The 65,754-nt window shown below is 43.8% G+C and overlaps 1 protein-coding gene across 1 annotated transcript; it reads left to right on the plus strand.

Annotated features, from left to right (window-relative positions):
• The first annotated feature begins 31,003 nt into the window (after nucleotides 1–31,003).
• Nucleotides 31,004–59,467, plus strand: LOC120027421 (delta-type opioid receptor-like). The gene is made up of 5 exons (XM_038972352.1): nucleotides 31,004–31,248; nucleotides 49,471–49,703; nucleotides 58,327–58,449; nucleotides 58,806–59,100; nucleotides 59,227–59,467. The coding sequence occupies exons 1-5, from the start codon at nucleotides 31,004–31,006 to the stop codon at nucleotides 59,465–59,467; spliced, it is 1,137 nt and encodes a 378-aa protein (XP_038828280.1).
• Nucleotides 59,468–65,754: the final 6,287 nt, after the last annotated feature.

Below are 65,754 nucleotides of genomic sequence, written 5' to 3' on the forward strand. Positions count from 1 at the left end.
TTTTATGTGTACTGTTAGCTAGCTAGCATTACGTAATGCGTTGGGATTCATTGTTTACCATTGGCAACAAAGCGTAATTCAATTGTTGCCAGCAGCACGGTTACAGTCACCAACGTTCTGGATAACATGAAAACAGCCCAACCAGCTCTGCTATGGTGATTAAAATGGTCAGAGTGGGGTGTTCTCTCATTATGTGTCTGGAAGTAGCTAGCCAATGTTAGCTATTTAGCTTGGGTGCTTGACTGTCGTTGTGAGGTCAGAGCTTTCGGATCAACTCTACTTATTGGCCAGAGCATTCAGTGTGCGCTCTGAATGCGAAACGCTCTGAATTTACGAACGGACAATATGACAGCCAACACTCTGGATAACATAACAGCCTAACCAGCTCTGCTAGGGCAAGTAATATTCAGTGAGCTGTTCTCTTTCTCTTAGATGTCTGGAAGTATCTGGCAAGTTGGTACAGAATGCTCAGATCAACCCTGGGGCTAAGGCTTAATTAAGAGGGTGTGAACAATGCTGAGTGGGTGGAGACAAAGAAGGGCTCTCCAATAGTAGTACCAAAACATTGAAAGACTGTTTTCTCAAAAATAGGTTTACAAGTTGATCAACTTTCAAAACAGAATTACTTTCCCATTGTTTCCTCAAATGCAGTGTATGATATACAATTTTGTAGCTCTGAGTCTCTACTTTTATCCAATGTAAAAAACAGAAATTCAAATTTTGCTACATTAGACCGAATCCAGGTGGTGAGTCACATATGGCAATGGTCGATTTGCATATAGGCCTACTACAGCTCTGAATGTTTATGCTGCACCAGTCTGTGTAGAGTACTGGCTGAGTTGTGCATGTCAATACAATAGAATCCTACTCCGATGCATTCTGCTTACAACAAAATCTCTTCGATAGTTTGTTTTGTTTCGATATGTTGCATTGAAAGTGGCTAATATAACTTTGATTAGATCACAATTACTACAGTAAAGGGAAATGCTGATAGTGTTCAACTCTAGCACAGTGGTCACCAAAGATCACTTTCTGACTCAAAATGCAAGCCGTGATCTACTGCTCAGATAATCTTTTTACATAAAAAAAGGTAAAAAAGGTAAGCCAATACAACTTTAACCAATTAAAAACAGTACCGTAGCAATGGGGTTTGTGCAGTAAGCTATAGGCTCAACACATTATCACCGCATATTGGCTTTGCTTGAATTGCCCTGCCAATGCATTGTCGTTCGGGCCATTTTTTAAAATTTTCTTACCCTTTGATTGGGTGGACATGTCAGTTCATGCTGCAAGAGCTCTGATAGGTTTGAGGACATCCTCCGAAAGTTGTTATAATTACTGTGTAAGCTTATGGAAGGGGGTGAGAACCATGAGCCTCCTAGGTCTTGTATTGAAGTCAATGTACCCAGAGGAGGACGGAAGCTAGCTGTCCTCCGGCTACACCATGGTGCTACCCTACAGAGTGCTGTTGAGGCTACTGTAGACCTTTATTGCAAAACAATATATTTTCATCAATTATTTGGTGACGTGAATATATTTAGTATAGGTTTATTTAAAAACCTTTACAATTTTGATTTTTATTAAATTCACTGAGGTGGATGTTCATCCCCTTCCTCCTCTGAGGAGGCGTTATGGCTTATAAAAGTGTTGAATACAAAATGTTGACAGTGCTGAGTAAGAACTTAAACATGAACTCACTCATATAAACAGCAGCTCTTTGCTGTATTCATTGACAGTCTCTCTCTAGTCATGATTTTAAACGTTTTGAAATCTCACAGTATCGACTTTGCTGTAGCTTTCTTTTATGCCTGCTAAATTACTGCAGACACGTTAATCTGAGCCAGCCGTAGGCTTATAGTATACTTGATTTGCTCTTCAGTCCTGCCAAGAAGCCTGAGTTTGGACACCATGTACAGTATTATAATAGCCCATTATGGGCTATTAGCAGGATAATATACCTTTACCAACACCTCTCTGTATTTTGATACTTTGTGCTTCAAATCCTATTGCTTCTAACTTCAATATGCTCTTTAAATAAATAAGACCTACACCACTTTTAACAGCACATTACTCAACACTAGTGAGACTCATGTCGCCTACGGTAGGCCTACAGTATATCGAAAATTATGACGTGACTCTCCGCCAATAATTACATGTAGAGGTTTGGAGGATTCTAATTTAAAACCAAAAGCCACCTAGTGGGTCTCCCGGTGGCAGCCGGCACGGGTATCGAACCTGCATCTGTAGGTTACGTAGCGTTGCTACAGATGCAGGTTCAATACGCGTGCCGGCCGCCACCGGGAGACCCATGAGGCAGCTTTTGGTTTTAATTTAGAATCCTCCAATCCTCTATACGTAATTATCGGCAGAGAGTCACATCATATTTTTCGATATACCGTAGGCCTACCGTAGGCGACATGAGTCTCACTAGTGTTGAGCAATGTGCTGTGGTGTAAGTCTTATTTATTTAAAGAGAATATTGAAGTTAGAAGCAATATGATTTGAAGCCATAGCCTACAACTATTTCAGCATCGTTTCGCGCTGCTCTGGGACTGGTCTTGATAAATCAATGAGATTGTTATTTTCACTGAATCTCCGTTTGGGTATTGGTTAGACTACAATTAGGGTGTAGAAATGTTATGCTCTTAGTGTAACCTTTATTTAACTAGGCAAGGCAGTTAAGAACAAATTCTTATTTACAAGAACATCCTCGGAGAATTGAACCCCGGTCTCCCGCGTGCCCGCACAACACGGGATTCTTTAGCAAAACAGCCCAGTACTGTAGCCTACTCCCGACCATCACGTTGTACAGCACCATATTTTTCGTTCCATCCTAACGGAAACCCAGAGGGTTAATATTAATATTCATCTAATTAAGCAACATTTCTTAAAATCAGTCCCATATACTATGTTCTTACAAAAAATGTTTTAAATTCTCTAGTACAGCCATTATTGAAGGCTATCAAATGCTTCTCAAATATGCCCCTGGTGGTCAAACTAGCACTAACTAGCATTAATGGTACCAGTGGTTAGCACTTAAATAACGTGCCATAGAATTCTGCGGCACCATGCAAGCTGCACCGCAGTACACTGCAACTTTTAAAGGACGAACCATTGTACCTTCAGACACATTAAATGGTTCAAAATGGCAACAGTTCCTTATCCGGTGCGCTGGGAAGCTGAATAGGGTGCACCTGTTTGGTGATCGACAAGGAATGCCTTGGAGATCGACCAGTCAATTGCTATCGACTGGTTGGTGACCACTGCTCTAGAAAGTTGAGTGAAGTTCAATCTCGTGCTTCTCTCTGTGGGCTAATATTTCTTCTGCATGGCAGTCCCGGGGGAGCCCGCACGCACAGCTTAGAGGGAATATTGTTCACTACTGTATGTCGCTCTGGATAAGAGCTTTTGCTAAATGAGTAAAATGTAAATGTAAGTGGATGAATAAGATATTTGGCTACAGAAGTGCCATTTCCTACCGAACTCTACAGCTTTCTTCCAAAAACAAATCCTGAAAGAGTTACTGGCTAGCTACAAGTGGCTAGCTTAGCTAACGAACTAGCTACGACAGGCACGACTCGTCGAATGACACAGATGAACCACCAAAGCCACACCCCATTTCTGTTGGAAAATTGAGAAAGGAGGAGGAGTTGAACCGTTTTTCGTGCCCAAAGTCAACCGTTAAACTTAATTTCCTGCAATTTGACACATTTTGTTATCGCTTATGACATGTTCATATGCTATCTGGGGGGCCCCCTGGAGGTCAGAAATTATTGGGGAGGAAGGACGACGACAAATCGACCTGTTCTGAATATTTGGAGGACATGTCCCCTCCTCCCCCCTGGCAATTTCGCCTAGTTGTGTAGCCTGTCTGCAAGGAGCTATTGTGACATTTCATTGTGACATTTAATTTCATCATTATGCCAGTCCTATGTTCTCTAATTTGAGATACCATATTTATAGCTTCAAACCATTCAATTAGGCCAGGCAGTGATGCGGCTGGAACAGTTTTATTTGCGTATTTAGTGTGTGTGTGTTGTTGAGACGTCTATGTGATAATTAGAAGATCAATATCTTTGTGTTTAATAAATAATATATACATTTTATCAGGAACCAGTCTAGACTGGGTGAGTCAGAAAGTAGGCGTGACAGGACATGGTGAAGAATTAAGAGATCTCTCTCATATATAACCTTAAGAGTTGGCTGGCAGGTGATGATGTGCTTGATAATGATGATTTTGTATCACTTTGCAAAGTTTCAGAAATAAACAAGAACTATTGATTGATGACTCCGCCTCTGCACCTTGTTCCACAGACAAAACAGTAAACAGAACACGATTAATGTCATCACAACAAGACAAGCTTCTCAAAAAGTATACTTTTATACAAGGCCGGTAGTTTACTTTGTCATATGCCCATTACATAGTTAATATGCATATCTTCATTATTCTGTTTAACTAAACCAGCCTGTGGCTACATGATGTTTGGGCACCCCTTTAATCTTTAACGGAGCCCGTTTACCCCTCTATGTCAACCCTTCTGTTAACCCCTCTAGGGCCAGAAATGAAGCAGACAGCCAGATGGCATCAGTACCAAATGGTGTCCTGCCCAGAAGGCAGCTTGGCAAACCAGGAGATTTGCCACGGTTAACCCTTTGGTTATATCCATGCCACCAGGGTATGAAGCCTATTCTTGGAGGTTCTACACACAGACATACTCTCACTAATATATATATATATATGAAAGAAAGAAAGAAAGAAAGAAAGAAAGAAAGAAAGAAAGAGAGATGCTCCATTCTGTGAATGTGTGTATTTCTTGCTTGTAGTTGTGTTCTTGATTGCCTGAGATTAATCTGACCATTGATGTGTCATCGGCAAATTTGATGGTGTGACAGTCCAGTGCATGGCTTGTACAGTCATTTGTGTACTGTATGTCATATGTCTGTACTGTATGTCTGTACTGCATGCAAAACTTACTCATATTGAGGTGGACATCTACTGGTGCAAGACTTCCCTCAAGAAGAAAACAAACAAAGGAGGAAACAAAGGAGCAAACGCCAGCTAGCTCCAACATTGTTGCCTTGAGGTGCATCCGTCAGACAGACAGACGGGCAGACAGACGAATGTGCTGCAGAGATATACACATACAGTCTAACTCTGCCAGAGGCCACCTCCATCACCCACAATGACTAGCTCAAAAAGCCCAGTGGAGCTGCTGACAGATTGGGCCTGTTGAGAAATGCAAGCCAAAGTGTTGTCTTCGTCCCAAATGGCACACTATTCCCTATTTAGTTTACTAATTTTGACCAGGGCCTATAGGGTTCTGGTCAAAAGTAGTGCACTGAATATAGAACAGGGTGCTATTTGTGATCGTAATGAAAGCAAATTTCTCATATTTGTTACATGAGGGGGCTCATCTCCTCTCTTCTATCTATGGTGGTTATTAGTAGTTAATGGGGTCAGCTTCCAAGACTTCAGAGTAACACATGAACACACTGTTACGTACGTCTCTTGGAGGAGGGAACACAACTGCTACATCTCAACTCCCCGTGGAGTGAAAAAGTATGTGATCATAGGTGCGGGGAAGGACAGAGGCAGAGAAAAATACTGTTTACAGGGAATTTATTATTCCTTAACATGGTAATGTGGGGAAAAGTGGCTGGAGGGAACCAAAGAAAAGAAAGTCAAAATTAAAGACTCCCCTCTCCTACCTTACCTGCCTTCCCACTACTTACCTAACTTTTAGCACCACCTGGCGCTAACCAAAATACAGGGGGTGGTCCGCCCAGGTCTTAGCTAGTGTGCATAGACAGATTAAATACTACGAGTTACGTATTCCCGTAGGCCTCTTGCCTCAACACTCCCAAGGTGCGTTCCCCTTCCCCCCCTGGGAACAAATGAAACAGAATAATTTACATGAACAATTTCAATTAACCAAAAACACTAAGTCCCATTGGCATACACATATCTCTGAAGGAGCGGCTACAAAATAACATTAACAAAACTTTCACTGACCAACAACCAACACAGGACATACAAAGTGCTCCTGGGGGAGGAACACTGGGTTTTATCAAGCTGGAGAAGGAGTTGGTAATTGAAGAGACAACCGTTTCCCCTGACGAGGGGGAGGGGTCAAAGCTCCAATCAGCGATGGGGCTGACCAATCAGCTGCTTTAGGATTCCTGGAAGCCATTTCCTGAAATACACACACATACAAACCCACAACAACACAGTAACTGGGGAACGTAACACACACCCACACACAGACACAGGCACACATGCAGAAACATAGACACCCACACCCACACTAACAGACACACATACACACACGCACACATATCCTTTTCAAAATATGAATCAATCCATCTTTGAAATGAAAAGAATCTCAGAAAGTCATAACTTCAATTTTCATATCACACTTTGTGCTATTTCAAATTATTCGGCTGACAGGCAGCATTCGATCTCCCTCTATCTAGTACTGACTTGATATGCCTCTTGACATTATAAAGTATATCAAGTTTCTATAGAAGGAGGGCAACAGCCTTCGAAGTCAAAGTGTTGGCAGTGCTGTTAATTGGACTTCCAGACAGAGGGATAGAGGATAGGCGAAGGATATAAATAACTCCCACATCATTCAGTGGCAGTCGATGCCGTTTAAAATGAGGGAGGATGTTTTATTTTTTTTATGAACATGGCCTCATTTCTATTATAGCATATTTAATGCTTGTCATTCATATTCCATTCACCCAGTTCAATGTAACATCAATAGGTTAAGGCTACTACATGATACTCTAATTTTCCCTATACCCATCATGAGGTTGCTGCAACCTAGCCTATGAATGAAAGTTTACAATGCGCACACAGGTAGAGAGAAAAATTTGAGGTGACAGACAGTGACACATGGACAGACAGTTACACATTCAATACCGCCTTGTACATTCGTCTCTGCGTCTAGCTAATGTAGGGTGTAATCATTAGTCCAACAGTTGCAAACAAAAGTTTCTATTGGACAAATTCAGGTATTTTTATCCCCCGTTTTGTTCCGTTTGCTTCCATTTAAGAAACGTTTAACAACAAAAATGGCAGAATGAATGCACCCCTGATCGCGTGTATACACCGTTCCTTCTTGCATCTATGCGCTCTCCTCCTCTCAACTTTTCCCTTCGTTTGTGGACTTCAATGCACAACATATCAGCTGTATGTTCCCCTGCTCGCCCAGTGTAGTAGTGAATACCGTACAGCACCCTGTCTCACCTATTACTCTTTTAACCCTATGATCACTCGGCTACACAGCTGATGCCCACTGGACTGTTTCAATAACACGGTACCTCATTTTGTTTACCTGTCGGCCCCAGCCTCGAACTCAGGTCCTGTATGTATCTAACTGACCCGCTCTGCCCTTTCTTCGCCATTTACCCGTTGTTGTCTTAGCTCCCCTGATAAACACCTGTGATTGCTTTATGCCTCACTCTAATGTCAATATGACTTGTCTCCTACAGTCTTGGCTAGTTTTTATTGCTTTATTTCACTGTAGAGCCCTCAGTCCCGCTCAAATTACTTAGATAGCTCTTTCGTCCCACCCCACACACATGCGTAGACCTCACCTACGTTAATTGATGCCTCCAGAGACGAAACCTCTCTCATCATCACGCAACGCGTAGGTTTACCTCCACTGTACTCACATCTTACCATACCCTTGTCTGTACATTATGCCTTGAATTTATTCTCCCACACCCAGAAATCTGCTCCTTTTATTCTCTGTCCCCAACACACTAGACGACCAGTTCTTATAGCCTTTAGTCGTACCCTTATCCTACTCCTCCTCTGTTCCTCTGGTGATGTAGAGGTTAACCCAGGCCCTGTAGCCCCCAGTTCCACACCTATTCCCCAGGCGCTATCATTTGTTGACTTCTGTAACCGTAAAAGCCTTGGTTTCATGCATGTTAACATCAGAAGCCTCCTTCATTTCTTTCCCCAACTATAACATTTTCCGCCAAGATAGAACTGCCAAAGGGGGTGGAGTTGCAATCTACTGCAGAGACAGCCTGCAGAGTTGTCATGCTATCCAGGTCTGTGCCCAAACAGTTCGAGCTTCTACTTTTAAAAATCTACCTTTCCAGAAATAATTCTCTCACTGTTGCCGCTTGTTTCAGATCCCCCTAAGCCCCCAGCTGTGCCCTGGACACCATATGTGAATTAATTAACCCCATTTATCTTCAGAGTTTATACTGTTAGGTGACCTAAACTGGGATATGCTTAACACCCCGGCCGTCCTACAATCTCAGCTAGATGCCCTCAATCTCACCCAAATTATCATGGAACCTACCAGGTACAACTCCAAATCCGTAAACTCGGGCACCTTCATAGATGTCATCCTAACTAACCTGCCCTCTAAATACACCTCTGCTGACTTCAACCAGGATCTCAGCAATCACTGCCTCATTGCCTGCGTCCGTAATGGGTCCGCGGTCAAACGACCACCCCTCATCACAGTCAAACGCTCCCTAAAACACTTCAGAGAGCAGGCCTTTCTAATCGGCCTGGCCCGGGTATCCTGGGAAGATATTGACCTCATTCCGTCAGTAGAGGATGCCTGGTTATTCTTACAAGTGCTTTCCTCACCATCTTAAATAAGCATGCCCCATTCATAAAATGTAGAACCAGGAACAGATGTAGCCCTTTGTTCACTCCAGACTTGGCTGCCCTTGACCAGCACAAAAACATCCTGTGGCACACTGCAGTAGCATCAAATAGCCCCCGCGGTATGCAACTTTTCAGGGAAGTTAGGAAGGGCAAAGGCTAGCTTTTTCAAACAGAAATTTGCATCCTGTTGTACAAAATCCCCAAAGTTCTGGGACACTGTAAAGTCCATGGAGAATAAGGGCACCTCCTCCCAAATGCCCACTGCACTGAGGCTAGGAAACACTGTCACCACCGATAAACCTACGATAATTGAGAATTTCAATAAGCATTTTTCTACGGCTGGCCATGCTTTCCACCTGGCTACCCCTAGCCCGGTCAACAGCTCTGCACCCCCCACAGCAACTTGCCTAAGCCTCCCCCATTTCTCCTTCACCCAAATCCAGAAAGCTGATGTTCTGAAAGAGCTGCAAAATCTGGACCCCTACAAATCATCTGGGCTAGACAATCTATACCCTCTCTTTCTAATATGATCCACCGCAATTGTGGCAACCCCTATTACTAGCCTGTTCAACCTCTCTTTCGTATCGTCTGAGATCCCCAAAGATTGGAAAGGTGCCGCGGTCATCCCCCTCTTCAAAGGGGGAGACACTCTAGACCCAAACTGTTACAGACCTATATCTATCCTACCCTGCCTTTCTAAGGTCTTCGGAAGCCAAGTTAACAAACAGACGACCGACCATTTTGAATCCCACCGTACCTTCTGCGCTATGCAATCTGGTTTCCGAGCTGGTCATGGGTGCACCTCAGCCATGCTCAAGGTCCTAAATGATATCATAACCGCCATCGACAAAAGCCAATGCTGTGCAGCCGTATTCATCAACCTGGCCAAGGCTTTCAACTTTGTCAATCACTGCATTCTTATCGGCAGACTCAACAGCCTTGGTTTCTCAAATGACTGCCTCGCCTGGTTCACCAACTACTTATCAGACAGAGTTCAGTGTGTCAAATCGGAGGGCCTGTTGTCTGGACCACTGGCAGTCTCTATGGGGGTGCCACAAGGTTAAATTCTCGGGCCGACTCTCTTCTCTGTATACATCAATGATGTCGCTCTTGCGGCTGGTGATTCTCTGATCCACCTCTATGCAGACGACACCATTCTGTATACTTTTGGCCCTTCTTTGGAGACTGTGTTAACTAACCTCCAGACGAGCTTCAATGCCATTCAACTCTCCTTCCGGGGCTTCCAATTGCTCTTAAATGCAAGTAAAACTAAATGCATGCTCTTCAACCGATCGTTGCCCGCACCTGCCCGCCCGTCTAGCATCACTACTTTGAACGGTTCTGACTTAGAATATGTGGACAACTACAAATACCTAGATGTCTGGTTAGACTGTAAACTCTCCTTCCAGACTCATATTAAGCATCTCCAATCCAAAATTAAATCTAGAATCTGCTTCCTATTTCGCAACAAAGCATCCTTTACTCATACTACCAAACATACCCTCGTAAAACTGACTATCCTACCAATCCTTGACTTCGGCAATGTCATTTACAAAATAGCCTCCAACACTCTACTCAGCAAATTGGTGCAGTCTATCACAGTGCCATCTGTTTCGTCACCAAAGCCCCATATACTACTCACCACTGCGACCTGTATGCTCTCGTTGGCTGGGCCTTGCTTCATATTCGTCGCCAAACCCACTGGCTCCAGGTCATCTATAAGTCTTTGCTAGGTAAAGTCCCGCCTTATCTCAGCTCCCTGGTCACCATAGCAGCACCCACCTGTAGCACGCGCTACAGCAGGTATATCTCAATGGTCACCCCCAAAGCCAATTCCTCCTTTGGCCGCCTTTCCTTCCAGTTCTCTGTTGCCAATGACTGGAACGAACTGCAAAAATCACTGAAGCTGGAGACTCATATCTCCCTCACTAACTTTAAGCATCAACTATCAGAGCAGCTTACTGATCATTGCACCTGTACATAGCCCATCTGTAAATAGCCCATCCAACTACCTCATCCCCATATTGTTATTTATTTTATGTATATATTTGTTTTGCTCCTTTGCACCCCAGTATCTCTACTTGCACATTCATATTCTGCACATCTATCACTCCAGTGTTTATTTCCTAAATTGTAATTATTTTGCCACTACGGCCTATTTATTGCCTTACCTCCCTAATCTTACTTCATTTGCACACAGTGTATATAGACTTTTCTATTGTTTTATTGACTGTACGTTTGTTTATTCCATGTGTAACTCTGTGTGGTTTATCTTGGCCAGGTCACAGTTGTAAATGAGAACTTGTTCTCAACTGGCTTACCTGGTTAAATAAAATAAAGGTGCAATAAAAAATAAAATAAAAATGTGATCAGGGGAAAAAACCTTTCCAAGCCAAACCATATCATAACCGCTACACACAGTCTACATCATTATCCCCATATTAGGTAAAGTAAATTCCTAGTCAACATAGCTAATATAACTAATGCGTTAGTAAACCTGCTACAATCATGCAGTAACGTTACAGTGTATAGTCAGTAAGCAGTCCATACCTACACGTACGCTATCGTCAAAAGACGCAGGCCTCCTTACTGTCCCTAGAATTTCTAAGCAAACAGTTGGAGGCAGGGCTTTCTCCTATAGAGCTCAATTTTTATGGAGTGGTCTGCCTATTCATGTGAGAGACGCAGACTCGGTCTCGACCTTGAAGTCTTTATTGAAGACTCATCTCTTCAGTAGGTCCTATGATTGAATGTAGTCCGGCCCAGGAGTGTGAAGGTGAACGAAAAGGCACTGGAGCAACGAAAAGCCAACTGACATTTACTCCTGAGGTGCTGACTTGTTGCACCCTCAACAACTACTGTGATTATTATTATTTGACCATGCTGGTCATTTATGAACATTTGAACATCTTGGCCATGTTCTGTTATAATCTCCACCCGGCACAGCCAGAAGAGGACTGGCCACCCCTCATAGCCTGTTTCCTCTCTAGGTTTCTTCCTAGGTTCCGGCCTTTCTACAGAGTTTTTCCAAGCCACCCTGCTTCTACACCTGCATTGCTTGCTGTTTGGGGTTTTAGGCTGGGTTTCTGTACAGCACTTTGTGACATCAGCTGATGTAATAAGGGCTATATAAATACAATTGATTGATTGATTTAGCAGTTACACCGGTGGGCCCCGGTGGCAATAAATTACCTTGACTTGGAAGAGTTCCAGTGTTGTTTTAGATCATCATAGCCAGCTAGCTAATATAGCATCCCTCTCTTTGAGAAGGGTGTTTGAGTAGGCTAAACTAGCTAGCTGCATTTTCTAGCTAAGTAAGTGAAACTAAAAGTGAAAATAAGTACAAAATCTCTCTCTTGCTTCTCCTTCATGTTTGAAGAAATTAATTTGTTGAAAACTGTTCAACTATTGTCTTTCTCTCTTTTTAAGTCAACTACTAACCACATTTTATGCACTATAGTGCTAGCTAGCTGTAGCTTATGCTTTCAGTACTAGATTCATTCTCTGACCCTTTGATTGGGTGAACATGTCAATTCATGCTGCATCAGCTCTGATAGGTTAGAAGACATCCTCCGAAGTTGTCATGATTACTGTGTAAGTCTATGGAAGGGGGTGAGAACCATGAGACTCCTAGGTTTTGTATCGAACTCAATGTACCCAGAGGAGGACGGAAGCTAGCTGGTGCTACCCTACAGAGTGCTGTTGAGGCTACTGTAGACCTTTATTGCAAAACAATACATTTTAATCAATTATTAGGTAACGTGAAAATATTTAGTAGAGTTGTATCTAAAAAGGATAACTTTTTAAATGTTTGACAATATAGATTTTTATGAAATTCACTGAGGAGTATGGACTTCCCCTTCCTCCTCTAAGGAGCCTCCACTGATAACATCACAGATATTTTCATCAACAGCAAGATCAGAAACTGACCATGCCTTTAGGAGAAGCACACGTCTGTGGTAATAGTGGGGTGTCATTTCGAATCTTCTTTACCTTTTTCCCCCAATAAAGTGATATGTTGTATGATGTGAGGATCTCTACAGTATATCATTCTGTCAAACAATCCATGATTTTGTTAGCCTGGTCCCAGATCTGTTTGTGCTGTCTTGCCAACTCCTATGGTCACTGTCACATTAATGTCATGTCAATGACCACAGAAGTTGGCAAGAAAGCACAAACTGATATTGGACCAGTCCATAGGCTAGCCTTGTATCTTTGTGCTTTCTTCTTTCCTGTTGGACTTCCCCTTCCCCTCCCCCTGTCTTCTGCCAGGCATCAGGAGAGCAGCATGGAGGGAGAGGGAGAGTATAGTGAACGCTTGGCTAGTAACAAGCTGAGGTGGAACCATATGCAGTTTTTTTCCTTCAGTTCTCGCCTCCCTTCTGTTCACAACCTGTTGGGTCCTCATGCCTTAAACACACGAGCGAGCACACACATGCACAAACAGATGCACAGACTCACATGGACACACGCACACACACACAGACACAATCACGAACAGCACGTGCATGCTCACAATATCAATCATGATCACACACACACACCACTACATACACACACACAAACTGCAGCCCGTCCTGCCTCACAACACTGTCTCCATCCCTAACCACAAATGCTGTACGTCACATCAATTTGTGCTTCTTTCACCTCCTTCCCCCCCAAAAAATGGTCCGTCTGTAACGGCTGATTTCCTCCTCTTCGTCTGCAGGGATCGGACCAAGACGCAGAGTGGTAAGTGTCCATGTTTTAATATAATCCACTGAACACGACAAAAAATACAAAATAACAAAGTAACCTAACCGAAACAGTCCCGTGTGGCATGAACACAGACACAGGAAACAAACACCCACCAACCAACAGTGAAAACAGGCAACCTAAATATGGTTCCCAATCAGAGACAATGCAAAACGCCTGTCTCTGATTGAGAACCATATCAGGCCAATTGACAAACCTAAACATAGAAACACATAACATAGACTGCCCACCCCAACTCACGCCCTGACCAAACTAACTAAAGACAAAACAAAGGAAAATAAAGGTCAGAACGTGACACCGTCAACTGATTTTTCTTCCTGGTTTGGCAGAACTACTCCGCCATTCCTTGTTTCTGGCAATCATCTCTCATCTTTACACCGTTCTCATATAAATATAGACAACCATTATTTGTGAGCAGCTGTAGGGTGATATATAGTACAAAGCAGTTATGGTGCAACAACAACATGTATTAGTCTTTCACACTGAAGTGTGTTTGAAAGAACTTTGCCATTTTCCTGAGTTTATTACTGCAGAGTCTGCCGTTGCCACAGTTACTACCATTTGATGGATGTTCCTTAACGAGCATGCAAAGCAATCGCTACGGTGTTCACACACACACACACACACACACACACACACACACACACACACACACACACACACACACACACACACACACACACAGACACACAGACACACAGACACTTACACACAATCGTTAGTCTTTGCTGCTGTTCATATCATATACCACCATAACTCTAGCAGTCATTTAATCCTGTTTAGTCCCTTACATCAAGGAATGAATGCCATTCTTGTCAGCCACAGTCATAGTAGAATGACGGCCAAGTAGAGAAGAGAAAGAGAGGTTAGGCAGGGAGAACGTTTTCTAAATATAGGAAGAAAAACCAAGGTGGAAAAAGGATACAGTATATCACTGATTCAACAGAAAAGGTGCAATGTTAGATAACGGGCAGAAGAGAAGAATGAGGAGGACGGACAAAAGGTAGAAAAAACGCCAAGTAGAGAAGAGGCAGGGAGGAAAGAGAGAAAGGTAGAAAAGGAGGTATGACTGATTCTATTGAGCATCAGTGGAGTAGAACGGCTGTGATCACACGAGGGGGAAAGGTGAGTTAACGTCTTTCTGTAAATGCTGCTGTGTTCTGCCAGTCAGCCTGAGCCTGGTGCTATTTAACATCTTCTGATATAACACCGAACATGTTCTGCAGATTCACTGACTATGCTGTGAAATGTACATAAAAAAAAAAAAAAAAGACCTCAAGAATAAACATGTTCATTTCTAGCATCTAACTGAGAGGAAATGGAGGGAGACAGAAAGAAAGAGAATAACTTCATTATGTTGCCAGCAGCAGCATTTCTCCTGGTTTTTGAAGCAGGGAAAATACCAAACCAAGGTCAGGGAAACCATATGGTTGGAGCTGATAGGGAACTATAGGAAAAGGAAGGCCGAACAGGCCCCCATTAACATCGACGAAGGCTGAAGTGGAGCGGATCGAGAGTTTCAAGTTCCTTGGTGTCCACATCATCAACAAACTATCATGGTCCAAACACACCAAGACAGTTGTGAAGAGGGCACGACAACACATTTTCCCCCTCAGGAGACTGAAAAGATTTGGCATGGGTCCCCAGATCCTCAAAAAGTTCTACAGCTGCACGATCGAGAGCATCCTGACCGGTTGCATCACTGCCTGGTATAGCAACTGCTCGGCATCTGACCATAAGGCACGACAGAGCGTAGTACGTACGGCCCAGTACATCACTGGGGCCAAGCTTCCTGACATCCAGGACCTATATACTAGGTGTTATGTTTGTTCCTTAAATAATGACAAACCAGGGTGTAGGTTTAACTATTTTTAATGAACATATACTTCAGCTAGAAAACTCCTTGTTTAGCCATGCAAGGCATTCTTCAACCACCTGCCCCGCCTAGCCTGCTGGGTAACGTAGTCTAAATGTTATTAACACATAACAACACATCTTCCTTCCTTTAAAAGAAAACTAATTTTCTATGTAACTACATGTCACATCACATTTGTTTACTCAACCTGCATAACGTGCAATTTTCAATAACACACATTCCTTTCCCCCCAATTTTTTTTTTTACATTTCTCTCATCACTTAAGAGGCAATACACATATTCTGATTTTTTTTCATTTATTTTTTAAACTAAATATAGTCTGTCCACAATACTCTATTGTGTCTCTATTTATTTTCACATAAACAAAACATTCAGTCCAGGTTTTCCCCTTTTTTGTATATATTTTTTTTTAGCAATTCTCAATAAGCCTTTCAGGGGCTCTGACAGTCCTTTTTGGTCGTTCTGCTGAAGTGTTTCCTGAAACAGTTGGACAGCGTTCGTTGTCAGGCAGGGTGTTCTGACTGAATTGTCCATTTCTAAAGACATTTGACGCTTCAGCAGTATCCTCCTGATGATCCTCAGTCCCTTGAGTGAATGGCTGAAGCCTTAGATCCGCTCTGTTTCGTCTCAGTTGTGATCCATGCTCCGTTTGGATCTCATAGGATCGCGGTGCATCTTCTCTCTGCAAGCGTCCTTGCTGCATCCAGGTTCCTGTAGTGATGTCTCGGAGTCGTACATGATCTCCAGGTTTCAGTTCAGGTAAGTGTCTTGCACTTTTGTCGTGTCGCTGTTTTTTTTTGTCTTTCTGTTTTTCCTTCGCAAGTTTGACTTTGTGAGCACCTCTGGGTGTTAGCAAGTCCTCATGGATGGGTAGGTTGGTTCTGATGCAACGTCCCATCAACATTTGTGCAGGTGAAAGTCCGTTCTGCAGCGGTGCGCCGCGGTAGATCATCAGACATTTTAGGAAATCCTCCTTTCCATCGTGTGTCTTTTTCATCAGACCTTTGACAATTTTGACTGAACTCTCTGCTAAGCCGTTGGACCTTGGGTAGTTGGGGCTGGAGGTGTTGTGTCGGAATCCCCAGTCGTTAGCGAACGATCAGAATTCGGAACTTGAGAACTGCGGGCCATTGTCCGAGTACAGTTCAGACGCAACCCCATGTCTTGCAAAGACTGATTTCAGGTAGGTGAATACTGGAGGTAGTTGGCAGTGTTGCTACTTCAGGGTAGTTTGAGTAGTAGTCGGTAACAACAATGTGACTTTTGCCATTCCAGTCAAAAATGTCAACTCCAACTTTCTAGTAGGGTCTGTTGGGTACTGAATGAGACATTAGCGGCTCTGCTTGCTGCTTTGGCCCGTAGGTCAAACACAATTCACATGAAGCAGTGGTCTGGCTGATTTCCTGGTTCATTCTTGGCCAGTACATTACTTCTCGTGCTCGTCGTTTGCATTTTCCCTCACCCAAGTGGCCCTCGTGTATTTTCTGTAGCATTTCTTTGCGTAGTGTCATGGGAATGACAATCTTGTTGCCTTTGAACACTATGTCATCCACAACGGTGAGCTCTGATCTGCACATCCAGTAATCCTGTATTCTCCTTGGACAGTTGTTTTTCTGTGCGGGCCATCCAATCAGTGATGTTTCTTTCAACTCTGTCATTGTTTGGTCAGCTGCGGTCTCTCTTTTGATATGCTCTATTCTCTCAGAAGACACAGGAAGTGATGCTACGATCATGTCGACGTAGCCTGAATCTCAGTGTTTTTCTGTGTGTCGAAGCTCTCTTTCTTGTCGACTGCTCGAGAAAGAGTGTCGGCGGCGAACATGAACTTTCCCTGGGTATAGATCATCTTCACATCATACTTTTGCAGTCTGATCAACATTCTCTGGATTCTCATTGGACAATCATTCAGTGGCTTAGACATGATTAACACCAATGGTTTGTGGTCGGTTTCTACTTCGAAGTCTCATCCATAGACGTATTGGTGAAACCTTTCGCAAGCGTATGTGCTCGCCAGTAGTTCTTTCTCTATTTGTGCATACCTTGTCTCTGTGCCTGTCAAGGCTCTGGACGCATAAGCGACGGGTTGCCATGTGTCGTCATGCTGTTGCAGAAGAACTGCTCCCAGGCCAAACTGTGACACGTCTGCAGAAATCCGTGTGCTTTTCTCTGGATCATAGAACCTGAGCACTGGCGCTTCTGTGATTGTCTTTAGGTTTTTGAAGCAGTTTTCCTGTTCATGGGACCATTCCCATTCATTTTTCTGTTCCAGAAGACATCTGAGTGGAGCGGACTGTGCTGACAGTTGGGGTATGAACTTTGCAAGGTAGGTGATCATGCCCATGAAGCGTCTCACATCGTCCTTGTTCTTCGGGCGCTCCATGTTGTTGGTGGCTGATGTTTTCCTCGGGTCTGGTTTGACTCCATCCTCTGAAAGTACGTCTCCCACGAAGGTAAGTGTTTTCACACCAAACTTGCATTTGTCCTTGTTTAGTTTTAGGTTGACTTTCCATGTCAGGTCCAGCAGTTGTCTCACTCTCGCGTCGTGTTCTTCTTTTGTGGACCCCCTGATGATGATGTCATCCATCATGGTCTCCACTCCAGGAATGTGCTCGAAGATCATGTGGATTGTCTTGTGGTAGACCTCTGGTGCTGAGAGAATTCCATATGGTAGATAAAGAAATCTGTACCTGCCCTCAGGTGTGTTGAATGTGCATAGCCTTGAGCTTGCATCGTCTAGCTTCATTTGCCAGAATCCTGATGAGGCATCAAGCTTACTGAACCACTTTGCTCCAGCAGACTGCGACATTATCTCTCCTCTGGTTGGCAACTTGAAATGCTCTCTCTTGATTGCTTTGTTGAGATCTCTCAGGTCTAGACATATCCTGAGATCGCCGTTCTTTTTCACCACAATAACCAGTGAGCTTACCCAGTCTGTAGGTTCATCCATTTTTGTGATGACGTCCATCTTTTCCATGCGTCCGAGTTCCTCCTTGAGCTTTTTCCTCAGTGCAAATGGAACTTTTCTGCCTGCATGCACAACTGGAGTAATTTTGTCATCAGTACATATTTTGTGTTCTTCTGGTAAACATCCAAGACCCTCAAACATGTCCTCATACTCAGCAAGTAGCGATTCTTGGTAATTTTCAGTCTGTGATGTCACTACTTTTCAACAAATTGAGCTTTTCACATGCATTGATTCCTAGAATAGGTTGTACACTCTTTTCCACGATCAGCAGTTGTGCTCTGAACTGTTTTCCTTTGTGCTGTAAAGTTACTATGCAGCTTCCTTTGACTGGTACGTTCTCCCCTGTATAACCAGTAACCTTAATTTTCACCGGGTTTATTTTGCTCTTCGCCTTTGTTTTGTGTTTTGTAGTCATCCAGTGACAACGGGTTTACCTGTGCTCCAGTATCAAGCTTGAATGGTATTATAGTTTAATTCACAGTCAATGGCACAATCCATTCAGCATTACTGCATTGCATATTTCTACAGAATCAACAAATAATTATTCAATCTCCTCCTTGACTGTGTGAACCTTTTTCTTTGTAGCCTCAGCTTTGCAGTATTTTGAGAAATTATTATTTTCCCCACAGTTGTTACATGATTTGCCATATGCAGGGCAATTTTTGGGCTTGTGAATGAATCCACATCCATATGTAGTGTTTTGATTTCTCTCTTTTGTTTGTTTTTGTTTTGTAAGGAATTGTGTGTGTTGCTCCTCTCTTTTTATTACATGCACTGACGTCTCATCCCTGCACAGCTCTTTAGCTTGTGCTCTGGTGGTTTCAGCTGCTCGACACATATTCACTGCTTTATCCAAAGTTAAATCTTGCTCACGCAGCAATCTCTCCTTGAGTCCATTATCAAGTATGCCACAGACTATCCTGTCTTTCACTAGTGAGTCTTTCAGATTTTCAAATTCACAAGTTTTGCTCAGTGTGTTCAGCTCAGCCAAATACTGGTCAAAACTGACTCCCTGTTTCTGATCATGAGAAAAACGTATATCTCTCAAACGTGACATTCTGGCTTGGTACAAAGTACTCCTCAAATTTAGCCATTAGCACAGTCAATGTCAAGTTTGCCTCGTCTTGCTGAAAGCTATTGTAAATGTCCAATGCATCCTCTCCAATAACATGCAGAAAAATGGAAGCTTTCAATTTGTCATCTCCCCCTGCTCCACTGGCTGCTAGGTAGATATTGAATCTCTGCTTGAAACTTTTTCAATTGTCAGCTAAATAGCCTGTTAACTGCATAGGAGTAGGAGGACTAAGCCTATCCATGACGGAGAACAGGAACAGTGTCCATTTCTCTTACTTCAGTATGTTGCTCATCAACTTGCTCGTCAACAGTTTCCAATGCAGCCTCGCTCTCGCTGCTGTCACTCTCGTTGCTGCGGCTCGTTGCCCTCACTCTTGCAAGCTAGCATCTTCGACTACTCACGTCACTTGACTTGTGGTAGAATGTTCAATATTCGTCGCGGAAATTTGCAGTTACTCCTTTCTTTTCTCTGTCTCGTCATAGTGACTACCAATCTGACACCATTGTATGTTTGTTCCTTAAATAATGACAAGCCAGGGCGTAGGTTTAACTACTTTTAATGAACTTATACTTCCACTAGAAAACTCCTTGTTTAGCCATGCAAGGCATTCTTCAACCACCTGCCCCGCCTAGCCTGCTGGGTAACGTAGTCTAAATGTTATTAACACATAACAACACACTAGGCGGTGTCAGAGGAAGGCCCAAAGAATTGTCAAAGACTCCAGTCACCCAAGTCATAGACTGTTCTCTCTGCTACCGCACGGCAAGCGGTACAGGAGCGCCAAGTCTAGGACCAAAAGGTTCCTTAACAGCTTCTACCACCAAGCCATAAGACTAATGAACAATGAATCAAATGGCCACCCGGACTATTTACATTGATCGCTGTTTATTATCTATACATAGTCACTTTACAAATGACCTCGACTAACCTGTACCCCAACACATTGACTCGTACCGGTACCCACTGTATATAGCCTCGTTATTGTTATGCAATTTTCTTGTTACATCTTTTTATTTTTTTACTTTAGTTTATTTAGTAAAGATTTTCGTAACTCTATTTCTTGAACTGCATTGTTGGGCTTTTAAGTAAGCCTTTCACGGTAAGGTTGTATTCGGCGCATGTGACAAATAGCATTTGTATCCAGGAGAGTGTGAGGAATCACGGGTCTAGATAATGTGTCTGGACAAGATATCTCGCCCGTCTCTACCACCATCTGCTCTGGCCATGATGAAGAGGCTGTGTGGTACAAACCGTCCCATTTGGCTGTTTGAGAGGGAGATTTAATAGATTTCAAATAAGCCACTTGCCAGTCGCCTGTTACCAACTGGGCGAAGGGGGGAAGCCATTGGCATTGTCACGTTTTACCAACTGGGCAACTGCGCATAGGGGGAACACGATTGGCACATCACCTGTTACCAACTGAGCAAAGAAGAAAGCAACCGTTATGAATTTGGTGAAGGGGGTAAGTCATTGGCACAGGAACAATATGAACCATAGGAACACTTATACAGTACGTGCCAACCATCAATAATTGCCATGTGTCTCCTAAAAGTGCCACTATCAACATGATCAGACTGGGATATAAGATTATCAAAATAAAGACAAACATCTATTCAATCTGTATTGCTGAAGTGTCAGAGATTGTGCCACATACATTTTAAGGTAATTTCCCAATGAGCAGACATATGCAGTGTTTACCGTGAATGCAGTCTCTGCTTACGCGGGAACATTGCCTTTCAATTCTAATCATGCTGTAACGCTGAACGACACGGATTGAATAGAGCCCGCGGGTGGCCAAATAAAACCATCCGCAGGCCAAATTCAGTTGGGGAACCCTGCCCTACACAAACAAAGACTGAACAACACCTAGGCCTACAGTTACATCAATCTAGAAGCAAAGAGCATTGGTGATCAATTCTAAATGGAATTCTCGCTCTACATGTCTGCAACGGTAAAGTGATGAAAGGCAGTCAGAATAATACCAAATTGAAAGAGATATTTTGTTCCATTCCAAAGTGGGGCTGGCTCAATGATTTTGTCGCTGCCATGAAATTGCTTCTTTGCAGCTTGATCTTTTGAGCTGCAGAACATGTTCGTCCTCAGTGAAACGAACAAAGATGATAAAAAATGTCAAGATTACTTATTCAAATGAAGACGATAAAAAAAAAATCAAGATTTTATTTCAAATGATCTTTTGAGCTCGGGTGTACGACAACAATATTTTCTCATCCAAACTATGATGATAAAAAAAAATGTAAGATGACTTTTAGGACTTAACTGTGTAAGTTAATGTTTCACTTAATGTTTTGCTCTAATCAGACACTGGTATTTTAATCATGAGATCTTATATTTCTCTGACACTAATGTTACAATTCATAGATTAAGTCTCACACCAACTCCTCCATTCATGTATGAAGTCATGTTCAAGCATACATTACTGTGTCACTTGGTGCTCGCTGACAGTCAGTGACAGAACAGCTCATGCCTCAATAATGCTGTCCACCAACCAACGCTTCAGCACCCTTTGTGAGGTGTCAGCAACCTGTAGTCATCGCCAAGTCATTACAAAGTGAAACCAGGGGGTTGTATAAAGAGGAGATGAGAAAGAAAGGAGGGAGGGAGGAGGAAAAAGAAAGGGTGTCACCAGCGATCTAGGCTGTCCTGATAAATTATGGTGAGGAGGAGGCTTACTTTTTTGACTGTGGCATGAATCACCCATTCTCTCTCTCTCTCTAATTGGTAGAATGATGTCATTAGAACCAATTTACATCAAGAAATGCTGCTGGGCTTGCTGTGGCCAGACTGTCTCTACCTAACTCAAGGATTGGCCTGCCTAGTCGTGATCTCTCAACCTGTTGTGGGACCGTGTCCCTTTCTCTTTAATGGGAAGCATTTCCCCTCCTCTCAGCCAGGCCCAGATGGAAAGCTGCTCTGGAGGAGGCCTCCGAAGTTCAGCGAGATGTGTCTGTCTGTTTGTCTCTCTGTCACCATGAGAGGTAGAGGAACAAACCCTTCTAACATGCTCTGTTCTCCTCTGTGTTTTTTATTTTTTTATTTTATTTTATTTTTGCATTTTCCAATTAACAACATTCAAGACAAACGTGAAAAGATATTAGACAACAATAATATCTCCTCTGTGTTTTAATGAGAATCCATTTCTATTTGGATCGATGGAGGTGGAGGTGGTTGTCAGACAGACACTGGGAGATTGTAACCTATATGCAGGGAATTAGGAAGCAGGTGATTAATAATAATAATAATAATAAACATTATGAAAATACAAAACAGGAGCCGCGTACTGAATGTAACCAAATCCAATACTTCCTGATGACTAAGGCTACAGAGGGCTATATGGAGGGACAGTAATCGGGGTGGTGATGAAGTCCAGGTGTGCGTAATGATGGGGAGCAGGTGTGTGCAATGTTGGATGCTAGCTGTGCACAATGTGGCATCCAGGACCGGTGGTTAGTAGACTAGCGACATTGAGTGCCCGAGGGAGGGAGCAGGAGTAGGCATGACAGCGATAGAGAAGAGATAGGAGATGGAAATTGTGTCTGGGCTGTTTTGATGTTCTACGTTAAGGATTTCTCTCTGCCCCATTAATAAATATGGTTGTGACACATAAGATCAGAGATGATTAAGGGGATATCTGTCACACCCTGATCTGTCACAGGTGTCAATCATCTTCCCCATTATCCCCATACCTGGGTTCTCTGGTTGTCTGTTGCCAGTTTGTTTTGTTGGTCAAGCCTAACAGTGGTTTTCCCCTTGCTCCTGTCTTTTTCTAGTTACTGTTTTCTTTCCCGGTTTTGACCATTCTGCCTGCCCTGACTGCAACGAGCTCCAACGAACACTCAAACTGGACAGTTTGATCTCAATCTCTTCATTCAAAGACTCATCATGGACACTCTTACTGACAGTTGTGGCTGCTTTGCGTGATGTATTATTGTCTCTACCGCCTTGCCCTTTGTGCTGTTGTCTGTGCCCAATAATGTTTGTACCATGTTTTGTGCTGCTACCATGTTGTGTTGCTACCATGTTGTTGTCATGTTGTGTTGCTACCATGCTGTGTTGTCATGTGTTACTGCCTTGCTATGTTGTTGTCTTATATCTCTCTGATGGCAACACTTCCATCCTGACAGTAGAGGACCAGTTTTCCAAAGCCGCCCGAGATCTGCCCCTCCGGGTGGAGTCCCGCAATCTCCAAGATACTTAGCCCCTCTGCTGTTCGTCTTCTGTTGCCCTGTACCCTCCGTATATATCCCACTTTTCATGTGTATAGGATCAAACCCATGTCTCACAGCCCTTTGACTCCTGTTTCCAGAATACTTTAGTGCACTACCCATAGGGCTCTGGTCAAAAGTAGGGCCCTATAGAGGGAATAGGTTGCCATGTGGGATGCAACCTGTGTGAACTCCAGAGGTACATGAGGCTTATATTATTAATAATGAACTGGTCCTCTAAGCCCTGTGGGCGGAAGAGTGTTGTATATTTCCTGAAGGGGTTAGTGGTGTGTGAACAAGAGCTAGTATAGCCACTTTACATAGCAGGAAACTAATGGCCATTATGGAGCCTGGTAAAGTGGAGAGTAATGAGGAGAGGGATTCAGAGAATAGTCATCAACACAGTAGGAGAGGAATCAATGAAATGATGAAATGAAGAAAGCAAGAGGGAGAGAGGGGGAGGAGGGAAGAAGCGAGTGAGAGAGTGAGAGGGAGGGAGAAAGAGAGAAACTATAGACAGAGAGAAATTAAAATCTGCCTCTTTCTGACAATCTGATACAGTCTGATACTATATAAGATCTAAAGCTTTGAATCATTTCAATCGATCTACACTAAACACAACGTTTTTTTTGGCTGTCCGCATAAGAGAACCCTTTGAAGAAACGTTTTTGGTTCCTGGAACCAAAACGAAGGTTATATAGCTCACAGTTATATCACTCCAATATATTGGTATCACTCCGCGGCGGAGGGATACATCTGAGGTGAGGATTTACAGATTTACTCTCATGTACAACTGTGTCACAGGAGAAGGAGCTCCCCTGCCATAAGATGGAGGCGGTGGGACCTCAATCCATCCTGATGGTTGATGTAAGCCACCACTGTGGTGTTGTCCGTTCTCACCAGGACATGTTTCCCCTACAGATGTGGAAGGAAAGACCACAGGGCCAACAGTACAGCTCGGAGCTCTAGTGTAATGAAGTGCCTGCCGCTCCAAGGAGAGCTGGCCGACCTGCCCTTGGTCACCCCCCCCCCCCCCCCCCCCCCAGCCGATCTGGGAGAAGTCTGTGCTGACCAGCTCCCGGCGGGACATTCTCAGCATCTGCATCTCCACCCCACCTGAGAGAAAGGAGCGACTGCGCCGCCTCAACAATGCCCTGAGCCACTGTGCGGTCACCCGCAGCTGGCAGTGATGGTGGAGCTTAGGGTGCAGCCGGTGGGAGTTGAACCATCGTTGAAGATGCTGGAGATGGAGCAGGAGCAGGGGAATCCGCAACGAGGCCGCTGTCAGCAAGCCCAACAGGCGCTGGCAGGTCAGGGCGGATACCACCCGCCCCTGCTGAAAGCGGTCGAGGCAAGATAAGATCGCCTGAACCCTTCTGGTGGGCAGGCGTGCTCTCATGAGGACTGAGTCCAGTTCCATGCCAATTAAGGCCCCCCTCTGGGTGGGCGTTGGATGACTCTTCTTGTCATTTACAGTAATGCCCAGTCCACCGATGTGGGTCAGAAGCATGTCTCTGTCTGACAGGACCTGGGTCCTGGTCGGGGCACAAATCAGCCAATTGTCCAGTTAATTGAGGATCAACAATCCTCGGTACGTGAGAGGTGACAGGACAGTGTCCATGCACTTTGTGAAAGTGCGGGGTGCCAAGGAGAGGCCAAAGGGAAGAACCATCAATTCGTAAGACGCCCTTCGAAAGCGAATCGGAGGTACTGCCAATGAGCTGGGTGAACAGGAACATGGAAGTATGCATCCTGAGGTCCAGCATAACAAACCACTGGTCCCTGGACACGGCCTGCAACACGCGGGCTGGGGACAGCATGTGGAACCTCAGTACCTTCAAGAACTCATTGAGGTTGCGGAGGTCCAGAATCGTTCGAAACCCTCCGTATCTTTTTGGGACCACAAAATAAGTGGAGTAGAAACCACCTAGCCGTTCTGATGTCTCGATCCTGCGGATGACACCCTAGTCCAGGAGTGAGGGGATCTCTAACCGCAGGGTTTTCTTCTTCAGGGGGTCGGCCACCATTGTGACATGAAGGCCCCTGAAGGGCGGGGGCCGGCACCAGAATTGGAGTTGGTACACCTCGAGTATTGTGGACAACACCCAGGGGGACTCCACACCCTCCTCCCACTTTGCCCTTTGAGGCCCGGGAGAAGCGGCTGAGGCCGGGGAAGGGTGTTGTCAGGGGTCCTGCTGGGGCCCGCCTCTCCTCTGGCACCCCGAACACCTGGGTCCCCCAGGCACGTCCCTATGGTGGTTACGGTTGACAGGTTGTTGTTCCCACCGCATGCTGTGCCCCTCCCTGCCGTCGTCCCTCAGCACGAGGTGAGGGGGCAGGAGAGGGACCACACTGTTGTTCGGGTGCAGGTGGGTCAGTCTACTTTGGACCTGGACCCGGGGCCTAAGGAGGCGGCATGAACCGTCTCAGGGTCTCCTGTTCCATACGAACCTCATCGGTCTGCTCCAGAATGTCATTAACCCCTGGGCCAAACGTCAGCCCTGGGGTGATGGGGAGAGTGGCAAATGTGCTCTGGAGAGCAGCTGGCAGGTGGGATTGGGCCAGCCAGAGGTGGCGCCGGGAGGTAACCACCTGCGCCATGGCCCGTCCTTTGGCACGGGCCACATCCCTCTGGAGCAGGGAAAGCAGGTGAGACATCTCCATCGCTTCCCGGAGGAGCTCCTCTGTGCTCTCCTGCAGCTGGGGCAACAGAGTCTGCAGGTAGGCCTGCCACAGCATGGCCACGTTGGTAAGGCGGCCAAGAGATCAAAGGGACCCATATGTGGCTTTCAAGTCCACATCAAAGACTCTGGGGGGTCCCGGCTTCAGTCATGGGTTCTGCCCTATAATCTCCCGGTCCGGGAAGACCATGGCAGCTACCATGGTGTCCATGGTCGGGTACTCCCGGAGGCTGAGTGACTCTGCGCCCGCAACATAACTCCATGGTCCAGTCTCTGCTGTGAGTCGGAAGCACCCCCTGGCAGAGGCCCATCTCTCCAGCAAGGTCTTGCGGAACTCAGCTAAGATGGGGACAGATGGAGTCACCAATGTCCACCAGTTTGATGTCCAGTGCAGTGGCTACCCGAGTAGGCTCCTCATAGCCTCTCGACCCGCTGCCGGCTTCTGATGGTCTGTCAGCCTGGTAGCCCCGCTCACGATGGTGAACAGTGCCAGCATGGTCCCCCAGGAACAGCCTATCACTGGCCAATAGCTGTCGTCACCATCGAAGCTATCAACCTCTTGACGCAGGGCATGCGCCCTCCGTTCAAGGTGGTCCCAGCGGTCCGACTCCTGCCCCCGTCCAGGACTGGCAGCAGAGGGGCTCTGCCTGCGTTGGCTCTGGCCATGTATCCTGGGAGGGGTACTGGGCCCAGTAGAGGGACTAATAGCTCGCTGACGCACCATTCCTGAGGGAGGGAGCTCGTCCCCAGCCCGAGCCCGAGCCTGGCCGACCCACTCATGCATGGCCTCCAATTGCGCCAGGCGCAGGCATTCTGAGAACACCACACAAATTACCCAGTACCTCTGCAAAAAAAATGGGGAAGACCCGTGTGGGAAAAGCAGGCAGACAAAAAAACAGCAACCAGGTAATGGATTTGATTTATTCATTTTTTTTGTTTTTGAATTTACAACTGCTATATTACCTAGCCAGTTTAATATCAAACCAGTAAAACAGCACCATATGATGGAGTAACTCCGTTAAGGAACTCCAAAGTTAGTGTCTCAATGTAGTGGAAAGCCCACCACAATACTCTTACACTCTGCAATGGAAAGAACAAGAAAAGAACCTGCAGGGTAATTAGCAGAGAACCTGTGCCGTAGCGCGGTTATAGCAATTCACAACACACAAATAGAATAAGCCAGTTGGCAAGTTGTGTAAGGTAAATTACAGTTTGTGGCAGCAAGAGCCACCATACTAATGGATGCACACAGAGTCATAGTGTAAAGATAACAAGTACAACAAACCACGGGCGAAGATACAGCTCAACCGCTCGCAGCGATTGGGGCACTCAAGAGGAGGGGCTGGCTATGTGGCCAGCTGCTCCAGGCTGCAAACAGCCAGTGAGTATACTTCCATGCAAGATATTACACTTACCAGTGACTTACCAAGTGCACTTCAGAAAGTTTGTACCTCAAACCATACGGACGTCCGCCGAGAAAATGAAAGAGAACGTGTGTCGCGGCCATGGGGTCTATATATAGGGGCGGACCCCAGCCATGACACAGGTGTACACGGGAGTAAATCTGTAAATCCTCACCTTGGATGTATCCCTCCACCGCAGAGTGATACCAATATATCGGAGTGATCCAATATAGTGAAACATAGAGGGTTATTCTATGGGGACAGCCAAAACTCTTTTGGAACCCATTTTTGTAAGTGTAGCGTCCAAACACAGGTACAGTAGCATATATATCTTATAGATCTGCTAGCTCAATAGATTTAAAGCTTGAAAACACAGGTAGGGGGCTTTTTTTTAAATGTATTTTTTATCTGTGTGTCTTTAGTTTAGTATATTGAAGCAATAAGGCATGACATATATGGCCAAGGGCTGTTCTTACGCACGATGCCTGGATACAGCCCTTAGCCGTGGTATATTGGCCATATATCACAACCTCTCGAGGTGCCTTATTGCTATTATAAACTGGTTACCAACGTAATTAGAGCAGTAAAAATAAATGTTTTGTCATACCCGTGGTATACAGTCTGATACACCATGGCTATCAGCCAATCAGCATTCAGGGCTCAAACCACCAAGTTTATAACTATTTGTATTTTATTTATTTTATTTAACCTTTAACATATATATATATATATCTGTAATGTCTATGTTAATGTTTTAAATGTATGTAAATTGTTCAGTCTTTTGTCTGATAAATCATAAAAACAAGAAAATGTTGGCTAACATTCTGAGGGCCCTAGTGAATCCTGTAGCTGGATATTCCGGATAGAGTGTGTAGGAATCAGGGTTGAAGTCAATTTCGAATTGAAGGCAGTGAATGTGTTATTCTAAAATTGAAAAACTTTAGAAATAAATAGCTTCAGCTGATTGTGAAGTCATTGAAAATAGATGCAATTTTTTTCAATTATTCATTTGGAATTTTTGTTTACTTCGTTAATTGACTGCCTTCAATTTGAATTGACCCCAATGCTGGCAGGAAATAAACATTAGCTCCACATTCTGTTGGAACCTACGCCATGCATCGAGTAAGTGTGAAGACACACAGTCCATCCGAAGTGAAGAAACTCCAGCGATATCCATCTTCTAATCCCACTTCTGACTATGTCTTGTTATGCACGCTTTGTACAAAAATACTAAATGCAGAATGACAGGTTCTTTATTAGCTAGTAACTGGCATGTTCGTGTCTCCCGCCATGATGAAATTGAATGACCTCACCTGGGTAGTCTAACCAATCATACCATAGTATGATATGACAGTAGTCTGTGACCAATGATAATTCAGTATTGTTGAGATCAACGCAATATTAGGAAGGTGTTCCTAATGTTTGGTATGCTCAGTGTGTGAGCCATGTTACAATTCCCACCAAGAGGGTTAACACTATTGACGCGATAGGTCGGGTGTTTGCTTCCCGCTCCCTCTATTTGCTCCACTGGTGACAGAAGTGGGATGGCGGCTGTGGGGCCAACGGAATGCAAGGGCGGATGTGTCATGGGGCTTGAAAGAAAATCAAAGGGCGGGGATGTGACTTGTCATTCTGAGGGGGCGATGTAGCGACACTCGTTATATGAGCCACGTTACAATTCCCACCAAAAGGGTTAACCCTATTGGCACGATACGTGGGGTGTTGCTGTACTATTCCACAGGTGATCTGAGAAATATCAATGATTATAAAGAACAGATAGAGAGGGGTGATTTGAGAGCAAAACATCCACAAATGTAGGCTTTCTAATGGGGAGCAGTTTATCCACATTTTCCACATTTTCAATTAAATGATTAATATTGCCAAATCAAAACCATCTGAGGCACCGTTCAATTCCTTGTTAGAATATTTTATCTTTGCCTTGCTAAGCACTATGCCTAGAACTACCTACGTCGACATAATTGTATCACTAATAAGCCTAGGCCCAGTAAATATTCATTATTTCCTTTCATTCGAAGTCCTGCATTTGGTTATGTATGAAAATAAAATTGCATCATCATGTTCTTCTACGCCAACAATGTTTTTATCAGACACTACATGAACAAAAGTATGTGGACACCTGCTCATCAAACATCGCATTGCAAAATCATGGGCATTAATATAGAGTTGGTCCCCCTTTTCATCACTCCAGAGAACGCGTTTCCACTGCTCCAGAGTCCAATGGTGGCAAGCTTTACACCACTCCAGCCGACGCTTGGCATTGCGCATGCTGATCTTAGGCTTGTGTGCGGCTGCTCGGCCATGGAAACCCATTTCATGAAGCTCCAGACGAACAGTTCTTGTGCTGATGTTGCTTGCAGAGGCCGTTTGGAACTCGGTAGTGAGTGTTTCAACCGAGGACAGATTCTTTTTTACCTGCTATGCGCTTCAGCACTTGGTGGTCCCGTTCTGTGAGCCTATCACTTCGTTGTTGCTCCTAGACGTTTCCACTTCACAATAACAGCACTTACAGTTGTCTGGGGAAAATCTAGCAGGGCAGAAATTTGACAAACTGACTTGTTGGAAAGGTGGCATCCTATGATACTGTCATGTTGAAAGTCACTGAGTTCTTCAGTGAGGCCATCCTACTGCCAATGTGTGTCTATGGAGATTGCATGGCGGTGTGTTCAATTCTATACACCTGTCAGCAAAGGGTGTGGCTGAAATAGCCGAATCCACTAATTTGAAGGGGTGCCCACATACTTTTGTATACATAGTGTATGTTCTGTCACATAGCCTACAATACGTGTAGAGATTAATCTATAGCTCAGCGGAATAGGCTAAAACAATTATCAGCCTACTATGCACAGCTTTGATGTCGTTAACCTATAAAAAAAACACTTGCAGCGCGCGAGTGTTTACATTATTCGACGTTTGGAGAGCGAGAACAAATCACTGCATGCACCTTTCCCACTAAAGGCTACCGTCAACATTACACAGGCCGATCCTCCTGAGAACAGGACTCCTCTCTTTCAACCAGACACAAGACCGAACAGTTCTTGAATCATCCTAATGTTCTGTGAACTCTAAACAGAAGTGAAATCATTTTTGCTTTTCCATTATTATTTTTGGGGTTGGGAAGTCTGTCATCGTTCTGTTTTTCATGTTCGACCCCTTGGTGAGACAGACCAACTGTAAACTGTCCACCTCGCCCTTTGGCGCGTGAGGATCAGTACACACCTTCCAGCCAATAAAACGCCGAGTAGGCGAAACAAAAGCGCGAGCCGTGTCCGAATATCCGACCAGTAGTGCTTGGATAAGTTTTCAGCACCACAGACCAGAGAACAGTAACAGTAACAGTCACAGGCGCGCGACAGTCCTAGAGCCATGGAGCCGTCCACTGCCCCTGGTGCTGAACCGGCTGATTTCGACATGTACTCGGTGATTCCGTTCAATGTCACCTACCCGGACGACGAGATGGGGTTCGTGCCCAACGGGGAAAACTACACCCAGCAGCTCCCGGTTCAGAGCGCCTCCAATATTATAGTAGCCATCTCCATCACCGCGCTCTACTCGGTTATCTGCGTGGTGGGATTGCTCGGGAATGTCCTTGTGATGTACGGGGTGGTGAGGTAAGGCTTTTCTACTGGAACCACCGGTGGCATATTCTATTTAGTTTACTATCATTGGTGGGAACTTGCTTTTGAGATTATATGCCTATTATTGTCTGTAAGAAAGCATGTGAATACATATATTTGTGGGGATATGCGTGACTGAAAATGTACTTTTCTCAAGAAGGTTTTAGGCTATAGGGGAATCGTGTATTTCGTATAGAAATCATCAATTTTTTTATAGACCAATATCTCATGTGTGCCTCTCTTCGTGTTAGCTAAGCAAACCGTATATTTGTCAAAAGCAAGCACAGGACGCAAATCAATTATAAAATGAATGATTTCCTGTGATTTGAAGTTGATACACTCTATAATACATATATTTTTTTGTTGCTTTTGTTCAACAAGGATACATTTTTGCTGGCGAAACAGTAAATCAATGTTTACTCGCGCGTGAGGACCAAAGGAAAGAGAGAGTCTGGTGGAGAGTGTGCGTGTGTGCCTACTAGACAGCACTCAAAAGAGTACTCAAATTGGGCTATCTTTAAAAAAAAAAATATTATCAAATGCTCCCATTTTACAGACATTAATTAAGATCAACAGGATTAAATTATTAGCTATTCCCAATCTGCACCCTCCCCTAATTGAAATAGTACTGATGTCAGTGATGGGTTTATTGTTTATGATGACATTACCATGCTAAGTGTATTGTTAAGGATAATAATTTTGCCTACATCACAAAAATGCTCTAACAACCCCCCTCTGACATGTTCAAAGACATGGCCAAACTTGGAGGACTGAACCCACACAGTGTGTACTAAACTGAACCCTAGCAGTGTACTAAACTGAGCCCTTGACAGTACTAAACTGTCTGGCATTATAAGACAGTAAGCATCCAGTCTAGTAAACTGGATGTCCAGTCTAGTGCACTTACTTCTGTTATTGCCCACTGCTGTCAGACGACATAAAACCGTATCCAGTCTAGTAGCTCTGAATCCACTAATAGCTTTATTGCCCACTGCAGTCAGACATTATAAAACCGTATCCAGTCTAGTAGCTCTGAATCCAATAACAGCTTTAGGGTTGGAATTTCTGAATTATAATTCAATTCACACAATGAATTATAATTTAATTTGAATTGGCCTCACCCCACAGGAAGCAGAATTTGAATTTCATTTAAGGAAGAAGAATTGAATTAAAACCAATTGAAATCAATTCAATTTAGAAGTGAAACATGAAAGTCTCATTCATTTCACAAATATTTTATCAATGCCACTTATTAATGCAAAGAATATACACACCATTTCAAATATTAATTTGATTATAACTCAGATGTGAAGCAGTATTTCGCTTTGGCATGTCTCCATAAGGAAGTGTTTGATCTAATGCATTCTGGGATTTTTATTTTTCTGATATTTAGAACATTAAGGGAATTATGGATTATTATTATAGACAACCCACAACATGGTCTTAGAATATTTCCAGACCACTATAATTATTTTGAATGGTTTCAAGAAAATTAAATGTTTCAACCTTCTGCTATTGTAACCAAAAGTATGGGGATGTGTAGAATAAATAAGTCATTTGAATTTAATTACATTTATTTTAATTCAATTCCACTTCCTTTCATTCAAATTCTGCTTCCTGTGGGGTATGTCCAATTGAAATACAATTCAAATTCATGAATTGAACAGAATTAAAGAGCAATTCGCGTCTCAATTCATAATTGACCCCAATCCTGTTATATACAGTGCCTTCGGAAATAATTCAGACCCCTTGACTTTTTCCACATTTTGTTACATTACAGCCTTATTCTAAAATGTATTAAGTTGTTTTTTCCCTGTCATCAATCTACACACAATACCCCATAATAACAAAGCAAAAACAGGTTTAGACATTTTTGCTGATTTATTAAAAATATACTGAAGCATAAGTATTCAGACGATTTACTCAGTAATTTCTTGAAACATACTTTCTTGAAAAAGTTGCTGAACAGCTATTTTCTGGTACTTCAGAGATGTTGGATCGTGTTCAAGTCCGGGTTCTGGCTGAGCCACTCAAGGTCATTCCGTTCATCTTTGCCTCGATTCTGACTAGTCTCCCAGTCCCTTCCGCTGAAAAACCTTCCCACAGAATGATGCTGCCACCACCATGCTTCATTGTAGGGATGGTGCCAGGTTTCCTCCAGACGTAACGCTTGGCATTCAGGCCAAAGAGTTCCATCTTGGTTTCATATGACCAGAAAATCTTGTTTTTCATGGTCTGAGAATCTTTAGGTGCCTTTTGACAAAGTCCAAGTGGGCTGTCATGTGCCTTTTACTGAGGAGTGGCTTCCGTATGGCCACTCCACCATAAAGGCCTGCTTGTTGAAGTGCTGCAGAGATGGTTGTCCTTCTGGAAGGTTCTCCCATCTCCACAGAGGAACTCTGGAGTGCTGTCAGAGTGACCATCGGGTTCTTGGTCACCTACCTGAGCAAGGCCTTTATCCCCCGATTGCTCAGTTTAGCCAAGCGGCCAGCTTTAGGAAGAGTCTTGGTGGTTCCAAACTTCTTCCATTTAACAATGATGGAGACCACTGTGTTCTTGGAGACATTCAATGCTGAAAAAAATATGGTACCCTTCCCCAGATCTGTGCCTTGACACAATCCTGTCTCGGAGCTCTACGTACAATTCCTTCAACCTCATGGCTTGGTTTTTGCTCTGACATATATAGACAGGTGTGTGCCTTTCCAAATCATGTCCAATCAATTGAATTTACCCCAGGTGGACTCCAATCAAGTTGTAGAAACATCTCAAGGATGATCAATAGAAACAGGATGCACCTGAGCTCAATTTCGAATCTCATAGCAAAGGGTCTGAATATTTATGTAAAATAGTAAAAATTAATTTAAAAAATATATATTTTTTGTTTTGTCATTATGGGGTATTGTGTGTAGATTGCCAAGGAATTGTATTTACTTAATCAAATTTAGAATAAGGCTGTGACTCTTGACAGTAAGAGCATGAGTATGAACTCAGAGTATGAAGAGTATGAACTCTCCTCTCTGGTTTTCAGGGAAAAGATACATATAGTGGCCTCTTCTGCTGTCTCCTGTCAGATAATGAAAGGGGTTGTCATGACAATGGACATTAGTTGGTTTTCCGAGAGCCATATATTTAAGAGAGTTCGTCCAGGTATTAGAACGGATGCCATGTTAGCTCCTTTATTCTCAAAATGTTGGTGATGTACAATACGAGAGCGCCTCCGACAATTCCCTATCAAATGACTCGCTGTAAACAAGCAAAACAGAGCAGTGAATTTGACAGACATTTTTATTGATTAGCATTCGGGATAATGTGTATCCAAGTCGGTACTGTGTTATGGTCTCAACAAATTACATATCTGCTTTCACTTGACATCTTCATAGGTTTTGAAAACTATCAGAAATAAACAGCACAATGCGGAAGTGTCAATTATCACTTAGCAACAGCTGTGGAGGAGAAAGTGGTGCTCTCAGAACATTCAGACAGAAACCGTTTTGGCCAAACTCTCAAATATAGGACTCTGGTTTCTCCCTGTGGAGGTGCTTTAAAGGGGTTTTACTAGATGGTAGGCCTATACAGCTACGGACGGAAGTTACTTTTCGTAGCAGGTTAGGAGAATTTATGCAGCAGGTTAGGAGAATTAACGTAACAGGTTAGGAGAGTTAGATTAAGTTTACGAAAAGGGTTAAGGTTAGGTTAGCTAAAATGCTCTCCTAACCTGCTGATACAGTATGATATGTGTTCTCTTAAGTGTAAACAGCAAAAAGAAACATGGAATCTGATCTTTTGACTTCAGATTTATTCCACCTCCATATGTGGATCTGAATTCTGATACAAACTGAATCCTCCATATGCGACCTCTGTCTGGACGCACAGATCAGATTTTTTTGCTCTGAAGTGGGGTTTTCTTTGCACATGACCTGCCATTACCATGACTACCACCCCAAAATTTAAGGAGAGCGAGTGAGAAAAAAGACAGTAAGAGAGAGAGAGAGGAGAGAGTGTGAGGCAGTGACAGAAACAGAGACAGACAGAGAGAGAGTGGGTGTGTGAGAGGGAGAGAAACAGAGAGAGACAGGCAGAGAAAGCGGAGAGAAACAGACAGATTTAGTATTTTTGTATTTTATTAGGATTCCCATTAGCTGTAGCTGAAGCAGCAGATCCTCTTCCTGGGGTCCACACAAAACATGAAACATGACATAATACAGAACATCAAAAGACAAGAACAGCTCAAGGACTGAATTACACACATTTATTGGAAGAGACAGGAAGATATGAAGTGTGGAGAAAGTGGTGGCGTTGAGTTGGGTTCGATGCTTTCTGATTCTCTGAAACTGTGTGCTAGGCATAGAGTGATCAGCCTTACACAGGAAAGAAGCAGGAAAGAAAACATTGACTAGTGGAGTAAAATGAGTGTTTTAGCATCCACAGTCAGTCGCTATTGTTCATTCACTGTGAATAGTGATCGGCATTGGATATTCATTTTGAAAACACAGCACAGTGAGTAATTAAGCTATTTAGGAGCCATCTACAGTATCTCCCCTCCCTCTGTTCTAGAGAGCTGTTGACTGTATCCATCTGGCATTCCAGGCAGGCTAAATCAAACACTCAATGTATTTGAAAGAAAATGGATACTATTTGAACCCAGGTGTAGGCTGCTCCAGAGGGAGAGCTGCCTGGGTAGATATGAAGGCTATGTTTTAGTATCCACACTAGCATCACTTATAATACGTGCCCAATGCATTGCTTCATTCTGAGTGGTATGCTAGTGTGGATATTGGAACAGAGCCGAAGAAGACTCTTCTGTGATTACTGACTGAGGGGACTGAGGGGAGAGCTGGGGCTGACACCACCAATATTGTGGTTCATCCTTCTGTAACACAGCCCAGGTCAGAAGCATTCACTCTGCTAGACAGCCACACACACACACACACACACACACACACACACACACACACACACACACACACACACACACACACACACACACACACACACACACACACACACACACAGACACAGAGAATCAGTAATAGTGTGGAGATGATTGTACCCAATGTACTGTGCTATGACCTACATTTAAATGGCTAATGTTATGAATTAGAGTGTGCAGTTGATAAAAGGACTTCTTTGAGTGGTGTAGCTGATGTACTAGGTGGTGTACTTGGTTTATTCATACATAGGGCATAAGCAGAGCTGTCTTAGGAGGAAAACTCCCAAACAGGGGAGAATCATCCAATGAGCTTGAATAAGATGAACTCTGGTATACACCATAAGCTGACATCGTATAACTCTGATTAGGTCGAAATCCTTTCTTTGGGGAAATACATCAGGGTTTACCCAAACAAACAAAGAGCAGCAATTCCTGCCTGAAATATTGTACCCAGTGGAGTGGAAGCTTTAGTTGGGTGTTTTTTAGGATGGGTGTGAGTCAACACCGGCTCCCGTGTCTCGCTGCATGTCTACTCTCTTACTCAGCAGTGTGTGTGTGAAGTGTGTGTGTGTGTGTAACGGTCGTCATAGTCGTTCTCCTCCTCAGACGAGGAGGAGCATGGATCGGACCAACACGCAGAGTGGGTAGTGCTCATGATAATTTATTAAATCGAAACTGAACACTAACATGAAACAAAATAACAAAATGAAACAACCGACAACAGTCCCGTGTGGCACGAATAAAAACACGGAAACAAACACCCACAACACACACGTGAAACCCAGGCTGCCTAAGTATGATTCTCAATCAGGGACAACGATTGACAGCTGCCTCTGATTGAGAATCATACCCGGCCGAACACAAACATCCCAACATAGAAAATCACACATAGACAAACCCACCCAACTCACGCCCTGACCAACTAAATAAATACAAGACAAAAGAAAACAGGTCAGGAACGTGACATAACCCCCCCCTTAAGGTGCGAACTCCGGGCGCACCAGCATAAACTCTAGGGGAGGGTCTGGGTGGGCGTCTGTCCACGGTGGCGGCTCTGGCGCTGGTCGTGGTCCCCACCCCACCATAGTCAAACCCCGCTTCCGTGGCCTCTTTCCAATGGCCACCCTCCATATAAACCCCACTGGATTAAGGGGCAGCTCCGGACTGAGGGGCAGCTCCGGACTGAGGGGCAGCCCCGGACTGAGGGGCAGCCCCGGACTGAGGGGCAGCACCAGACTGAGGGGCGGATCCTGGCTGGCTGGCTCTGGCGGATCCTGGCTGGCTGGCTCTGGCGGATCCTGGCTGGCTGGCTCTGGCGGATTCTGGCTGGCTGGCTCTGGCAGCTCCTGGCTGGCTGGCTCTGGCAGCTCCTGGCTGGCTGGCTCTGGCAGGTCCCGGCTGGACGGCTCTGGCTGGTCCCGGCTGGACGGCTCTGGCTGGTCCCGGCTGGACGGCTCTGGCTGGTCCCGGCTGGACGGCTCTGGCGGATCCTGTCTGGCGGAAGGCTCTGGCGGATCCTGTCTGGCGGAAGGCTCTAGCGGCTCCTGTCTGGCGGAAGGCTCTAGCGGCTCCTGTCTGGCGGAAGGCTCTAGCGGCTCCTGTCTGGCGGAAGGCTCTAGCGGCTCCTGTCTGGCGGAAAGCTCTAGCGGCTCCTGTCTGGCAGACGGCTCTGAAGGCTCAGGACAGACGGGCGGCTTTGAAGGCTCAGTACAGACGGGCGGCTTTGAAGGCTCAGTACAGACGGGCGGCTCTGACGGCTCGGGACAGACGGACAGCGCTGGGCAGGCAGGCAGCTCAGACAGCGCTGGGCAGGCAGGCAGCTCAAACAGCGCTGGGCAGGCAGACAGTTCAGACAGCGCTGGGCAGGCAGACAGTTCAGACAGCGCTGGGCAGGCAGACAGTTCAGACAGCGCTGGGCAGGCAGACAGTTCAGACACTGGCTGCGCTGGAGAGGAGGAAGGCTCTGACAGCGCTGGACAGGTGGGAGCAACTGGAGAGAGAAGACGGAGAGACAGCCTGGTGCGGGGGGGGCTGCCACCGGAGGACTGTTACGTGGAGGTGGCACCGGAAAAACCGGACCGTGAAGGAGGACACGCGCTCTTGAGCACCGAGCCTGCCCAACCTTACCAGGTTGAATGGTCCCCGTAGCCCTGCCAGTGCGGCGAGGTGGAAAAACCCGCACTGGGCTATGCTGGCAAACCGGGGACACCATTTGTAAGGCTGGTGCCATGTATGCCGGCCCGAGGAGACGCACTGGAGGCCAGATGCGTTGGGCCGGCTTCATGACACCCGGCTCGATGCCCAACCTAGCCCGACCAGTGCGGCAAGGTGGAATAGTCCGCACTGGACTAAGCACGCGCAAAAGAAAACAGGTCAGGAACGTGACAGTGTGCGTGTGCGTGCATGTGCGTGTGTGTGTGTGTGAGAGAGAGCTCTGGAAGGAGTAGTGTGTGTTTGGACAGGGAAGTGGTGGGAAGCGAAGAGGGGTAGAGGGCACTTCCGCGGAGTATGGAGGAAACAGTGTTGGCAGAAATTATGACAGATCAGAGCTGCAAATACACATTTTTACATCTTTCCCATATTCAAGTCATTTTAAACATAATCAAAGTTATTAGCCTTATGAACATAGAAACTTGGTTGTTGTTTCTGTGCCACAACTGTTAAAAAATGTATACATCATTACTGGTAATCAGAATGTGTTCTTAAGTGTGAGTTTGGTGTGAAGTGTGATTTTATGATTGCTTACTAAAATGCTGTTGTTTAATGACCCTAAAAAGCTATTGTTTACCTTCCCTATTTCTAAATACATCATGTCTAGTTGGGCACCACTCAGATTATATTTTGGCCCACCAAGCCCAAAAGTCTGAGCACTGCTGGTCTAAATGGTCTAAACAAATGTTCTAAACAGTAAACTTATTGAATGAAAGACCCTCATAAAAGAGTGAGTACTCTTTTGACTATCTCCAAGGAGTGTGACAAATGACGGTTTGAGTCTGCGTCTCCCATGCGCCACATGACTGTGTCAGCCCTCTGAGCTAAAGCCTAGGTAATAACTCATAGAGCAAACACAACTTTTCAGGTCTGAGTCAAGGTTAGCTATCAAGCAAGCATGGTTTACCAAACCACCTCCGTTACAGCAGCAAGACACAAAGTATGTGGACACCTGCTCGTCGAACAACTCATTCCAAAATCATGGGCATTAATATGGAGTTGGTCCCCCTTTTGCTGCTATAACAGCCTCCACTCTTCTGGGAAGGCTTGCCACTAGAAGTTGGAACATTGCTGCGAGGACTTGCTTCCATTCAGCAACAAGAGCATTAGTGAGGTCAGGCACTGATGTTGGGCGATTAGGCCTGGCTCGCAGTCGCCGTTCAAACCATATCTGTATGGACTTCACTTTATACACGGTGGCATTGTCATGCTGAAACAGGAAAGGGCCTTCCCTAAACTGTTGCCACAAGGTTTGAAGCACATAATCATCTATAATGTTAAAGTTTATGTTAATGTTTAAGCGTTAAGATTTTCCTTTACTGTAACTAAGAGGCCTAGCCCGAACCATGAAAAACAGCCCCAGACCATTATTCCTCCTCCAAGTATGATTCATCAATCCGGAGAACGCGTTTCCACTGCTCCAGAGTCCAATGGTGGCAAGCTTTACACCACTCCAGCCGACGCTTGGCATTGCACATGGTGATCTTAGGCTCCCGATGAATAGTTTTTGTGCTGATGTTGGTTCCAGAGGCAGTTTGGAACTCAGCAGTGAGTGTTGGAACTGAGAACAGACCATTTTTACACACTACGCGCTTCAGCACCCGGTGGTCCCGTTCTGTGAACTGGTATGGCCTACCACTTTGCGGCTGAGCCGTTGTTGCTCCTAGACGTATCTAGTTCACAATAACAGCACTAACAGTTGACCAGGGAAGCTCTAGCAGGGCAGAAATTTGATGAACTGACTTGTTGAATGTCACTGAGTTCTTCATTAAGGCCATTCTACTGCCAATGTTTGTCTATGGTGATTGCATGGCTGTGTGCTCGATTTTTATACACCTGTCAGCAACGGGTGTGGCTGAAATAGCCGAATCCACTAATTAGAAAGCGTGTCGACATACTTTTGTATATATAGTTGATCTTTTCATGGTGTGCTGCCTTTGGCTGAAATGGACACACATCGGACTGGAGCCCAGTGAACATGGTTAATACTGGACTGAGTGATTAACTTGTGGTGACAGACATTGATCAATGGCTCTGGGTGTACGTACCCAATATACAAATGTTGCCTGTGGTCTGATGAAGCTGTGATCAATAAGACAATAATCAATATTCACCAGCGTCAGGAGAAGGAAGTATTCAATGTCCATCCTGTTTGTCCTGGAACCAAGGCCACTGACTGACGTTTTTAAAATGACCCTCTGTTCCCTGCTGCTGTGAATCTAACAAACACACACACATGCACATACAGACACGACCCTCTGTAGCCTGCAACAGTGATTCTAACAAGGATCTGCCTCCTCCATATGTTGATTAACCTCTAAGGCAGTAGTTTTCACCCCGTGGTCCATGGTACTTTTTTTTGTGCAATTTATTTTCCTTCAAAAATAAAAACAGTTGGGGGTATTAATTATATTATAAGAAATGTTAATTTCTAATTGTTCATAATAATAATAATAGGCCTTTTAACTGATTCATTCACGGATAAAACGGACTCCAAATTTGTCCGGCAAGATAATTAATGTTAAAACATTTAGTGACATTTAGTGACAAATAATGGTCCTCAAGAGGTTTTGACGGTGATTTGGTGGTCCACCGAATGGAAATGGTTGTGAACCACTGCTCTAGGCACACGAGATGACAGGGCAGGACATCAATGACAGCTCCACAGCTACCATCCCCAACTAGACTGACATCTGTGATACTATCACAGTTACACTTCATGTTTCTCATTTTGAACAGCATGATTTAACATGACATTGGAAGAAAATATCCCATTGTTTTCAAGATTTTCAGGCTTCCAACAAGGAGAATGGACCACCCCTATGAATTTGTGGCATTAGCTAACTACTACAGGTCCAGAACCAGTTAAACGGATGGCATGAACAGAGTGGGCACCGTGGGAAAATATCAAAAACTCATCTTCTCCATCCTCTTCTATGATTTATGCATGCACAGCTGTCATCCTCAAAGGGAAATGGAACGTAGCATGTGGTGAAACCTGCCTTGGTGCTGTAACCTGATGAGAAGATGCTTCAGGTTGTCAGATACACCCCCTTTAAAGATAGCAGGGAGGGACCGCCTATCTTAGCCAGTTCCTTGAAACGACTGTACCGTACAGTGCTGTGCAGAACACTGTATCCTTTCATCAACTTGCCAGTATCTGGCCACTTGTGTGCTCTCAGCTCCTGTATGTGTGCCCCGACCACGCCAGCTCAGATCAGGGCTAGCGATAATGATTCTACATACGCAGAGAGCAAACCCATCCAAGGGGTATAACGACTGCCTGTGGTTCACCGTCATTTTATAAATACGAAAAATATAAGAATGAACATGTAATATCTAATTCTCTCCTGCTGACAGTGGCGCTAGGGAGCACAGACAGATTCATAGATGAAGTTATGCTGAATCAAAGGGTTCTAACAGACAGAGAAAGAAATCTCCCATCAAGAACAATCTTCTTCCCTAGCGGTAAAAGAGTCTGTAACCTGCTGTAGTCTGACTCAGAACACATCTGAGCACCGGAAACTTCAGACAATAGATTTACTCTGTCTCTGGCACCCCAGTACATGACTCAAAGCAATATTTCCTAAAACATATCTTCCTTGCCCCAGTGAGATATAGTTGTGATACACTATGAGCAGGTTCACAGCAATGGAATAGTGATGTGTTTGTACAACAGAGACCCATTTAGAAACTACAGTGCTTCTGACCACAGATGGGATGCATTATAGATGTAGGATCTTCATTTGAGCCAGTTTGAGCCAGGAAAAGAATCCTGCAGCAACAGGAAATGTGAATGGTTGTGTGAATTATAATTAATGGACATTTATGTAGGGGTTTATACATTTTTCCGCAAGGGAAAATCAAGTCTGAAATTTCTAAGTGGAAATGACAAACTTCAGAAGCCATTTTACACCTCAAATAAACAACACGTTTTAAATGTCCTGCATTGTAGGAAAGTTATCCTGTAACAGGGTGTTCAAATTAAGATCCTACATCTGTATACAGTACTGATATTATTACATTTGACAATACAATTGAATGTATAACTTTACAGCATATGAATGGAGCTACAAAGCTGGAAAAGCATATTGTATAAGTCAGGTACAGGATGCTGTTCGTTGGAGTGATTCTGGACAGATTTTTTTGCGTTCATCAATCCCTCCACCTAGCCTGTCTCTACTTTTAACAGTGGGATTGTGTAATTGCCATGGCTGCGTTTATGGTGTAGAGAGTGACTGATACCCTGGAGAGGCAGAGCCAGTAGATCAATGACCATCTTACTGACTGACACCAAGACCCAATACAGACAGAGATGGCGAGAGAGGGAGATAACCAACAATTAATCTAGTTAACCTTTTGTTTGAATAGAGACAGATGCAATTAAAACAGAAATACATTGAATAGACAAGATTTAGATCCACTGACCTGACCTTGTTTTAATTTAAAGCGTTTGTCCCTGAGTAGGCCAATATTACAATGCCTGTCACTGCTCTTCACACACACACACACACACACACACACGCACGTACACGCGCACACACGCAGTTTTGTTGTAAAGTCTGTTCAATGTCGGCCAGTTGACTTGACCTGACAGGGATCACAACACATCTGTCAGATGAACAATTAAGAAGGTCGCTTTCATGGACTATTTCAGTCGGAAGAGTCTAACCCTCCTGTGGGAGCCGTTGAAGCAGAAGAGAAATCAGCAAATCACCAGCAGCTCTCAGTCCACATACTCGACAGTCCTGTCCCCTCTCATCCCTAACCCACCATCAGTCTCATAAGCAAATGGGAGTGTAACGATTGTCCAGGAGTCCATTTTCCCACGCTGCTTGGTCCTTTGTTGGTGGGTGGTTCTGTAACGATTGTCATCTGGAGAAAGAGAGGAGGACCAAGGTGCAGCGTGGTAAGTGTTCATTATTTTAATAAACAACTGAACAAAACAACAAAAACGACAAACGAACAGTCCTGTAAGGTGACGGAAAACACTAAACAGAAAATAACCACCCACAAACAAAAGTGGGAAAACAGGCTACCTAAGTATGGCTCTCAATCAGAGACAACGATAGACAGCGGCCTCTGATTGAGAACCATACCAGGCCAAACACATAGAAATAGAAAACCTAGACCTACAACATAGAATACCCACCCACATCACACCCTGACCAAACTAAAAATAGAAACATACAAAGCAATCTACGGTCAGGGCGTGACATTAAGTCGCTTCAGATAAAAGTGTCTGCTAAATGGCATATATATACAGTGATCCCTCGCCACTTCGCGGTTCACTTATCGCGGATTCGCTATTTCGCGGATTTTCATAATGCATTTTTTTTTTTTTTTTGGTGCATTGTGCTCTGCATTCTGATTCGCTAAAAACTCACTCCCGCTTCTTGTATCAAAACATGCTACGAATTGTGCTATCATTTTGTCGTCTCGTGCAGTTATGTGTACGTACATAAAACAGCTTGGCAAATTTACATTAAGTTGGCCAAATTATCTTGTAATTTCGAACATCTCCTAAACCCATAATGTCGACGAAACGGCCTACACGTGAGTCACTGTATTTGTATACATGTAATAGTTGCTAATTGTAAAAAAAAAAAAAGTTTTCTATTTCGCGGATTTCACTTATCGCGGGTCATTTTCGGAACGTAACTACCGCGATAAACGAGGGATTACTGTATATTATATTACATTATAGCACACACATGCACGCACACAAACACAGACACAGACATACATACACATACACTCCACAGACCTAGATTAAAGCCCCAGTCTCCAGAATGATTTGGCTTGTAGTGTTTATGCACTAAGAGCTGTAAGTTAATAAATGTTATCGACCATATCTTAAAGAGGGAGAAAAGGAATGGGAAATCAATAGGCTACAATGTATTTATCACTGAGCAACAGGGATCAGGGTCATTCCACCTCAAAAAGTAGAAGAAGGAGGATTTTGACACCCACCATGTCAGATTGTTCTGAAATCATTTCTGTTGTTAGAAACAGACAAGATAAGCATTCCTGCAACATTCCTAATTTCTTACTCAGTCACCAGCTTCATCAAAAAGTGCATCGACGACGTCGTCCCCACTGTGACCGTACGTACATATCCAAACCAGAAGCCATGGATTACAGGCCATGTCTGCACCAAGCTAAAGGAAAGGGCTTCCGCTTTCAAGGAGCGGGAGACTAATCCGGACACTTATAAGAAATCCCGCTATGCCCTCAGACGAACAAGCAAAGCGTCAATACAGGACTAAGATTGAATCCTACTACACCGGCTCTGACGCTCGTCTGATGTGGCAGAGCTTGTAAACTATTAAGGACAACAAAGGGAAACGCAGCGAGCTGCCCAGTGACACAAGTCTACCAGACGAGCTACATGCCTTTTATGCTCACTTCGAGGCAAGCAACACTGAAGCATGCATGACAGCACCAGCTGTTCCGGACGACTGTATCATCACGCTCTCCGTAGCCGATATGAGCAAGACCTTTAAACATTCAACAGTCACAAGGCCACGTGGCCAGATGGACTACCAGGACATATTGAATATTATATGAATTTGGGTGTAACGGCTTGCTGAAATGACATGGAACGACCCAACAGGGAGTTAGGATTTGGAGCTTACAGTCACTGTCAAAGACTGACCAACGCCCAAAGCTGATTTCCATTTTCCAGTAAATGTTGTTTACTTCATTCTGAGTGTTGTTTGGTTTGATTTTGTTGTCCTTTTGGCTTTTGAACATCAATAGCTTTTATGGTGAACACACACATCTGGACCATTAACTAAATGGACTGTACAAAATATTCACTTAATGTATCCACAGAGCCATGCCGCACAGTGCAAAAATCTATTGACAAGTACCGTTCTCACTTAGGCACACCAATTTCAACACAGCATATTCTGTAACTCTTACAGCATTTTACATACAGAGCAATGGGCTATGACTAATAGAATACTGTTTTGAAGGCAAAGTAGGATAATATATAATATATCTCTATGAACACATTTATATTGTGCCGTCAGAGAGATTCTGACCCCATTAGGCCAATATCTCTAACTACTCTAGTGGCTCAGCCAACATGCTCCCCACTGGGCAAAAACTGGTTGAATCAACATTGTTGCTACGTCATTTAAATCCCACAAATCTACGTGATGACGTTGAATCAATGTTTTGGGGCAGCAGGTCACCTAGGGGTGAAAGATAGCCTAGTGGTTAGAGCATTGGACTAGTAACCAAAAGGTTGCTGGATTGAATCCCTGAGCTGACAAGGTAAAAATCTGTTGTTCTGCCCTGTACAAAGCAGTTAACCCACTGCTCTTAGGCTGTCATTGTAAATAAGAATTTGTTCTTAACTAACTTGACTAGTTAAACAAATGTGGAAAACTAATTGGATTTGCAAAAAGACATCAATGTAATGGATTTTTTTTCATGATAAATTCATGTTATTTGACAACTCAACCAAATTTAATTTTTAAAAAAACTGGACGTTGAACTGATGTCTGTGCCCAGTGGGTCTCGGGTCTAATTACAAAAAGGTAAAGAAAATCTTCTTTGCAGGAGTTTTTTTAGAGGAATAGAACATATCTGAACGCAGCAAATAATCCTAAGCGTTCCTCAAAGTGCTTGATCAGACACTAACAAGCCTGAAGTATATCAATTATCTTTAATCATTCAGAAAGAAATAGAACCGCGTATGAAGAGAATTAGAATAGCGTGTTTTGCTGTTCCACGCATGTTCAAGAGATCAATTAAGTGATAATGCCCGAGAAGCCGGTGTTTGGAGGATATTGGTATGGGTGTTGTTAGGCCCCAAACACCGGCTTTGAAGGCATTATCACTTTTATACAACGGGTTACCAACATATTCAAATAATGATGACATATTTTCATTAAATGTTATTTTGATTATTTTATTCATACCATTTCAACCTTCCACAAGATATAGTCCCGAAACAAATCTAGGGTTACTACCCAAGCCAGCTGGTCATTCGTTCTATTGGTTTGGTTGCCAGAGACGCGACGCGGACGTTCAGTCTTTTTGTTCTGTTTCTATGGACGCAACCAAGTCGTTCATTCTAAATGGTCCTTTGCATACTGGCTGGCAATGTTCTTATCCCTTGCTAACTTACAGTCACGTCAAACAGTGCAGACAGAAAAACAACAGTAGCTGCATTTGCTTAAGCTGTTTTCTTGTGACATTTATTTGGATACATCCATAACAATGAGCTAATGAGGCACGATTTTACCTGGCATAGAAAATGTGCTCTGTTGTTAGGACACTGTTGTTCAGAGTAGAAAGCCAAAACATTTTTTACATATTATATACATATTTAACTAGGCAGGTCAGTTGAGAACAAATACTTATTTTCAATGACGGCCTAGGAACAGTGGGTTACCTGCCTTGTTCAGGGGAAGAACGACAGATTTGTACCTTGTCTGCTCAGGGATTCAATCTTGCAACCTTTCGGTTACTAGTCCAACGCTCTAACCACTAGGCTACGCTGTCGCCCCAACAACACAACTAACACAATCACTTCAAACTGAAGCTGGAAAGACAACAAACTAGCTGCACTTCGTTACACTTTAGTTTTTTTCAACTGACATTTCTTTGTATATATCCATAAAAATGATGTCAATGAAACGCTGCCTTTCTCTTTCTCTCTCACTTGTCCCAACTCCCGACCCCGACACGTTCATTACTATGGGACGGTTGGAGATTGAATTTGAAAATTGAAACAATGTTGCAAAAGTCGGAGGGAAAGACAGCAAGTTTTATACAAATCTCCATTGTTGAAAACTAAATGTTAGTCTAAAAGAAATGTGAGACAATGTCTAGATGCTTTTTATAGTGGAGATGAAGTTAATAACTTCCCTGCCTGGGTTGATGAGACAGTGGATTGCACAGTCAGATGGAACAGAGTAAATAGGCATTTTAAAATCATATATTTAGCCGGTTGGAACTTGTGGAATAGACACCGACCGGTTGGAATGTGCTTTTAACCAATTAGCATTCAGGATTAGACCCACCCGTTGTATAATTATCTTTAATCACATGTTCAGAGAGAAATAGAACCATGTGCAATGAGAATTGGAATGACATGTTCCAAATGTTTCTCTGCTCAACATGTACATCAAGAGGCAATTAGTTCGAGCATCTGGGAAGTTAATGTAAACACAGGGACAAAATTCTGATCTACAGAATATACAGTTGAAGTCGGAAATTTACATACACCTTAGCCAAATACATTTAAACTCCGTTTTTCACAAATCCTGACATTTAATCCAAGTAAAAATTCTGTGTCTTAGTTCAGTTAGGATCACCACTTTATTTTAAGAATGTGAAATGTCAGAATAATAGTAGAGAGAATGATTTACTTCAGCTTTTATTTCTTTCATCACAAACCCAGTGGGTCAGAAGTTTACATACACTTAATTAGTATTTGGTAGCATTGCCTTTAAATTGTTTAACTTGGGTCAAACGTTTCGGGTAGCCTTCTACAAGCTTCCCATAACAAATTGGGTGAATTTTGGCCCATTCCTCCTGACAGAGCTGGTGTAACTGAGTCAGGTGTGTAGGCCTCCTTGCTCGCACAAGCTTTTTCAGTTCTGCCCACAAATGTTCTATAGGATTGAGGTCAGGGCGTTGTGATGGCCACTCCAATACCTTGACTTTGTTGTCCTTAAGCCATTTTGCCACAAATTTGGAAGTATGCTTGGGGTCATTGTCCATTTGGAAGACCCATTTGCTACCAAGCTTTAACTTCCTGATTGATATCTTGAGATGTTGCTTCAATATATCCACATAATTTTCGCTCCTTCATGATGCCATCTATTTTGTGAAGTGCACCAGTACCTCCTGCAGCAAAGCACCCCCACAACATGATGCTGACACCCCCGTGCTTCACGGTTGGGATGGTGTTCTTCGGCTTGCAGGCCTCCCCCTTTTATCTCCAAACATAACAATGGTCATTATGGCCAAACAGTTCTATTTATGTTTCATCAGACCAGAGGACATTTCTCCAAAAAGTACAATCTTTGTCCCCAAGTGCAGTTGCAAACCCTAGTCTGGCTTTTTTATGGTGGTTTTGGAGCAGTGGCTTCTTCCTTGCGGAGCGGCCTTTCAGGTTATGTTGATATAGGACTCGTTTATCTGTTGATATAGATACTTTTGTACCTGTTTCCTCCAGCATCTCCACAAGGTCCTTTGCTGTTGTTCTGGGATTGATTTGCACTTTTCCTACCAAAGTGCGTTCATCTCTAGGAGACAGAACGCGTCTCCTTTCTGAGTGGTTTGGCGGCTGCGTGGTCCAATGTTTATACTTGTGTACTATTGTTTGTACAGATGAACGTGGTACCTTCAGGCTTTTGGAAATTGCTCCCAATGATGAACCAGACTTGTGGAGGTCTACAATGTTTTTCTGAGGTCTTGGCTGATTTCTTTTGATTTTCCCATGATGTCAAGCAAAGAGGCACTGAGTTTGAAGGTAGGCCTTGAAATACATCCACAGGTACATCTCCAATTGACTCAAATTATGTTAATTAGCCTTTCAGAAGATTCTAAAGCCATGACATAATTTTCTGGAATTTTCCAAGCTGTTTAAAGGCACAGTCAACTTATTGCATGTAAACTTCTGACCCACAGGAATTGTGATACAGTGAATTATAAGTGAAATAATCTGTCTGTAAACAATTGTTGGGAAAATGTATTGTGTCATGCACAAAGTATATGTCCTAATCGACTTGCCCAAACTATTTTTTGTTTTCAAGAAATTTGTGGAGTGGTTGATAAACGAGTTTTAATGACTCCAACCTAAGTGCATGTTAACTTCCGACTTCAACTGTAGCTCTATCAACCCAAAGTGTATAACAGAAAATTCTACCATCCGCACCAACCGCTGTCATTAATGACTGCAAAATCATTTTAACTGAATTATCTTTCACCAAGGTTGAGATAAATTCAAAAGTAAATTTGGTAGGTGAATTGAAATTCAACTAATTCATGTCAAAATCCTCAAAGAAAACAACATACAACATCTATTTAACAAATGTCTCTGTCCACAGATACACCAAGATGAAGACATCCACCAACATCTATATCTTTAACCTGGCTCTAGCGGATGCCCTAGCCACCAGCACACTGCCCTTCCAGAGCGCCAAGTACCTGATGGGGACCTGGGCCTTCGGAGAGGTCCTCTGTAAGGTGGTCATCGCCATCGACTACTACAACATGTTCACAAGCATCTTTACCCTGACCATGATGTCTGTGGACCGCTACATTGCTGTGTGCCACCCAGGTAAAGGGAGAGAAGCATTCCACATGGCACCCTATTCACTTTATAGTGCACTAGTTTTAACCAGAGCGTATCCTCTCGCAAATAGAAATGAAAGGGTGCTTATGTAGCGTGGTTCGTTCTGCGTTGTGTGTTTTCAATTAGGACGCTGCCACAACTGACGGTCTGCTCGTTGAACTCTTTTTATTTGCCCTGCACACGAAGAGACAACACACACGTTACCCTTGGTGCAGTCACAGCTCTCCGGCACCTTGCTAGCCGAGGGTCAGGCAAAAGAGAGCCAAAAGGAATTAACAGGTGCTGCGTGCACACACTCGCTGCACAACAGCATATACAAGTAAAACTATACAGAACATAATTCTGACAAAATAAAAGACATACCTGCACACGAAGAGACAACACACACGTTACCCTTGGTGCAGTCACAGCTCTCCGGCACCTGCGCGAGCACATGGACACTCACTCAACCACTGTCACAAGTACTCAGAAGTTACAACAGATACCCCAGTCAGTGAGCTCTGTGAAACTTGTTAACATAAATTCCTACACTGTCCACACTATAACAAACGTATGGTTGCAAAACAGTACATTGTATAACCTTATGACGGTTTTATATTAAACAGTTTCGGAGCCAAGGACAACATACCTTGCTAGCCGAGGGTCAGGCAAAAGAGAACGATAAAGTGGTATGGGAATACAGATAACCCGCGATGGGCCAAACCAAAATATACAAAACTTTTACAATCACTTGTATGTACAATATTGGTATGAAAAAGTGTTTGTACACCAAATAAAAACATTAGCTATGCAGCTGTAATTAAATAAAAAAATACACAGAATTATTATTATTATTATCAGATTATTAACATCCCCTCTTGACCTGGCCTATTTGAATTGGTCCTTGTGTGCAATTTGGTGCGTAATCTAGGGGAACAACATCACACTGCTACATTCACCCCCACTGTTTTACACTAGATTATAGGCCCAAAACAAAACACATTACCTCAAAAGTAACAAAGCAAAGAAAGAAAAAAAATTCACACCCACCGGGCGACAGAGTAACCCAGTGTAGTCCCTTAATTCTAGACCCACAAATGGTCGATCAGCTGAAAAGCTATCCCGCGAAGGATTAGGAAAAATAAGGGGTAGCTAATCCCTTATTCAACCGTATACGAAAAATGCCATATACATTTTATGCCGATGGACTACACACAAAGTTACATGAATTGTCAAATATATTAGACAAACCCACAAATCATTCTAAGACATGCTTAGATTCCTACATTCCTACAAAAGAAAAGGTAGGCAATATCCTACCGTCACTGAGAAACCAAGAACTGTTTCATTTCCTGTGTAGACATAGTTTGGATTAGCCTATCCACTGGCTTAATAAGTCTACCTAGTCTAGTCCGAACACCCTCACCCACAAACCTAGCAGGAATGTCACAGACAGCACTAACCCTGCTCAGAGGTCTAACCTCAGGATGGGGAGTACTACAGATCCGCATCTCCGGAGCCAGCACACTTTCAGTTACCGACTCAACACTAGTAGTGTCAGACGACTGATCAGAATCCTGGTAGATTGTCACAGACCACACTGACGAAGCATCTTCAACCAAGGTAACATCATCCACACTGAATGGAGTTTCGCAATCAGAACTCTTGTAGGCTTCGGGGATATCTCTCTGGTCCACTTCTGCTGAGCACCCCTCACTTAAGGGGACTTCATACGGTTGTTCCACCTCACTTCCATCAGCCGGGACTTCACCATCCTCTTGGAGTATCCTCCCAGAAGACTCAGGAAGGCCTGCTACCCAGTGGACAGTCCTGGCGTCACTCCCATCCATTTGGCTGGACTTTGCAGACATCTCAGAGATCACGTCACCACTCGATAGAGATCCGTGACCCTCAGGTTCCTCCCACGAAGGTAAAGGCAGAAAGTTGACTGGCATAATCAGGTTCCTATGCACAGTTTTGATGCGTCCAGTGGTAGGGTGTTGGATACGATATGTGTTCAGTGAGCTGTTCTTTGCAACCACTATGTACACCACACTCTCCCAGCGATCAGCCAGTTTCTTCTTGCCCCTCTCCCCCTTGTTAGCAAGTAGAACTCTATCTCCCTTCTGCACCGAGTGACCCTTAGACCGTCTGTTGTAGACCTCGGCTTGTCTCTTTTGTTGCTTACTGGCATGCTGCTGGGCCAATGTCATGGCCTCTCTCAGATCCTCACCCAGAGACTGGACATACTTATCCACATCTACTGTGTCCCCATCCAACAGCACACTTTCAAACATAACATCTACCGGCAACCTAGGGGTGCGTCCGAACATCAAGAAGAAGGGTGGAAACCCAGTAGTCTCATGAACAGTGCAGTTATAGGAGAATGTCAATGTGTTCAACATCTGAGGCCATTTAGCCTTAGACCTAGCTGGCAGAGCTCTAATCATCCCACCCAGTGTGCGATTCAGACGTTCTGCTTGACCGTTACCCATGGGATGATAAGGTGTGGTGTGGGACTTTTCAACACCAGATAACTGAAGTAATTCTGCAATAAGTAAACTCTCAAAGTTAGCACCCCTGTCAGAATGGATGCAATCAGCGAACCCATAAATGCAGAAGAAATTATTCCAGAGAACACGAGCAACAGTCTTAGCAGACTGGTTTGGACATGGATACGCACAGGCCAGCTTAGTAAAGTGATCAGTCACTACTAACACATCAATAGACTTGTTGTTTGAATCTTCGGCCGTCCAGAAATCAATACACACAAGTTCTAAAGGTGCCGTTGTCACAATGGAGACAAGTGGAGCTCTTGCTTCAGGCTCAGGTGCTTTACTCAACACACATCTCTTACAGTGGGCCACGTATTCCTTGACATCCTTCTCCATAGATTCCCAGTAAAACCGCTGTCTCGTGAGCCACAATGTGCGCTGCTGACCCTGATGACCAGCATCATCATGAACTCCCTTCAACACAAGGCCTCTCAAAGACACAGGTACAACATACTGGAATATTTTCTTCTTACTCACTGGGTGTTTTGAGACACGATACAGAATCCCTAACCGCGTGGTGAGTTTCCCCCACTGTCTTAGAGTATAAACTGTTTCTTTAGCTTCAAAGACTCGCTCTCTCCTAGATGGGCGCCGGCCTCTATCTACAAAGAACATTACTCTGCTGATGATAGGATCCAGTGACTGGTTATCATACAGCTCCTTGTGTGTAAGGACAGGTAAAGGGCTCTGACCCATGGACATCAACTTCTCAAGGTGCTGCACATGTGAAACGGCCCTCACTGTGGCACCATCATCCCATCGGCGATGGGCCTGGAGGACAGCAGACACCTCTTCACAGGAAACCAACCCACTGACATCGTCTCCAGCTCTACTCAACTCACTCCCAGGAGCCATAGACGTTCCACAGCCAGCCTCGGGCTGCTCACAGGAGAGACGGAACATGTCTTGTACATCATCCAGTCGAAGACCTCTGGCTTCCTCCAGCAGGACATCATATGGAATTCTTGTCAGTCGGTGCAGAACTTTGGAGCGGACAAATGGCTCTCTGCTCAAAGCATCAGCAACGACATTCTTGGGCCCTGGTATGTACTGGATATCAAAATCAAAAGGTGCCAGCTTTGCAACCCATCTCTGCTCACATGCATCAAGTCTCGGCTTTGTAAGAATATATTTGAGTGGATTGTTGTCGGTCCACACCGTAAACTTATGCCCTCGCAGCCAATGGCTGAACTTATCATGAATGGCCCATTTCATGGCTAGAAATTCCAGCCGGTGAGCAGGATACTTGGATTGTGCATGATTAAGAGATTTACTAGCAAAAGCTATTGGCCTGGCTATGGCCTTCCCATCTTGCACTTGGGATAGTACAGCTCCCAAACCACTAGTAGATGCATCAACAGAAAGCAAAAATGGCTGAGAAAAATCTGGATGAGCCAGCAGTGCCTGGTCAACTAGTGCTGCTTTCAAAGCTTCAAAAGCGAGTTGACATTCGGCAGTCCAGTCTGCAGCAGTGAGCCTGCGAGAGGGACCAGGCCTCTTTCTGCCCTTGCCTCTCCTAGGCTTCTTCTGACCTGTAGTCAGCTGAAACAATGGCCTAGCAACCATGGAACAATTCTCAATGTAGTGTTGATAGTATACTACCATACCAAGGAAAGAACGGATTTTGCTAGGAGACGGGACACCATCAGCTTCCATCATCTCACTCTCAGTCACATTCAAAATGGTTTGAACCTTAGCAGGATCAGTGGCTACGCCCTCCTGAGAAATGATGTGGCCCAAAAACTTAACAGACCTCCTCAAAAACTTGCACTTAGACGGAGACAGTTTAAGATTGTGCTCCTGCAACCGCTGGAAAACCATCTCAAGTCTCTGCAGACTCTCTTCCTCCGTCTTAGCAAAAACCATCAGATCATCCAAATAGCAAAGGAGACTTAGAAAGTTTTGGTCCCCAAAGATGGTCAGCATCATTCTCATAAAAGTAGCTGGGCTGTTGCAAAGGCCCTGAGGCAAACGATTGTACTCGTGCAGACCTAAAGGAGAGGAAAAGGCAGTGTATTTCTTATCCTCTTCATGCAGTGGCACATTGTAGTACCCTGATGTCAAGTCCATTGTGCTGAAGAAGGCATTACCTCCCAGCGCCGCCAGTACATCAGCCTGATGAGGCAGTGGATGAGCATCCTTCACTGTGCGGGCGTTTAACCACCTAAAGTCAGTACATAGACGCAAGTCCCCATTCTTTTTCCATACCAGCACCAATGGTGAGGCATACTCGCTGCTGGATTTTCTGACGATTTCCTTTTCCTCCATATCATCCAGTGTTTCCCTGAGTTTTTGGTAATCAGCTGGAGAAAGCCTACGATAAGGTAATCGAAATGGGCGGTCATCAGTCAGCCGTATGCGATGGCAGAACTCTTTTGCCTCTCCACAATCCAGGCTATGTCTAGAGAACACCGTGTCATACTTCTCAATTAAACCGACAAGTTTGTCTTTCCAGAACTGTGAAACTGGACACTCCTCAACAGACAGGCCTTGAAGTCCAAGATTGCTCAGTGTACTGTTGTCATTAACTACACTGCCACCAACTGAACTCTTAGCTGTAAGACTGCCATGTGAGCTGTCACATTGTACTTTTGCCACGTTCTGGTAAGCAGCTTGCTGCTTGACATCATCAAAATCCTCCAATGCAATACAAGGGTACACATCTGCCACTTTAGCATTTCGTCTCAGGGTAACTGGCGAAGTTGTTGGATTCACAATCTTCACAGGGAGCCATCCATCCCCCCACAGAGGCGTAACTACTCTCCCTACTAGTATGTGTCGATTCACACAACGAGACGTGCTGGGCTCGACAACAACAGTACTGCCCACAGAGAGTTTTGTCTTTGGGGGTAAGCGGCCCACACCAGATGCTCACTCATGGGTTGGAGCGTTACTGCCCTCTTCAACTTAATGGTGCCCACTTTATCTGGGATGGAGTCTCCTCTCCATCTCTCCAGATTTGATAGGAGACGCAGGAACTGGCTGTCCTCACACTGGCCAGAGGGACCTGGCGTACCCACCACCCGCCAGTAGCTGTCATTTGATTTGAACTGTCTAATCAGAGACTTCAACACGTTAGTGCCAACAATGAGTTCATCAACCTGCCCATCTACAATCAGCACTGGGACTACATAACTGAAGCCATAAAGCTGTAGTTTCAAGTCACACATGCCCACTGGGCTAGTTTGCGTCCCACCACAACCCACCAGTATGATGTCTGAAGGAGCTAGAAAGTTCCCCTCTACCACTCCTGCCTCCCTCAACCGAGGTACAATATCTGCGCGCAGAGTAGTAGCCATGGACCCACTATCTAACATCCCCTTCAGCTCAACTTTATCCTGTACTAGCACGGTGGTGTAAAACAAACTGTCATTCTGAGAAATTCTCATTGTGTTCTGAAAAATTACTGTGTTGTTCTTGGGTACTGACTCACAAAAATAAGAATAAACAGATTGGATATCATCATCAGTGGAGGAAAAATTAGACTGCCTCACATTGCCCTCCTCAGAATGGAGACTTTCTAGTTTTCCTGAGACCTGCCAGTCTGTCCACATACAGGGCTCTTTCGCTTCCCAGTCTCACTACAGTCAAAGCTCATGTGGCCAGGAGAGAAGCACTTGAAACACAGCTGGTGCATCTGACAGTGAGCTTTGGTCCAGTGATTAGTGCTTCCACAGACAGCGCACTCACGCTCACGTTTGGGGAACTGTTTACGGGGCCCTCTGTTCACAGACTGAGTATTGCTGACAAGAGCCTTCTCTAGCATACTCAAAACTTTCTCTAATGTCCCACCCTCAGATACAGATTGGGCCTGTTCTGGTTCACGGCCACATCGAGAAAAAGATGACACATTAGGTCTGCTCTCAGGCTCCACTTCCTCCTGGGGGGAGTCGAAGACAGCAGCCACCTGCTGTGAAAGTTGTGTTCTACATGCTTTATGCTCCCTTAACAGTTCATCCAAACGATCCTGTACCTCACTGGCTGTCCAGTCACGAAGGGGTTTGCATTTGAACACTTGGGCCAACTCTTTATCAGGACAGTTGCGTACAAACATGACTGCCAACTCTGAGCACTGATTGGGCAAGGTTCTACCCTCACTTACAAGGTACTGTTCAGCTGCCTCTGCAGCTTTGTTAAGCCTAATCCAGAAATCTAGTGGACCCTCATTAGCATATGGTCTCATTGAATAGAAATCAGCTAATGGCATACCTGAGTAGACAGTATCCCCAAAGTGTTGCTTGAGAACACTGAACACTGCCTTAACATCTGTGACAACAGGGTTGTTACGCATCCAGACTTTGGTCACATCCCGTGCCCTCCCCATGAGCCTAGACATCACCTCCCCAACATTCTCAGACCCAGTGTAACCCCTCTTCTCTAGGTAGACTCCCATTAGCTCCTCCCACTCCAGGACAGAGTACTTATCTGAGCCATCACCCCTGAAGAAAGGTGGAGCACTAACCTCTGACTTCACAACCAGATTCAGCTTGGACGCATCAATAAAAGTTGACCCACATTGTTCAGGCAGGGGAAACTGCTGGGATTGGTCAGGGGAATGGGCAGGAGAAAGACTTGAAGCCCCAGGCTGCAGTAAACTCGCTCTGATAGATTCTCCTATCTCTGAACCAATCTGCTTAATAAGGTCACTAAGCTGACTCGGTGTCCCATTATTACTGAGGACTGGGGACAATGGTACATCAAGAGACAGAGGTGGGAGACCCTGGTCAGGTGGAGTAAACAGCCTACCCCTCCCAGTGCTTGTAAACTCAGGACTAGCAGCCACTCTACTCCCAGGAGCTGACTGTACCAATGGTGTAAATGCATGGACACCCCTCCCTCTACCCACACTAACCACACCAAAATCCCCAGCATAACTCATCTTATGGACTTGAGAGTCTTCCATGGCTCAATAGAGAACTAAACTACAATGTAATTTACTGCATACAAATACAAAAAAAAATGCAATAAACAAATTCCCTCAAAACATGCAAATAAACGCCAATACAATTATCTAGTGAATATGCTACATTCACCTTCACTATTTACAGTATACATTCACTTATAGCAAACCATCAACAAGTGCGCATGCGCGGGTCGCGCATCTCCTCCACATGCACAGCTCCGGTGGTCAGCTTGAGCTAACCAGTCGGCAGGTCGCGGCACCAGTTTGTAGCGTGGTTCGTTCTGCGTTGTGTGTTTTCAATTAGGACGCTGCCACAACTGACGGTCTGCTCGTTGAACTCTTTTTATTTGCCCTGCACACGAAGAGACAACACACACGTTACCCTTGGTGCAGTCACAGCTCTCCGGCACCTTGCTAGCCGAGGGTCAGGCAAAAGAGAGCCAAAAGGAATTAACAGGTGCTGCGTGCACACACTCGCTGCACAACAGCATATACAAGTAAAACTATACAGAACATAATTCTGACAAAATAAAAGACATACCTGCACACGAAGAGACAACACACACGTTACCCTTGGTGCAGTCACAGCTCTCCGGCACCTGCGCGAGCACATGGACACTCACTCAACCACTGTCACAAGTACTCAGAAGTTACAACAGATACCCCAGTCAGTGAGCTCTGTGAAACTTGTTAACATAAATTCCTACACTGTCCACACTATAACAAACGTATGGTTGCAAAACAGTACATTGTATAACCTTATGACGGTTTTATATTAAACAGTTTCGGAGCCAAGGACAACATACCTTGCTAGCCGAGGGTCAGGCAAAAGAGAACGATAAAGTGGTATGGGAATACAGATAACCCGCGATGGGCCAAACCAAAATATACAAAACTTTTACAATCACTTGTATGTACAATATTGGTATGAAAAAGTGTTTGTACACCAAATAAAAACATTAGCTATGCAGCTGTAATTAAATAAAAAAATACACAGAATTATTATTATTATTATCAGATTATTAACATCCCCTCTTGACCTGGCCTATTTGAATTGGTCCTTGTGTGCAATTTGGTGCGTAATCTAGGGGAACAACATCACACTGCTACACTTAGAGTCAATAACACTCATAAGTTGCAATTGAAACGTAATTTTCTGTGTGTCACCCAGTGAGAGCCCTGGAGTTCAGGACGCCTGCCAAGGGTAAGATCATCAACGTTCTGATCTGGGTTCTGTCCTCTGCCATCGGAGTGCCCATCATGGTCATGGCGGTGACCAAAACAACAGACAGTGGTGAGAAAATAACGTTAAACTAGCTAGCACGTTTTTGACACTTCTTTCAACGGTTTTCTTGTATATTATCCCATTAAATAAGAGAATAAGTCACTATTCCTGCAAATTTACAGTACAATTTATTACATCTTTGGTCAAATATCAATTATCTCTATAACATAACATTCCTACAGTCTCCTCTCTCGAGCTGTCTCACCCCCCCCTCTCTTTAAACGTGTCTGACTCCTTTCCTTCTCTCCTCCACCCATCTCTTCTCTCCTCCCCCCTCTCTTCTCTCCTCCACCCATCTCTTCTCTCCTCCCCCCTCTCTTCTCTCCTCCCCGTCTCTTCTCTCCTCCACCCCTCTCTACTCCTAGGTCAGACTATGTGTACACTGAAGTTCCCCGACCCTGACTGGTACTGGGACACAGTCACTAAGATCTGCGTTTTCATCTTTGCCTTCATCATCCCTGTCATGGTCATCACCATCTGCTATGGTCTGATGATACTGCGTTTGCGCAGCGTCCGCCTGCTCTCCGGCTCTAAGGAGAAGGACCGCAACATGCGCCGCATCACCCGCATGGTCCTCGTGATTGTCGCGGCCTTCATTATCTGCTGGACGCCCATCCACATCTTCATCATCATCAAGACTCTGATGGAGATTGACTCTGGGTTAGTCGTTATGTTTCGTGTACTTTAAGTTTCTTGTACATTTTTTTAGGTCAAATTCCTTTGGGTATGTTGAAAAAGGGCATCAAATAAAATTATACATAACTTATTATGATTCATTATTAACAGGAACGCCTACGTGAAAGCCAGCTGGCACCTCTGCATTGCGCTGGGCTACATGAACAGTAGTCTCAACCCTGTTCTCTACGCTTTCCTGGACGAGAACTTCAAGAGGTGCTTCCGGGACTTCTGCCTGCCCTGCCGGACCCGCGTGGAACGCAACTCCCTCAACAGGGGTCGGAACGCCAACCGGGAACCCGTGTCCATCTGCGCTCCGACTGAAGCTGGGACGGAAAAGAAGCCCGTATGACTAGGCATGGACCAGATCCCTCGTGGTTCTCGATCCAGGAGGGTCCAGCAAGACCTGCAGTCTGAGATCACCCAGATCTCCACAACAGAGTTCTGACAGGACAAACAATGATTTAGTCAGCCTCACACAGAGCTGTCAGTAAAGGAGGTTCCAAAACACACCATAGTTTTTTTAGACCTCATTGACATTCCTACCAGTGAGATTTAGGAACTTTCTTTATTGTAGCTCAGAAGTAGAGAGATTAAATTCTTCATCATAAATCCTTTTCAATAAAACTCAACACACATCTCTGTGAAGGTTCTATCTAGAGACAATCTGCGAAGGTGCCAGGCCTTTTTGAGTAGTGAATTTCTGGTTTATGACAAATGGATGTCTGGCTGCAGAGTGAATACACAGGATGTTGTCAAGGACAGTGGTCCAAAGTATACGGCATGGTTTTGTCAACAAGTCATCCTTGTTTGTGACTGATGACAAGCTGCACACATATAGGACTGGGGTTGTTTTTAAAACAAGACAACAGGGTAAGGGAAACCACTGAATGAGTAGATATGTAGACATCTGAAATGGGGACGTTTGACCCAGGAGGGGGTGGAGAAAACACCCAACACTGTTCAGTGAAAATGACAGTTGTTACAGCTGACGGACTTGGCAAAGATTCCAAATGCTAAGCAGTGGTCTATTTTTATCTCATGTACCAGAGACTGCATCATCCATCTTGAAGTAGTGTGAATAGAAAAGACAGACTGTAGCATGGGTACAGTACACTGTGAGTGTGATGTCAATGCTTCTCCAGGCCACAGTAGCCTTGTGCTTTGACAAACTGAGAAAGTGCAGAAGCATGGATGTCCAACCTTTGTTAATCAGACCTTCTTTCTATTCTCTGGGAAGCAAGCACCTGTAAACTAACATCGATGATGAATTTTCAAAGACTGCTGACGCATATTCCATCACACTTGACTAAGATATAATGGAGAAAAAAGTAGTTTTCCACTTTCCATCTACAAAAGGCAAAACAAATACATTTCATGCGCCACAGAGGAAGAAGAAACTACAGATCTGTTTTGACAGGTTGGATGATGGATGAAAACATACTTTAGTGCAAAGCACTGGGGCACGAGACACTGAAACAAAATGGGAGAATGGGGCTGATAGCTACATGAATCTGCAAACAATGGAAATATACCACAGAGCTCTGTGCCTGCCTGTGCTCCACTGCTGTACCATAGCATTTCCTCACAGACACCTCGGCTCTCAGCTCCAAACCTACTAGACTTTCATAGATCGGAGCAGAGAGGTAGAAGGGACCACTGAGAGGAATAACTAAACAATCATAGACCACTGAGGGTGGAGGAGCAGACAGCCTAATCTAGATCTACACTCTGTGTGAATGCATTACTACTTTGATGAATGTAAAAATGAAACAACAACAGCAAAACAACTTTAAAACTGACAAGCCTGAAGAGTATGGCGGCTTGTGAGACCAAGACCACAAACCTCTTGAGAATCACTGAGCATGTACATAGCTGAACCAAGTGAGATTTGGAAAGGACTCACTATCTGTGTTACTGTGTAATTGGAGAAAAACATTGTGTCATCTGTCAAATTAAATCGATGGCAGATTAGAGAGACTTAACTATGGCATTAAGTCATGATAAGATTCCTAAGAAATATGATGACAGCGCTCAATTTTACCTTGAGGGCATCAACTAATTATAGTGATTAAGATTAAAATTGCCCTTCATATTTCATAGGCTGTAGGCTATAATTTATGACTTTATTATAGGGTATAAATTCTCCCGGTAACCTTGCAAAACATCAATACTGATGAAAGATCAAGCCTGTAAATCGTTCCATAGATTGCAACCCACATGGCACCCTATTCCCTATATAGTGCACTACATTTGACCAAGTAGTGCACTATGTGTAGATATAGATATTCTCAGAACTCCTACATATTATTTACGTAGTTGGCTAACTTTTTCAGTGACAGGTGAAACTACCTGGCTTCCATTTGTGTATGTGATTCTGTATGCTGTTTTGATGATGCCTGCCTCTCTATTTTCACAGTGATATTTGATCACATAGCTGTATGCTCTATTAGCTACTGTACTGCTTAACTGCTGAGGCTAGTCTTACATTAAAAAAGAAAAGAAGAGAGAAACAGATTAAGTCCCATTTATAAAATGAGATTATTTTCGTCCCGGTCTTATTTGCAGTATATGTCCTGGCAGTGAGTGAAAATGCTTCAGGACTAATAACACAGACTGCTGAATTATTTACAGCCGAATCCGTTTCTGGTTTATGTTCTCTTTGCTTTTGTCAGTATTCCTGACAGACACACTTTATATTATTATGTGGATCTAAAACGATGTATTTACATGGCTTCTACAAAGAGAGATAGTGTATTAAAATGTGGAACAGACTACACATCATTATGTATAACAGATATGATATTGATTACATGCATTAGCTTTGCAAACAAGCTCACATCGACAGGGTAGAGATATTTAAGTACTGTACTCCAGTGTAACAATGTTCACAACTTCTGTAAATGAATTGTACATCTAAATATGGTTTTAACACCCTTTAATACACAGTGGGACCATAATGGTAAAAGGTACAGTACAGTACATCAAACTGACAAATGCGTGCAAATGTCACAAAATAGAAAATGACCACTTAGCCACCCATTTTATTAGAGCAACAGTTGCTAATAGCCTACTATAACCGTTTTGCCTCTGAGTGTCTGTTATAGAACGATGGATTTTATATTGGTCACGGCTAACTCCCATATAGTATTTCTCGGAACCGCTGTCAATAGCTACAATACTACAATACAATTGTAACTTTCCTTTCTCTTGTCATGTGAGTCACTCTTTGTGTTGAAAATCTAATTTCATTATTTCACAATCTATCATTCATGGTTTTTATACTTATACACCGAGTGTACAAAACATTAAGGACAAGGCCCGTGCTGGCCCGTGTTGACTCCAATGCTTCCCACAGTTGTGTCAAGTTGGCTTGATGTTCTTTGGGTGGTGGACCATTATTAATACACACAGGAAACTGTTGAGGATGGAAAACCCAGCAGCATTGCAGTTCTTGACACAAACCAGTGTGTCTGGCACGTACTACCATTCCCCATTCAAAGGCACTTAAATATTTTGTCTTGCACATTCACCATCTGAATGGCACACATACACCATGCATGTCTTAATTGTCTGAAGGCTAGAAAATCATTCTTTAACCTGTCTCCTCCATTCATCTACATTGATTGAATTGGATTTAACAAGTGATATCAATAAGGGATCATAGCTTTCAACTGGTGTCACCTGGTCAGTCTACAATATGTCATGGAAAGGGCAGGTGTCCTTAATGTTTTGTACACTCAGTGTATTTTGGTAAAACTTTATTTAAATAGTCAATGTGCAGATGTTCAACAAACTAGCTGTAGACTATCAGCAGGATATCAACAGTATTTTTTTAGCCTACAGATTCACTATTTAATCCAAATAAAGCTTTACCTCTGTTTTTTCTAGCACTGTTCTTCTGCCCTGCTTTGGATATTGCAGTTAGGGCCTTTTGTCATTTTTATGAATTAATATACATGTATGTGTAACTCCTTTAAAAACTATTGAATACTGGAACATTTCTGTAAAATGTATACAAAAAGCTGTATGTTTGCTTATATTCAATGTATTGCCAGAGACTGTAAGGTATTTGTGCTAGTCACACTTGAACCCATCATGATTAACTTTGCAGTGCTCATGCAGTAATCCTTATAGTTTATAGTTTATAACTTACGCTAGATGAGTATCTATTGTAAAATGCATTGATAAATTAACAGCAAGCCAAGATGTTTTACAAGAAGCTTCTCAGATTGTTGATTAAAACAACAACACAAATCAATAAAATGAACACGGTAGCAAATTATGTTTCCCAATTTGTAAAATCCATGGAATGATTTGTAGAACCAACACTGTCTCACACCCATTCGCATTATGTTGTGGTGTTTTTGTGTCCCTCCATTTCGTATGATATGTTACGTCCTCCATTTTGTATGATATGTTACGTCTTCCATTTCATATGATATGTACGTCCTCCATTTCGTATGATATGTACGTCTTCCATTTTATATGATATGTTACGTCTTCCATTTTGTATGATATGTACGTCCTCCATTTTGTATGATATGTACGTCCTCCATTTTGTATGATATGTTACGTCTTCCATTTCGTATAATATATTACGTCCTCCATTTCGTATGATATGTACGTCCTCCATTTCGTATGATATGTACGTTCTCCATTTCGTATGATATGTTACGTCCTCCAATTTGTATGATATGTTACAAATGGTCTGGTGGCGGAATATCGGTCGTATAGTATCATACGTTTTAGCGGTCTTACATTATCATGTGTCTTGTTGCGTTAGCATTTGTGGCTAACGATAGCTGGGCTAGGGGTTAGGTGTGTTCTATGTCTAGTCGAGGACATGTGGATGGATAGCTAAACTATTAGTTATTGTCTTCACAGTACATTAAAACATTAAAAAACAGACAACAGAAAAACAAAGACCAGTAGCACTTTACTTGGATAATCAAACGGTAGATGCTCTACAGACTATCTACCAGTGGAGGCTGCTGAGGGGAGGACGGATCACAATAATGGCTGAAATGGAGTGTATGGAATGGTGAAACCATGTGTTTGATACCATTTCATTCACTCCATTTCGGCCATTATTATGAGCCGTCTTCCCTTCAGCAGCCTCCACTGCTACCTACAGACTATCAGTAACATTTCAACCAATTATCTACTAATCTTAACCCTAGCTCTTGCTCTAACACTAACCTTAACCCTTGTCTTAACCTTTACCTTAATCCTTATTCTAACCCTAACCCTAATCTTAGCAGTTGCTTATCAACAGATAGTTTGTTGGTAGTATGGAAATCAGGACTATCCAAATAAAGTGTGACCTTCCCTACAGAATCAATTTTGAACCAATAAGTCTATGAAATTATCTTAAAGGGGAAGTGTAGTCAAAAACATGATTTCCTGTTTTTCAAATGATATTTCCATACTATGAGGTCAAAATAACACTCTGAAATTAGGAAAATTCTGATAATGCCCTTTTAGTGTAACAGTTTTTTGGGGGGAAAAAGCACCTGGAATTTCAGCCTGTTCAGATGGGATGAATTTTGTGACCCACAGCATGACATCACAATCTGATCTGATTATTCTGACCAATGACCAGTCATATTTTATTTGCATATGTATCCTCCTACTTTGAAGGGGTAAGCGGGGTAGGCTCTCTAGAGTCTAGACCGCGTAATCAAATTCATTCCATGGAGGGCCGAGTGTCTGTAGGTTTTCACTCTACCCTTGATTTGATGGATGAATTAAGCTCACAAGGAACTCCCCTCACCTGGTGGTCTAGGTCTTAATTGAAAGGAAAAAAACAAAACCGGCTGACACTCGGCCCTCCATGGAATGAGTTTGACACCCCTGGTCTAGACGATTCTATTCGCCAATCAGGGTTGTGTATGTAAATATATTTACATTTGTATCAAAATGCCCACACAACCAGACTGAACATTTTAATGACAAAAGGAGGCGCAGGGAAATAAATTATACTTTATTTTTTTAAATGTAAAAATGTTCATGAAATTAAAAGCCACGGTGATTTATTGGACAACACAGTGATAATTTAAAAAATAAATGAAAAAGACAGCATGGGGGCTTTAATGTAAGCAAGCTTAATGGAGGCTTTCTTCAACTTCAAAAACTAAAACAACATCTGAGAAACGATCTACTGGCATTTTCCATGTCACAGAAATCATTGCCCCTTTAAAATAACCCATCAATTCATCCATGACCAGAAATCCATTTTAAAGTTCTGCCGAAGTAAAAAAAAAAAAAAAAAAAGTCACTCATGAAATTAAACAGATCCCTTCAATATGAATGCGTCACAAAAATGGCCCCAAGGCCTCCGTCAGTGAGCTCTAGCGTGCAAGTCCCATCGCATCGAGCCGCTCACTATCAGAAAATGAAAGTTCCCACTCTGTTTGCCTTCTCTGCAGATCCAGCCAGCGACATCATCCACTGCAGTCACCATGGAAACCGGGGTACCAACCACATTACCCACAGAGACACAGTGCTCGCTTCACTGAAGCATCTGAAGTGTTTCTGTTTAATTAATGGGAGTTTTCTTTCTACCAGCGTCATATTAATTACCCTTAGTGAAGTGTTGGATTGAAACAAAGTGAAGAGAGATATTTACATGAACTT

This window comes from Salvelinus namaycush, chromosome 32 (genome assembly GCF_016432855.1).
Source record: "Salvelinus namaycush isolate Seneca chromosome 32, SaNama_1.0, whole genome shotgun sequence".
Lineage (NCBI taxonomy): Eukaryota > Metazoa > Chordata > Actinopteri > Salmoniformes > Salmonidae > Salvelinus > Salvelinus namaycush.

Coding starts and splice junctions, on each gene's coding strand:
- LOC120027421 (XM_038972352.1), top strand. CDS start 31,004: ATGGAGCCGTCCACTGCCCCTGGTGCTGAACCGGCTGATTTCGACATG. Junction 49,704..58,326: donor CATTGCTGTGTGCCACCCAG/GTAAAGGGAGAG, acceptor TGTGTCACCCAG/TGAGAGCCCTGGAGTTCAGG. Junction 58,450..58,805: donor GACCAAAACAACAGACAGTG/GTGAGAAAATAA, acceptor CTCTACTCCTAG/GTCAGACTATGTGTACACTG.